This window comes from Cryptomeria japonica, unplaced genomic scaffold (genome assembly GCF_030272615.1).
Source record: "Cryptomeria japonica unplaced genomic scaffold, Sugi_1.0 HiC_scaffold_687, whole genome shotgun sequence".
Taxonomy (NCBI): domain Eukaryota; kingdom Viridiplantae; phylum Streptophyta; class Pinopsida; order Cupressales; family Cupressaceae; genus Cryptomeria; species Cryptomeria japonica.
In genome coordinates, this window is record NW_026729478.1 from 1 (window position 1) to 66,583 (window position 66,583).

A 66,583-nucleotide genomic window follows, 5' to 3' on the forward strand; every position below is an offset into this window, starting at 1 on the left:
GAAAGAGTAAAACCCTTACCGAGTTATAAGCTGATTCGGTCAATTGTCCTGCAACATTTTTGTGCTCTGCTTATAAATTGCCCCTGCCTGCCATGTTTCGTGAACACATATTCAATAACATTTCCATTGTTAGAGCCGAATTTTCTTTGTAAGTAGCCCAACACGCTCTGTAGGAAGGCTTAACGGCTCTCGACATTGTGAGAGAGAACACACACTATCACGAATCTGACAAGATAATTTCAGTGCTGGATTTTCTTTGTTTGTAGCCAATCATGGCTAACAGCGCGCTTGCCGGGTTCCTCATTCTCCTCCTCTTTTTCATGTGTGCAATGTCGTTGGGCAAGGCGGAAGAAGAAGATATAAGGAAGCCCTATATTATTCATATGATCAAATCCATGAAACCCCAACATTTCTATCTACACCAACACTGGTACGCTTCAATGCTCAGCCAGGTCTCAGAATCAAATGCGAATGAGTTGCTATACACATATGATACTCTCTTGCACGGCTTTGCTGCGAGGCTAAGCGAAGCAGAGGCTGACGCCATGGAGAGTATGGAGGGGTGCTTGGCCGTGGTCCCTTCCTCCCTCAATAAAGTTGCCACTACACACACGCCAGAGTTTCTGGGTCTCTCATCCTCCTCCTCTTCTTCTCCTGGATTATGGTCTCAATACTCCACTGGTGGCGAAGATATCATCGTGGGCGTGATTGACACAGGCATATGGCCTGAAAGCAAAAGCTTCAATGATGCAGGGCTTGGACCTGTTCCCTCGAGATGGAAAGGCACATGTGAAAGCGGGCAGGCCTTCAATTCGTCACATTGCAATAGAAAAATCATTGGAGCTCGATACTTCTACAAAGGCTTCCAAAATAATGTTTCTAAAATCAATGAAACGTTGGAATACATGTCTCCCAGAGACGCCCACGGCCACGGCACTCATACAGCCTCAACTGCCGCAGGAGCTGCGGTAACGGGTGCCAGTTTACTCGGTTTCGCCAGTGGAACGGCCAGAGGAATGGCTCCTCATGCCAGGCTGGCCATCTACAAAGCATGTTGGGCGCCTGAAGGCAGATGCGACGACAGCGACGTGGCTGCTGCCATGGAACACGCCATTGCTGATGGCGTCGACATCCTTTCTATCTCAATTAGCTCAGAAGACGTGCCATTCCACATGAATATCAGAGCCATTGCAGCGTTTGGAGCGACAGAAAAGGGAGTATTTGTTTCTGCCGGGGCAGGCAATCGAGGACCACTTTCGTCTACTCTGAGCAACACAGAGCCATGGATTACAACCGTGGGTGCGAGCAGCATCGACAGAGATTTCCCTGCTTCTCTGGTGTTGGGCAACCAGGAGATATACAGAGGCACCTCCGCCTTCAAAGGAGGAGATGGAAAATTGCAAGGGCCATTCCCTCTCGTCTATGTCTCCGCCAGCAACAGCTCAAAGCGTTGTCTTGATGGCAGTCTCGACCCCAATCTGGTGAAGGATAAGATAGTGCTGTGTGATCAGTTGATCGATCCAGATGACTCTAGCGCACCGGAGAAGGCCAATGAAGTAGCTAGAGCAGGCGGTGCAGGAATGATTGTGGCCAATGAAGAGCTCCTTGGAGCACAGCAGCAGTTTTCCTACACTTTTAAATTTCCCGCTATCAGCTTAAGTTTCAAAGCTGGGGAAAAAATAAAATCCTACATCAACAGCACATCGAATACTAGTACTGCCACGGCCGCCATGCGTCTCACTGGATTGACTATTGTGGGAAACGCAACGGCCGCTCCCATAGTGGCTGCTTTTTCATCGAGGGGGCCGAGCGAAGCATATCCTTCTGTTCTCAAGCCTGATATGATTGCTCCTGGTGTCAACATATTGGCAGCATACGCTGGAAGTGTGGACTACATTTTAGATTCGGGGACCTCAATGGCGTGTCCTCATGTCAGCGGCATTGCAGCGCTCATAAAAGCCATCCATCCCACCTGGAGCCCCGCCGCCATCAAATCTGCTCTCATGACGTCTTCCTACATTGTGGATAATAGAAAGCAGGAGATCAGAGATTCAGTAACCATGGAGGCAGCCAACCCATTTGCTATGGGCTCAGGCCACGTGGACCCAAGATCTGCAATGGATCCTGGCCTTGTCTACGACATGGCACCGCAAGATTATATAGACTTTCTATGCTCTCTTAACTACACCAAGAAACAAATTGCTCTTCTCACCAAGAGACTGATCTCGTGTCCCAAGTCCAGTTTCGAAGCTGGAGATCTCAATTACCCTTCGTTTTCTGTTGTGTTTAAGCCGGGCAACAATTCGGCTCAAGTGAGCAGAAGAACAGTGACGAATGTGGGTGCAGTTGCAAAGGGTAATGTAGTATACAGAGCGAGTGTGAAGAGCCCTCCTGGTGTCAGCATCACTGTGGAGCCCCAGACGTTCGTGTTCAGAAATCTGTACGATAAAGCCACCTACATAGTGAAATTTGAAAGCAATATAAGGACTCCATCTCCTTCCGAGGGAGACCAAAATGGCTTTGGAGAGATAAGTTGGACTTGCATTGAGGGTGGAAGACAACTTGTTCGTAGTCCGATCGTATTGACTTGGCAAGCTTCAAACTAATCCAACCTAGCTCAAATATAATATTATTTATATTTAGCAATCCATATGGATAAGATAATCCAACCTAGCCCTGCTACTTAGTATGTCATTTGCAAGCATATATAATGCAGCTTAGTGATTGGTTTGTAATGCATCAAATATAATATTAATTATGAAACCCTAACAAAGGGGTAAGCCATTAGGTTTAGACTAAGCCACTGAAACTCACTAAGACAAGGAAGAATGAATCCGAAAGGAGAAATTCATTCCTCATATCTAGATTTAAGCTTTGCATGATATTTGTAATATTTTGTCACTGTTATTTTATGTCAATCTCTCATTGTTTGTCCTAGATCTAGCATTGAAATTCAACTGTAATTCAAATTTAGTTTTCAACTCTAACAAGGGGAGAATTAACTTGTTTTGAATCAAGTCCTTTTAGGATTGGATCAATCAAGTTTAATTTTGTTCTCTTAATGTTTGGTCGTTAGGCAAAATTAGTGGCTTTATCAACCTAAATGGTAACACCCTAATTTCCACCATCTCACAAAGTCTAATAGAATTAACTTGAAAACATTGAAAAGAACAAGTCTAGATTATCAAATTTAAAGGAAACATACATAATAAACATTTGAATTCTCAAAAACTAAGAATATTACCTCATCGAATAAAAAATGATCTAAAAAACCTCAACTATTTGTCTTACGTTGTGCAATCGACAAAAAGGTGGTCAAATGGTCATGGAATATTCAAAATATGTTTGTGTGAAGCCTAACCACCATGAAAAAGTGTCACTTTATCTCATAACATGCAAAAGGTAGAAAAACTAGAAAATGTGGGCCTAAATCGTGGGTCAACTAATCCTCTTACCCTTTTTTAATGCAAGCTATTTGGCGGGCACAAAATGCCCTATATATAGTTTTGATTTATTCCTCAATGTATTGCTAGTGTAAATGGTTTGTGATTCCTAGTTTAGATAATTAGACTAATGAATCCCATTTACTTACTCTACAATAAGGAGCCTCATGAACCCCTTTATAGGCCAACAACAAAAACATGAGGAAATAAGGGGAAACAAAAACTCCCTATGTGACAAGCCCTATACTGAACCAACTAATGTAAAAGCCAAAATTTATTGAGCCAGGGGTACAACCTTATGTTGAACCTCTATTTCCAACCATAATGTCCCCACAAGAATGATCACCCATGTGGAATGAGCAGACTGCAATGCAAGAAGAGGACCATTTGCATAATAATTAGGTTTTAGCATATCTATGTAATCCTATCCATATCAAATAACTTCAAACAACAAAAATATAACACCTTAATTTCCAATCACTCACACAATTTTAGGCACCAAGGAGAACCTCCAATTTAAATTTTTTTGTTAGTGCCATGATAAATTATTTTTAGAATAAAATAAAATAAATTTTAAGTGAATAAAATAGTTGCAAATTTTATATCTCCCACATTTGTTTTAGATATATGTATTTAAGATAACTATACTACCTTAGATTGACGTACAGGATTATATGTACATGCTTTGCAACCAGTCGATTTTAGAATAACATGTAAATTAATTAGATATTCATATCTTAACTTGGTTTCTGATAGGATTTATCTTTCTAAATCCAACCTCGTCACATCAATAATTGTTTGGGGATAATTAAAACTATGAATATGAATGTTTCTTAGATTTTGACTTAGTAAAGGATAATTATAATTTCTTTTTTATTTTTCTTTCAATTTATTTGTGTTTTTGTAATTTTTCTTAAATAATTATACCTTTTTATTTGCCTCTATTTTTATGTCACTCCTTTAAAATTCTATGGAAATTATGTCATCATGGCCTACCATATCATGCTCCATCCTACTACTTTCCTACTTAGATATTTTTCTTGTACTTCATATCAAAAATATGTTATCAATGTCTACCATATGATGGTGCATCCTTTTACATGATACATTGAATTAGGTTGCTCAAATTTTAAAAATGTACTGTGAGCATCACAAATTTTATCATGACATTATTAACACTCTGCATTTATTCTTATTTATAACTATTGATAAATAACATTCTTTCTGTCCCATCCTTTGAGTCCCACCCATCTATTTAGTCCCATGTTCTTTTATTTTATTTCAAGTGTTCATCCATCTCTTTTATTCTTCCTTGTGCTTTGGACCAACACTCGGTGACATTAAATATTTCTTATTCTACATTATTTACAAATCCACCGCTTCTTTTATATGTGGCACCCTTTGAACAAGGGCAACATTTAGACACCTATATTTCATCACCTTGTTAATTAAATCCATCATAATCCTATTTGGGAAAATCCATCATTCTAACCAATCAATTCTATTATCATTTCTTAATTGACTAATTCTATTGTGCTCATCATCATGCCACATTGATACTGTCTTATGGACTTTTCCATGTTAATGCACCTTATTAATTAATTGATTACATTATATCAATTAATAAATTTCAATCACCCATATATCATCCCATGACTAATTAATTCATAAAACATAATTAATTAATTAATCAGCTATTTCCTAAATAATTGTTGTGCCCGTCCTGCCCATTGGGCCATAGTTTGTTCCTCAAGTTGGGGACCACCACATTACAAGAGTAATGTACATGCTTTAGTTCTCAAAACCCTCGATTGAATGATCAACCTCTTTCCTTTAAGCGTCAAGTCTTGGTTATGTCCAATGGGGCCCCACCTCACTTTATCACCTTATTGCCATCTAATGGAAATTTAAATCACTAGGATTTATCATTATTGAGCCTTGTTCCACCCGATACCCCGATCCCCGGTAGTATCATGTTAGTGGGTCCCTCATAGGTCACATATCAACCGGACACGCGTTAGAAACTTTTTCAGCACACACACTTCTCGTGTTATGCAGTTCTTAAAGAACCCGATTGCCTGATATTTCGATAGTAGCAGCCTCAAGACCGACAACTCATGCAATGACGTCAATAAATTACCTTTTGGTAATGGGAAATAAATGAAGCATTAATAAAATGTTTTTTTTTCAAATCTCAAAGTAGTACGACAACCGCCGAAACAAAAGAATTAATTTCTCCATGTATTCATATGGCTATCACCTTTTCTCATCCTATTTGCATTTGAGACTTCTGGTAAACTTGAAGGGGTGTATAGGCGAAAGCACAAAACCAGGTTTGAGGATAGAATCTCTGTTTGCATAAAATTGTTAAAATTTCTGGTTTTCTTGTTGATAAGATAGGGGAAGTTTGTTAATTTGGCATTCATGAACATCCGTTCTTCTCATAAATCCTTTCTATTTTATCCCAATTTGATCTTTCACCCTCTATCAGAAACCCTAGCCCTTCTGTGTTTAGCTTTTATGGCACCTAAACCCTCTCAGCCCATTGAAAGAAAATTAGACCATATCAAAGATAGAGAAATCGAACCATTTACAATGCATGACATTCAGAAGAGGCTTCATAGTTTAGAGAAGTGTCCCATTACACAAAAAGTCATTGAATCTACTATATCTCAAGCTAAAGGTTATCCTTTCACCATTGCATGCCTATAATTGGTCCTCTCCTGTGTGCAACATTATCATCCCGACTCCCATGAAATCCAAAGTGTGAATTAAGTTCTGATAGACAAAATAGATACATATAATATTTCTCTTGCACTACACATCCTTCAAAGAGAAGGTGAGGTGAATTTATCTTATTACTCGGGATGGGGGTTCTTTCAGAACTGTATAGATTGGTGTCTGGACACTATTGTTCAAGGTTGGTTAAAATCCCCTTGACCTAGTACATCTACGTTACCTTCTCGAATAAAAATGGAGCTGTTTAGAGATGATATCACCGATATCATTGTGTTGTTGTGCTGTGTGGTTGGTCGACCTAGGATAAAATTCTTTGAAGAATGGATGTTTCATTTTTTCCTCAGTGTTTGTGATGATAGAAATCAGATTGACTAGGCAGGGTTAATATGTGATTCCCTTCACAAACAACTTGTAAAGTTTAATGATAGGAGTGAATTATGCTTTTGCTTTGTGCTTTGCTATGTATTAGCTGTCAAGAGAATCTCTTGGCTGGGTTTGAGACAAGTTGGAAATGTCACAAATGGTGTCCATGTTTATAATTGTTTCCCTCAATTACATAAAAGAGACGGTATGAGGAATTTCTCTCACATCCATGACACTTTATTCATGACAATCATAAAAGACATTGAAGTAAACCCTGAAAAGAGAATATCAGAGGAGGCTATGGCCCTAATTCAATATTATGGTAGCTTCTATATTCAGTACATAATTTTCTCATAATTGAGAATAGGAGTTTATGAAAAGGCTAGATTAAGATTACCCAAGTATGCCTCTAATTATCTCTTCTTGGAACTATGTCGTTATATGACCTTTGTTAATACAAAATATATACAAATGAGAAAGAAAGGGTACTCTTTTCCTATGAGCTTGTCTCAATTTTCTTGTAGAAATAATGAATCTCCAAAATTTTTTGATAAACTTCTAGCTAAGATTGGTTTTTGTTCCCTACCCATAAGGATCGATTTTGATAGTAAGGGTTATGTTAAAAAAAAATTCTATGGAGCTGCTCACTATGTTCACTTACCCAAGCTATAACAAGAATGGGACCTAAAATTAAATTTCAACATAAAGATAAAGAAGCAACGAGGATGTGATTGTTTGATTTCTTGTTTCCTACTTAGTTGTTCAATTTTTAAAGTCCTTGCTCATACTATTGGTCCTAGTGGACCGTTTAGTTGGAAGTTATTCTTAAACTCTCTTTAATTGGTTGTCTCCAAGAAGTCATTATTTTGATTAGTTTATGGTCAAACTATTTAAGGTTGGTAGGAATCATTGTTAACAGTTTCGATTTGGAACTTAAAGGATCCAAATTTCAGTTAGCAGCAATATTGTAATTTTATGAAAGTTTAATGGAATTCTGTTTGAAGGAGACTTTGTGCTGATTCAATCAGAGCTCTGATCTATATTTGATGCTATCATCAATATTTATATCTGAATGATTGATTGAATGTGGGAATATCTGTTCTTTATTTAGAATTTGTGCTATAACGAATAGTGGTTTCCTACATTATTGTGAATTTACATTCGATATTATGAATGTTCTTGTTTGTGATTTATTTTATGCGGTGATCATTCATTAGTAAAAATATTTGTATGAATGTTGGTAAATGATTTGTGTTTAAGATATATGGAAATTGATCTTTATACTTTGATGTGATGGTCATGTGTAATTAATCTCATGTTTTCCTTCCTCTTTATTTTGTAAAGTTTACCTTTCCTGCTTTCTAGTTAAAAGCATACCCAAAATAACCTAAATTGATATCATAAGATGGATTTGTACCTCTAAAATTGAAAGGAAAGTTGCAAAGCCATAGCAACTTCTCCGACTGTTGTTAATAGTTTGCTCTCTTATTCGGGGCTAAGAGTCGATACTGTCATATTTTGAAGAGAACAAAATCTATTAACCAACAATAATACATGCACATATACCTAGTTAAAATAAATAAATAATCATAATTATCCTCATCCACATTTAATTTATGTTAACTTAATTAAATATTTTTTTGATTCAAGTTATTTTACTAATTAAACAAGTTAGATTCAGGTTATTTAACTAATCAATCAATTGAGTTAATTAAATTAGTTCTAGGTTATTTGACTAATCAATCAATTGAGTTAATTGGTCAATCAAACCAGTTAACTCTAAATCAAATATATAGTCCACAAAATCAATTAAATCAATCTAAACATATGTATTTTCACTTTTGAAAAATCTAAAAAATTCACTATTTTTTCGGAAATTGAGGAAGCTCTCTAAATAACCATTGACCTACTTTGAATATTTTAATCATGTCATTGTTATGCTACTCAAAATATTTAATAACAATTGAGTCTCCATAATATTTTTTTTTGATTTGCATGTGTTTAGAATTTGGATTTTAATTTTTTGAAAATTTCTAAATTTTATTCTAAAATCACAATATATAATTTAAAATATTATATAAAAGAATATTAGTAATTATGTATAAGATTTAAAATTTATATAGTTAATGACATAGAGAAAAATCATATAATACATATTGTATATATATTTTAAATTTATTTCAAAAGATTAATAATTATATAAAGATCTTAATTTCATGAGAGTCTGAAATAAATAAATAAATTAAGGCATGAGATATTATTTGATAATAAAATAAATCAAATAAAATTGACAATGTTTATTAAAAATAAATTGAAACATTACATATGACCATGTAGTAGAAATGCAATATACATTTGCTTCTTTTTATTTGATAATAGCTTTGCCTAAAGAGTAGTCATCGTCTTCATATTTCACTCATCTATAAATTTGGTTAAGATAACTCGAGAATGTTTGAATCATCATGCTATTGTCTATATCATCCTAGAATTAGCATCAAATTTATGAAATTTAGTTATGTTGTTCTTTCTCTTAACAAAATTAGTATTTTTCATTTATTTTCTTATGAGCCAAGTTGGGATGAAAAATGCATGTGTGACACATACTTTCCAAAATATTTGATTTATTTCTACAAACTAACCTTTTTATATTTAGAGTTGGGATCTTTTATTAAATTGTGTGAGGTTTGAGAAAATAATATAATTAAGAAAAAAAGATAATAATATTATGTATGAAGATATAGCCTTACGAACTTACCACATCTAATGTACTTAAATTTTTGGTAATATCAGAACACATATTAATAGAAACATCAGAGTACTTAAGTTTAATATTTTAAAACTCATCTCTCTATAGGTTTAAAAATTCCATTTAAATTTATTTAATTGAATAAAACATTTTGAAAACATATGCACCAAAAACCATCATAAACAAAATAATATCAATTTTGGTTAGACTCAAATTAAAATTATAATTACGATTAATATCTAGAAAGAGATTCCCCATATTAAATAGTTGCATTGACTACAAAGGAAGGCATGAAAAAATGAGATATCCTCTAAAATGACATCTACACCTCCATTCTTCATGCCATTTTGAAAGCTTCCTCGTATGCTTCTCATGATTAAGATGCTTCTAGATTTATTGCAAAAAAATTTCAAATAGCATATAAATGGGTGGAGAAAAACATGTTGAAGAAGGGAAACATAGAGACAAATGATGTAATGACATCCATAATTTCAAAATAACATAATTTACAGAATTCATAGAAAAATTCATAAAATAAAGTGTTACTATTCCACAAGTGCGGATATACAAGAATGAGACCTAAAATTAAATTTCAACATAAAGATTTAATACACAAACTATAACAAGGCCGAACATAATGGATCGTGTTCCTTTACGATAGACTGCAAGGTCATTTATAATGAAAAATAATTCATGAAGACCATCATGACAGGAACTTTGACATATGTCTCCCACAATCACATAAAGGGTGAGAACATTTTTGGGGCATGTATCCACCCTACCACGAAGTAGTTACACTTCCCCAAAATATTTCATGATACAAAAGATACCCAACCCGGCACGAGGTAGACTAACAATGCAAATTCGACAAGAGTAATGGAATAATGCAATATGGCATATCTATATCTAAACTGATATAACAACTTCATGGTTACCTAAGAATGTATATTAAGAATACATTGCTTTCATGAGCATATATGTGTGTAATATCTTCAATCCATGCACTTGATAACTCATCAAGGATCTTATTTTCAATCAAACCTCCATTAATTATAAAATCCAATCAGAACCATAATTTAATTTTCTCAAATTCTCAAGAAATATACAACACTATAATCATAGCCGATACTACAACACATCTCTACATACATAAGTTTAAGATTATTTAGGAGTATCTATAAGAAATCATATAGCAGTCTCATAAAAAAATATAAGGATATCAAACATGAAGACACGGGATGGTCATTCATGAAAAGATATCATGACCTTAATAATGGTTACTCATGACAATGTCTCTTCTTTAACACCCAATAGTTGTATTATGATATCCAAGGCACAATTAGAGTATAGATCATTACTCACCATTTAATCTATCATCAAACAATCAATATCATATGACAATAACCTAGTTTCACCAAAAGATTCCATACCACGATCATATTCAAACATGAATTTTCCCCATTAAACCATTGTCTTTCCCAATACACACAATTATTTCATTTAAGATGTTCCCTTTGAATTAGGTTTGAGATAATATCAAATCAATATTTTAAGAAGAATAACGATAATGGATTTTAAGGATAATTCTTGTTGTTTTTAGAACTTATCATTCAAAATCAAAGAAAGTTCATAACTACTTTTCTTAAGAGGTCAACTCTTATCCACTTGGTGTGGTTCTAATCACCATAAGCTTGTACAAGTTGATCTAAATCCAATCTTGTAATAATATTCAGTAGAATTACTTTGTAAATAAACATTAATGAAATACATCTATTTAGCCTTAAAGAGTTTTATATTTACTTGAAAGTCTACTTTGTTCCTCTTAAGAGTAAATACACTCTTACACACACATGTATATATTCCTATCTATCATATCATAGATTTTATAATTATAAATCTCCCAATAAAAGAATTTAGGATATGCTAAATAATCATTTGATCTTGAAAGGGTAATACAACCATATTAACCTTCAACTATTTATAATGCTATTAATATATTAATCATCAAGATGAAAATCTAAAATTAATTGTAAGAATACTATAAAATCTATCACTTCCTATAACATCATAATGACAATCTGAATAGCTTTCATTAAATCTTGTGTGTAAGCAACACAATTCAAATATGCATGCCCTTAAAACCACAAATTGCATAATCCCAAGCAAAAACCAATTAATTGTTTTTATAGAGACACCCAAAGAAGATTCTCTTTTTTATTTTTATTTTACTATATAAGAAAGATAACAATGTTTACAATTTTTAAAACTATTGTTTTTACTAACACACCATATTTATGATACTTTCATTTTTGGAGATTCTTATATCTCAGAAGCGAGGTGTGGGAAGAAGATGTTGGACAATTATGCAAAAATATCAAGGCAACATATTAACTATGAGACAAGCAAAATTTTCTTTTTAAATGTCTACCAATCCCTCCAAGAGAAAATCACTACTATCCTAGCCTACCAGACTGCTATTCTTCTTAATTTTTATTTGAGGCTTCCTCTCATATCTAAAACCCCCTCCTTATCCTTCTCAAATGGAATTATTGAGATATTCCAAAATAAATTAGAAGGTTGGAAACGTAATTTGCTCAGTATGGTAAGGAAAGTATAGATGGTTAAATCATGTCTTAAGAGCATCCCCATATATTACCTCTTCCTTTTCAAAATATTGGGGAAGGTGGCTGAGATAATTGAGATGATTCAGAAAATATTTTTCAGGATTGGTACTGAGGAGAAAAATTGACTATCCTTAGTTGCCTGGGACAGGGTATGTTGCAAAGCAACAATGATGAAACCCTAAAAACGTAGAGTACCTAAAATATAATTTCAATAACTACCAGAGAAATGCAGAGACGTGGCGAAGATATAGACAGTCAAACCAAATAATAGATTCTTAAAGCACAAACAGAGATATGTAAAACACTGAGAACGAAAAACTATGAATTTATTAAAAATCAAAAATATGTTAACTACCACACAAACTGAGGCAAAATAGGCCACAAGGTAAGGAAGACACATATTGAAAATGCACACAATGGAACGAGAGAATTTCAAATTGAAAAGAGTGAAAATCAATTCATCTTTAGAGGTACCTGAATTCTGGAGCTGAAAACAATTACCTCCGTTCTGCACAAACCTCTCTTTCAACCAAACACACCGAAAAAAAATTGCTTCAACGAAACCCGACAAAGCCCTCAACAAGCTCAGATACATTGTAAATACACATAGTATCCAGACAATGAAAACCCAAAAGTAGCTGTGAACTTTGTGTGCCGCCACAACAAAGGTAAACATGTAGAGAATGAAAACCCAAAATTAATTATGAGCATTGAACAAAAGTGACAGACACACTACCCAAGGACACGAAACACACTTTAGAGAAGCGAAACCTTTAGTCGCATTTAATCCAGGCTCTTCACATCACTCTCAAAGCCATCCATAGAGGGCATGGTAGGCGGTATGTCACCTCATCACCACGTCACACTCAAACACATCAATAGATGACGTTGTTCAAGTTGTCTTATCACCACCCAAGAAACAAGGCTTGGCCAAAAAGTTGCTAAAAAATGGATAATCATCGAAAGGCTGACACTTTGGCAGGCAAAAGCCCGCACAAGGATCTTATTGGCTAATTATGATTAATATATGGAAAGAGAATCTCCAAACTAAATAGCTGCATTGACTACAAATGAACGCTTGAACAAATGAGATATCCTCTAAAATGACATCTACACCTGCATTCTTTATGCCATTTTGAAAGCTTCGTCATATGCCTCTCACGATTAAAATCCTTCTAGATTTATTGCAGAAAGTTTTCATATAGCATATAAATAGGTGCAGAAAAACATGTTGAAGAAGGGGAAGCGTAGAGATAAATGAGTGGAAAGGGAATGCTTGTAGTGAGCGTAAAGCAGGATAAAAGATGCACGCTTGGAAGAATCAATTGGAAGGAAGAAATGAAATAAGTGAGAAAATAAGGATAAAGATGAAACCAATGTGACCAAAATCATGGGATGCCAATTATTTATGCAACTCTTATGGCCATGATTTTGATCCAGCCAAAGAAAACATCCTATTGCTCATTTCAAAGGATTGGGAAAGACATTGCAAATCAAATTTGAAATTCAAATTGGTTGCAGTTTCATTAATGATGAGTGTGACTATGTGCGTCTGTGTGGATCTTCCAGCTTGAGGGCAGTGGGATTAAATTTGAATTCTAACTATGGCTAACTACCGATTGTAGCCATTAACAGAATTGGTTAGAAGAACCAAAACGTCATCGGTGAAAGGAATGGATCAAAAGGCCCGACACCAGCCACTTAAGTGGGGCAACACCTAGAGTGTGTTTGTTAAGCCCAACCCTCTTGATCCTATGTTATAATGAAATAAAATATAAAACTTTTGACTATGGAAAAGCTTAAAGAAGCTGGAATTAGTTGATTTTGATCTTTTTGACTAGTCAAGATAGTTTCCACAAGGAAATCTAGATAATTTATCACACCATGAAAGGATTACCTCAAAGAATAAGGGTTTACTCTATAATGACCAAGCTTGAAGAATTTGATATTTTCAAGTAGTTTATATGGTACATCAAGTCAATAATGAATGTACTAAAAAAAATTAAAATGTTGAAACTAGATAATGCCTAAGATAATTTTGTCAACTTTTGTAAACAAAAGGGAATTAAGATGCAAATATTAGCTACATATACTACATAGAATAATGGGGTAACTAAAAGAAGGAATAAGAAAATTCAAGTAAAATATAAATCAATGCTCAAGGATCATAGTCTTGGATATAAATTATGGAGAGAAGTAATTCATATAACAACTTATTCGATCAATCATAGTTTGTAATTAAAACCTTAGAAATATAATCTGTAAACATGGAATGTTTAGGAAACGAATCCTTAGTTGGGCATTCTAGATTCTTTATGAGTATTTCATTGACACATTCCGAAAGAGAAGAGAAGGAAACTCAATGATAATATTTAAAAATGCATCTTTGTTAGGTATGATGAGTCTGGTAAAGCCTATGACTTTTACAATTTCATAGAAAATAAAGTTCACATCTCTAAAGATGCCAGTTTTGAGGAGTGTGACCTTACAAGTGTTTTTATGTTAAGTTTTTAAAAGAAAAAGATGGATATTATGCATCATCATACACACCGAGAAAATTTAAGCTAAAACCAAAAGGAATTAATGAATCAACAAAAGTAAGAGAAGGTATTGATGAGTCAAATTCAAGCCCATTATCCATTCCAAAATCCAATGAAATCTTGTAAGGAGATACTAAATAGTAAGGAAATAGCCATCAATTGTTATGGCTATGATATCAATTACGCATTGATGATAATTGTTGGTGCTCATGAACCAAGAAGGCTTGAGGAAGTAGTAAAAAAGGAAACATGGTAAATCATTATGAAGCGAGAGGAAGTTGATACACGAAGCAACTGATTGTAAATGTGTACTAAAAAAAAAGTTTAAAATTCATGATTCATTAATAAGCACAAAACAAGATTGATAGCTATAGACAACAAATAGAATCATAGTGTGTTGAAGGTACCCAAGAGTATAGTTTCCCATAGTCACACAGAGCATATTATAAATGCATCATATATTTTTTTGTGTGACGAACCAATGTTTATAAAAAAAATGTTGAAAACACAAACTCCATTAAATCACAATCTCAAAAAACTATTATATTGACCTTGTAACAACTTTCCATAATATAATTTTAAAAAATTATAATAATACAAATCACAATCTCAAAATATCTATTATATACACCACCTCACGATATAATTTAAAAATTTATAATAACAATTTAATTTTATTATTAAAAATCAGAAGTTACGTTGCGGATTTTAATTTATTATTATTTGTCAAATAAAGTTGTAGGATTCGCATTTTTATCAGGGGGAGATTATGTCAAAAAAATAAACTAAAAATAAAAATCTTAAAATTTGTATATAACGATCGGAACGATCACCATTCTACTGGAGCGGTTGAGAGAGTGAGCGAGAAAATTGACTTATTCTAAACAACGAAATATTCCTTTTCGATTTCGATCATACCTGAAGAGTTCCAATGAAGCGTCTCAGATTTTTCTATTTTGCTTGAAAGAGTAAAACCCTTACCGAGTTATAAGCTGATTCGGTCAATTGTCCTGCAACATTTTTGTGCTCTGCTTATAAATTGCCCCTGCCTGCCATGTTTCGTGAACACATATTCAATAACATTTCCATTGTTAGAGCCGAATTTTCTTTGTAAGTAGCCCAACACGCTCTGTAGGAAGGCTTAACGGCTCTCGACATTGTGAGAGAGAACACACACTATCACGAATCTGACAAGATAATTTCAGTGCTGGATTTTCTTTGTTTGTAGCCAATCATGGCTAACAGCGCGCTTGCCGGGTTCCTCATTCTCCTCCTCTTTTTCATGTGTGCAATGTCGTTGGGCAAGGCGGAAGAAGAAGATATAAGGAAGCCCTATATTATTCATATGATCAAATCCATGAAACCCCAACATTTCTATCTACACCAACACTGGTACGCTTCAATGCTCAGCCAGGTCTCAGAATCAAATGCGAATGAGTTGCTATACACATATGATACTCTCTTGCACGGCTTTGCTGCGAGGCTAAGCGAAGCAGAGGCTGACGCCATGGAGAGTATGGAGGGGTGCTTGGCCGTGGTCCCTTCCTCCCTCAATAAAGTTGCCACTACACACACGCCAGAGTTTCTGGGTCTCTCATCCTCCTCCTCTTCTTCTCCTGGATTATGGTCTCAATACTCCACTGGTGGCGAAGATATCATCGTGGGCGTGATTGACACAGGCATATGGCCTGAAAGCAAAAGCTTCAATGATGCAGGGCTTGGACCTGTTCCCTCGAGATGGAAAGGCACATGTGAAAGCGGGCAGGCCTTCAATTCGTCACATTGCAATAGAAAAATCATTGGAGCTCGATACTTCTACAAAGGCTTCCAAAATAATGTTTCTAAAATCAATGAAACGTTGGAATACATGTCTCCCAGAGACGCCCACGGCCACGGCACTCATACAGCCTCAACTGCCGCAGGAGCTGCGGTAACGGGTGCCAGTTTACTCGGTTTCGCCAGTGGAACGGCCAGAGGAATGGCTCCTCATGCCAGGCTGGCCATCTACAAAGCATGTTGGGCGCCTGAAGGCAGATGCGACGACAGCGACGTGGCTGCTGCCATGGAACACGCCATTGCTGATGGCGTCGACATCCTTTCTATCTCAATTAGCTCAGAAGACGTGCCATTCCACATGAATATCAGAGCCATTGCAGCGTTTGGAGCGACAGAAAAGGGAGTATTTGTTTCTGCCGGGGCAGGCAATCGAGGACCACTTTCGTCTACTCTGAGCAACACAGAGCCATGGATTACAACCGTGGGTGCGAGCAGCATCGACAGAGATTTCCCTGCTTCTCTGGTGTTGGGCAACCAGGAGATATACAGAGGCACCTCCGCCTTCAAAGGAGGAGATGGAAAATTGCAAGGGCCATTCCCTCTCGTCTATGTCTCCGCCAGCAACAGCTCAAAGCGTTGTCTTGATGGCAGTCTCGACCCCAATCTGGTGAAGGATAAGATAGTGCTGTGTGATCAGTTGATCGATCCAGATGACTCTAGCGCACCGGAGAAGGCCAATGAAGTAGCTAGAGCAGGCGGTGCAGGAATGATTGTGGCCAATGAAGAGCTCCTTGGAGCACAGCAGCAGTTTTCCTACACTTTTAAATTTCCCGCTATCAGCTTAAGTTTCAAAGCTGGGGAAAAAATAAAATCCTACATCAACAGCACATCGAATACTAGTACTGCCACGGCCGCCATGCGTCTCACTGGATTGACTATTGTGGGAAACGCAACGGCCGCTCCCATAGTGGCTGCTTTTTCATCGAGGGGGCCGAGCGAAGCATATCCTTCTGTTCTCAAGCCTGATATGATTGCTCCTGGTGTCAACATATTGGCAGCATACGCTGGAAGTGTGGACTACATTTTAGATTCGGGGACCTCAATGGCGTGTCCTCATGTCAGCGGCATTGCAGCGCTCATAAAAGCCATCCATCCCACCTGGAGCCCCGCCGCCATCAAATCTGCTCTCATGACGTCTTCCTACATTGTGGATAATAGAAAGCAGGAGATCAGAGATTCAGTAACCATGGAGGCAGCCAACCCATTTGCTATGGGCTCAGGCCACGTGGACCCAAGATCTGCAATGGATCCTGGCCTTGTCTACGACATGGCACCGCAAGATTATATAGACTTTCTATGCTCTCTTAACTACACCAAGAAACAAATTGCTCTTCTCACCAAGAGACTGATCTCGTGTCCCAAGTCCAGTTTCGAAGCTGGAGATCTCAATTACCCTTCGTTTTCTGTTGTGTTTAAGCCGGGCAACAATTCGGCTCAAGTGAGCAGAAGAACAGTGACGAATGTGGGTGCAGTTGCAAAGGGTAATGTAGTATACAGAGCGAGTGTGAAGAGCCCTCCTGGTGTCAGCATCACTGTGGAGCCCCAGACGTTCGTGTTCAGAAATCTGTACGATAAAGCCACCTACATAGTGAAATTTGAAAGCAATATAAGGACTCCATCTCCTTCCGAGGGAGACCAAAATGGCTTTGGAGAGATAAGTTGGACTTGCATTGAGGGTGGAAGACAACTTGTTCGTAGTCCGATCGTATTGACTTGGCAAGCTTCAAACTAATCCAACCTAGCTCAAATATAATATTATTTATATTTAGCAATCCATATGGATAAGATAATCCAACCTAGCCCTGCTACTTAGTATGTCATTTGCAAGCATATATAATGCAGCTTAGTGATTGGTTTGTAATGCATCAAATATAATATTAATTATGAAACCCTAACAAAGGGGTAAGCCATTAGGTTTAGACTAAGCCACTGAAACTCACTAAGACAAGGAAGAATGAATCCGAAAGGAGAAATTCATTCCTCATATCTAGATTTAAGCTTTGCATGATATTTGTAATATTTTGTCACTGTTATTTTATGTCAATCTCTCATTGTTTGTCCTAGATCTAGCATTGAAATTCAACTGTAATTCAAATTTAGTTTTCAACTCTAACAAGGGGAGAATTAACTTGTTTTGAATCAAGTCCTTTTAGGATTGGATCAATCAAGTTTAATTTTGTTCTCTTAATGTTTGGTCGTTAGGCAAAATTAGTGGCTTTATCAACCTAAATGGTAACACCCTAATTTCCACCATCTCACAAAGTCTAATAGAATTAACTTGAAAACATTGAAAAGAACAAGTCTAGATTATCAAATTTAAAGGAAACATACATAATAAACATTTGAATTCTCAAAAACTAAGAATATTACCTCATCGAATAAAAAATGATCTAAAAAACCTCAACTATTTGTCTTACGTTGTGCAATCGACAAAAAGGTGGTCAAATGGTCATGGAATATTCAAAATATGTTTGTGTGAAGCCTAACCACCATGAAAAAGTGTCACTTTATCTCATAACATGCAAAAGGTAGAAAAACTAGAAAATGTGGGCCTAAATCGTGGGTCAACTAATCCTCTTACCCTTTTTTAATGCAAGCTATTTGGCGGGCACAAAATGCCCTATATATAGTTTTGATTTATTCCTCAATGTATTGCTAGTGTAAATGGTTTGTGATTCCTAGTTTAGATAATTAGACTAATGAATCCCATTTACTTACTCTACAATAAGGAGCCTCATGAACCCCTTTATAGGCCAACAACAAAAACATGAGGAAATAAGGGGAAACAAAAACTCCCTATGTGACAAGCCCTATACTGAACCAACTAATGTAAAAGCCAAAATTTATTGAGCCAGGGGTACAACCTTATGTTGAACCTCTATTTCCAACCATAATGTCCCCACAAGAATGATCACCCATGTGGAATGAGCAGACTGCAATGCAAGAAGAGGACCATTTGCATAATAATTAGGTTTTAGCATATCTATGTAATCCTATCCATATCAAATAACTTCAAACAACAAAAATATAACACCTTAATTTCCAATCACTCACACAATTTTAGGCACCAAGGAGAACCTCCAATTTAAATTTTTTTGTTAGTGCCATGATAAATTATTTTTAGAATAAAATAAAATAAATTTTAAGTGAATAAAATAGTTGCAAATTTTATATCTCCCACATTTGTTTTAGATATATGTATTTAAGATAACTATACTACCTTAGATTGACGTACAGGATTATATGTACATGCTTTGCAACCAGTCGATTTTAGAATAACATGTAAATTAATTAGATATTCATATCTTAACTTGGTTTCTGATAGGATTTATCTTTCTAAATCCAACCTCGTCACATCAATAATTGTTTGGGGATAATTAAAACTATGAATATGAATGTTTCTTAGATTTTGACTTAGTAAAGGATAATTATAATTTCTTTTTTATTTTTCTTTCAATTTATTTGTGTTTTTGTAATTTTTCTTAAATAATTATACCTTTTTATTTGCCTCTATTTTTATGTCACTCCTTTAAAATTCTATGGAAATTATGTCATCATGGCCTACCATATCATGCTCCATCCTACTACTTTCCTACTTAGATATTTTTCTTGTACTTCATATCAAAAATATGTTATCAATGTCTACTATATGATGGTGCATCCTTTTACATGATACATTGAATTAGGTTGCTCAAATTTTAAAAATGTACTGTGAGCATCACAAATTTTATCATGACATTATTAACACTCTGCATTTATTCTTATTTATAACTATTGATAAATAACATTCTTTCTGTCCCATCCTTTGAGTCCCACCCATCTATTTAGTCCCATGTTCTTTTATTTTATTTCAAGTGTTCATCCATCTCTTTTATTCTTCCTTGTGCTTTGGACCAACACTCGGTGACATTAAATATTTCTTATTCTACATTATTTACAAATCCACCGCTTCTTTTATATGTGGCACCCTTTGAACAAGGGCAACATTTAGACACCTATATTTCATCACCTTGTTAATTAAATCCATCATAATCCTATTTGGGAAAATCCATCATTCTAACCAATCAATTCTATTATCATTTCTTAATTGACAAATTCTATTGTGCTCATCATCATGCCACATTGATACTGTCTTATGGACTTTTCCATGTTAATGCACCTTATTAATTAATTGATTACATTATATCAATTAATAAATTTCAATCACCCATATATCATCCCATGACTAATTAATTCATAAAACATAATTAATTAATTAATCAGCTATTTCCTAAATAATTGTTGTGCCCGTCCTGCCCATTGGGCCATAGTTTGTTCCTCAAGTTGGGGACCACCACATTACAAGAGTAATGTACATGCTTTAGTTCTCAAAACCCTCGATTGAATGATCAACCTCTTTCCTTTAAGCGTCAAGTCTTGGTTATGTCCAATGGGGCCCCACCTCACTTTATCACCTTATTGCCATCTAATGGAAATTTAAATCACTAGGATTTATCATTATTGAGCCTTGTTCCACCCGATACCCCGATCCCCGGTAGTATCATGTTAGTGGGTCCCTCATAGGTCACATATCAACCGGACACGCGTTAGAAACTTTTTCAGCACACACACTTCTCGTGTTATGCAGTTCTTAAAGAACCCGATTGCCTGATATTTCGATAGTAGCAGCCTCAAGACCGACAACTCATGCAATGACGTCAATAAATTACCTTTTGGTAATGGGAAATAAATGAAGCATTAATAAAATGTTTTTTTTTCAAATCTCAAAGTAGTACGACAACCGCCGAAACAAAAGAATTAATTTCTCCATGTATTCATATGGCTATCACCTTTTCTCATCCTATTTGCATTTGAGACTTCTGGTAAACTTGAAGGGGTGTATAGGCGAAAGCACAAAACCAGGTTTGAGGATAGAATCTCTGTTTGCATAAAATTGTTAAAATTTCTGGTTTTCTTGTTGATAAGATAGGGGAAGTTTGTTAATTTGGCATTCATGAACATCCGTTCTTCTCATAAATCCTTTCTATTTTATCCCAATTTGATCTTTCACCCTCTATCAGAAACCCTAGCCCTTCTGTGTTTAGCTTTTATGGCACCTAAACCCTCTCAGCCCATTGAAAGAAAATTAGACCATATCAAAGATAGAGAAATCGAACCATTTACAATGCATGACATTCAGAAGAGGCTTCATAGTTTAGAGAAGTGTCCCATTACACAAAAAGTCATTGAATCTACTATATCTCAAGCTAAAGGTTATCCTTTCACCATTGCATGCCTATAATTGGTCCTCTCCTGTGTGCAACATTATCATCCCGACTCCCATGAAATCCAAAGTGTGAATTAAGTTCTGATAGACAAAATAGATACATATAATATTTCTCTTGCACTACACATCCTTCAAAGAGAAGGTGAGGTGAATTTATCTTATTACTCGGGATGGGGGTTCTTTCAGAACTGTATAGATTGGTGTCTGGACACTATTGTTCAAGGTTGGTTAAAATCCCCTTGACCTAGTACATCTACGTTACCTTCTCGAATAAAAATGGAGCTGTTTAGAGATGATATCACCGATATCATTGTGTTGTTGTGCTGTGTGGTTGGTCGACCTAGGATAAAATTCTTTGAAGAATGGATGTTTCATTTTTTCCTCAGTGTTTATGATGATAGAAATCAGATTGACTAGGCAGGGTTAATATGTGATTCCCTTCACAAACAACTTGTAAAGTTTAATGATAGGAGTGAATTATGCTTTTGCTTTGTGCTTTGCTATGTATTAGCTGTCAAGAGAATCTCTTGGCTGGGTTTGAGACAAGTTGGAAATGTCACAAATGGTGTCCATGTTTATAATTGTTTCCCTCAATTACATAAAAGAGACGGTATGAGGAATTTCTCTCACATCCATGACACTTTATTCATGACAATCATAAAAGACATTGAAGTAAACCCTGAAAAGAGAATATCAGAGGAGGCTATGGCCCTAATTCAATATTATGGTAGCTTCTATATTCAGTACATAATTTTCTCATAATTGAGAATAGGAGTTTATGAAAAGGCTAGATTAAGATTACCCAAGTATGCCTCTAATTATCTCTTCTTGGAACTATGTCGTTATATGACCTTTGTTAATACAAAATATATACAAATGAGAAAGAAAGGGTACTCTTTTCCTATGAGCTTGTCTCAATTTTCTTGTAGAAATAATGAATCTCCAAAATTTTTTGATAAACTTCTAGCTAAGATTGGTTTTTGTTCCCTACCCATAAGGATCGATTTTGATAGTAAGGGTTATGTTAAAAAAAAATTCTATGGAGCTGCTCACTATGTTCACTTACCCAAGCTATAACAAGAATGGGACCTAAAATTAAATTTCAACATAAAGATAAAGAAGCAACGAGGATGTGATTGTTTGATTTCTTGTTTCCTACTTAGTTGTTCAATTTTTAAAGTCCTTGCTCATACTATTGGTCCTAGTGGACCGTTTAGTTGGAAGTTATTCTTAAACTCTCTTTAATTGGTTGTCTCCAAGAAGTCATTATTTTGATTAGTTTATGGTCAAACTATTTAAGGTTGGTAGGAATCATTGTTAACAGTTTCGATTTGGAACTTAAAGGATCCAAATTTCAGTTAGCAGCAATATTGTAATTTTATGAAAGTTTAATGGAATTCTGTTTGAAGGAGACTTTGTGCTGATTCAATCAGAGCTCTGATCTATATTTGATGCTATCATCAATATTTATATCTGAATGATTGATTGAATGTGGGAATATCTGTTCTTTATTTAGAATTTGTGCTATAACGAATAGTGGTTTCCTACATTATTGTGAATTTACATTCGATATTATGAATGTTCTTGTTTGTGATTTATTTTATGCGGTGATCATTCATTAGTAAAAATATTTGTATGAATGTTGGTAAATGATTTGTGTTTAAGATATATGGAAATTGATCTTTATACTTTGATGTGATGGTCATGTGTAATTAATCTCATGTTTTCCTTCCTCTTTATTTTGTAAAGTTTACCTTTCCTGCTTTCTAGTTAAAAGCATACCCAAAATAACCTAAATTGATATCATAAGATGGATTTGTACCTCTAAAATTGAAAGGAAAGTTGCAAAGCCATAGCAACTTCTCCGACTGTTGTTAATAGTTTGCTCTCTTATTCGGGGCTAAGAGTCGATACTGTCATATTTTGAAGAGAACAAAATCTATTAACCAACAATAATACATGCACATATACCTAGTTAAAATAAATAAATAATCATAATTATCCTCATCCACATTTAATTTATGTTAACTTAATTAAATATTTTTTTGATTCAAGTTATTTTACTAATTAAACAAGTTAGATTCAGGTTATTTAACTAATCAATCAATTGAGTTAATTAAATTAGTTCTAGGTTATTTGACTAATCAATCAATTGAGTTAATTGGTCAATCAAACCAGTTAACTCTAAATCAAATATATAGTCCACAAAATCAATTAAATCAATCTAAACATATGTATTTTCACTTTTGAAAAATCTAAAAAATTCACTATTTTTTCGGAAATTGAGGAAGCTCTCTAAATAACCATTGACCTACTTTGAATATTTTAATCATGTCATTGTTATGCTACTCAAAATATTTAATAACAATTGAGTCTCCATAATATTTTTTTTTGATTTGCATGTGTTTAGAATTTGGATTTTAATTTTTTGAAAATTTCTAAATTTTATTCTAAAATCACAATATATAATTTAAAATATTATATAAAAGAATATTAGTAATTATGTATAAGATTTAAAATTTATATAGTTAATGACATAGAGAAAAATCATATAATACATATTGTATATATATTTTAAATTTATTTCAAAAGATTAATAATTATATAAAGATCTTAATTTCATGAGAGTCTGAAATAAATAAATAAATTAAGGCATGAGATATTATTTGATAATAAAATAAATCAAATAAAATTGACAATGTTTATTAAAAATAAATTGAAACATTACATATGACCATGTAGTAGAAATGCAATATACATTTGCTTCTTTTTATTTGATAATAGCTTTGCCTAAAGAGTAGTCATCGTCTTCATATTTCACTCATCTATAAATTTGGTTAAGATAACTCGAGAATGTTTGAATCATCATGCTATTGTCTATATCATCCTAGAATTAGCATCAAATTTATGAAATTTAGTTATGTTGTTCTTTCTCTTAACAAAATTAGTATTTTTCATTTATTTTCTTATGAGCCAAGTTGGGATGAAAAATGCATGTGTGACACATACTTTCCAAAATATTTGATTTATTTCTACAAACTAACCTTTTTATATTTAGAGTTGGGATCTTTTATTAAATTGTGTGAGGTTTGAGAAAATAATATAATTAAGAAAAAAAGATAATAATATTATGTATGAAGATATAGCCTTACGAACTTACCACATCTAATGTACTTAAATTTTTGGTAATATCAGAACACATATTAATAGAAACATCAGAGTACTTAAGTTTAATATTTTAAAACTCATCTCTCTATAGGTTTAAAAATTCCATTTAAATTTATTTAATTGAATAAAACATTTTGAAAACATATGCACCAAAAACCATCATAAACAAAATAATATCAATTTTGGTTAGACTCAAATTAAAATTATAATTACGATTAATATCTAGAAAGAGATTCCCCATATTAAATAGTTGCATTGACTACAAAGGAAGGCATGAAAAAATGAGATATCCTCTAAAATGACATCTACACCTCCATTCTTCATGCCATTTTGAAAGCTTCCTCGTATGCTTCTCATGATTAAGATGCTTCTAGATTTATTGCAAAAAAATTTCAAATAGCATATAAATGGGTGGAGAAAAACATGTTGAAGAAGGGAAACATAGAGACAAATGATGTAATGACATCCATAATTTCAAAATAACATAATTTACAGAATTCATAGAAAAATTCATAAAATAAAGTGTTACTATTCCACAAGTGCGGATATACAAGAATGAGACCTAAAATTAAATTTCAACATAAAGATTTAATACACAAACTATAACAAGGCCGAACATAATGGATCGTGTTCCTTTACGATAGACTGCAAGGTCATTTATAATGAAAAATAATTCATGAAGACCATCATGACAGGAACTTTGACATATGTCTCCCACAATCACATAAAGGGTGAGAACATTTTTGGGGCATGTATCCACCCTACCACGAAGTAGTTACACTTCCCCAAAATATTTCATGATACAAAAGATACCCAACCCGGCACGAGGTAGACTAACAATGCAAATTCGACAAGAGTAATGGAATAATGCAATATGGCATATCTATATCTAAACTGATATAACAACTTCATGGTTACCTAAGAATGTATATTAAGAATACATTGCTTTCATGAGCATATATGTGTGTAATATCTTCAATCCATGCACTTGATAACTCATCAAGGATCTTATTTTCAATCAAACCTCCATTAATTATAAAATCCAATCAGAACCATAATTTAATTTTCTCAAATTCTCAAGAAATATACAACACTATAATCATAGCCGATACTACAACACATCTCTACATACATAAGTTTAAGATTATTTAGGAGTATCTATAAGAAATCATATAGCAGTCTCATAAAAAAATATAAGGATATCAAACATGAAGACACGGGATGGTCATTCATGAAAAGATATCATGACCTTAATAATGGTTACTCATGACAATGTCTCTTCTTTAACACCCAATAGTTGTATTATGATATCCAAGGCACAATTAGAGTATAGATCATTACTCACCATTTAATCTATCATCAAACAATCAATATCATATGACAATAACCTAGTTTCACCAAAAGATTCCATACCACGATCATATTCAAACATGAATTTTCCCCATTAAACCATTGTCTTTCCCAATACACACAATTATTTCATTTAAGATGTTCCCTTTGAATTAGGTTTGAGATAATATCAAATCAATATTTTAAGAAGAATAACGATAATGGATTTTAAGGATAATTCTTGTTGTTTTTAGAACTTATCATTCAAAATCAAAGAAAGTTCATAACTACTTTTCTTAAGAGGTCAACTCTTATCCACTTGGTGTGGTTCTAATCACCATAAGCTTGTACAAGTTGATCTAAATCCAATCTTGTAATAATATTCAGTAGAATTACTTTGTAAATAAACATTAATGAAATACATCTATTTAGCCTTAAAGAGTTTTATATTTACTTGAAAATCTACTTTGTTCCTCTTAAGAGTAAATACACTCTTACACACACATGTATATATTCCTATCTATCATATCATAGATTTTATAATTATAAATCTCCCAATAAAAGAATTTAGGATATGCTAAATAATCATTTGATCTTGAAAGGGTAATACAACCATATTAACCTTCAACTATTTATAATGCTATTAATATATTAATCATCAAGATGAAAATCTAAAATTAATTGTAAGAATACTATAAAATCTATCACTTCCTATAACATCATAATGACAATCTGAATAGCTTTCATTAAATCTTGTGTGTAAGCAACACAATTCAAATATGCATGCCCTTAAAACCACAAATTGCATAATCCCAAGCAAAAACCAATTAATTGTTTTTATAGAGACACCCAAAGAAGATTCTCTTTTTTATTTTTATTTTACTATATAAGAAAGATAACAATGTTTACAATTTTTAAAACTATTGTTTTTACTAACACACCATATTTATGATACTTTCATTTTTGGAGATTCTTATATCTCAGAAGCGAGGTGTGGGAAGAAGATGTTGGACAATTATGCAAAAATATCAAGGCAACATATGAACTATGAGACAAGCAAAATTTTCTTTTTAAATGTCTACCAATCCCTCCAAGAGAAAATCACTACTATCCTAGCCTACCAGACTGCTATTCTTCTTAATTTTTATTTGAGGCTTCCTCTCATATCTAAAACCCCCTCCTTATCCTTCTCAAATGGAATTATTGAGATATTCCAAAATAAATTAGAAGGTTGGAAACGTAATTTGCTCAGTATGGTAAGGAAAGTATAGATGGTTAAATCATGTCTTAAGAGCATCCCCATATATTACCTCTTCCTTTTCAAAATATTGGGGAAGGTGGCTGAGATAATTGAGATGATTCAGAAAATATTTTTCAGGATTGGTACTGAGGAGAAAAATTGACTATCCTTAGTTGCCTGGGACAGGGTATGTTGCAAAGCAACAATGATGAAACCCTAAAAACGTAGAGTACCTAAAATATAATTTCAATAACTACCAGAGAAATGCAGAGACGTGGCGAAGATATAGACAGTCAAACCAAATAATAGATTCTTAAAGCACAAACAGAGATATGTAAAACACTGAGAACGAAAAACTATGAATTTATTAAAAATCAAAAATATGTTAACTACCACACAAACTGAGGCAAAATAGGCCACAAGGTAAGGAAGACACATATTGAAAATGCACACAATGGAACGAGAGAATTTCAAATTGAAAAGAGTGAAAATCAATTCATCTTTAGAGGTACCTGAATTCTAGAGCTGAAAACAATTACCTCCGTTCTGCACAAACCTCTCTTTCAACCAAACACACCGAAAAAAAATTGCTTCAACGAAACCCGACAAAGCCCTCAACAAGCTCAGATACATTGTAAATACACATAGTATCCAGACAATGAAAACCCAAAAGTAGCTGTGAACTTTGTGTGCCGCCACAACAAAGGTAAACATGTAGAGAATGAAAACCCAAAATTAATTATGAGCATTGAACAAAAGTGACAGACACACTACCCAAGGACACGAAACACACTTTAGAGAAGCGAAACCTTTAGTCGCATTTAATCCAGGCTCTTCACATCACTCTCAAAGCCATCCATAGAGGGCATGGTAGGCGGTATGTCACCTCATCACCACGTCACACTCAAACACATCAATAGATGACGTTGTTCAAGTTGTCTTATCACCACCCAAGAAACAAGGCTTGGCCAAAAAGTTGCTAAAAAATGGATAATCATCGAAAGGCTGACACTTTGGCAGGCAAAAGCCCGCACAAGGATCTTATTGGCTAATTATGATTAATATATGGAAAGAGAATCTCCAAACTAAATAGCTGCATTGACTACAAATGAACGCTTGAACAAATGAGATATCCTCTAAAATGACATCTACACCTGCATTCTTTATGCCATTTTGAAAGCTTCGTCATATGCCTCTCACGATTAAAATCCTTCTAGATTTATTGCAGAAAGTTTTCATATAGCATATAAATAGGTGCAGAAAAACATGTTGAAGAAGGGGAAGCGTAGAGATAAATGAGTGGAAAGGGAATGCTTGTAGTGAGCGTAAAGCAGGATAAAAGATGCACGCTTGGAAGAATCAATTGGAAGGAAGAAATGAAATAAGTGAGAAAATAAGGATAAAGATGAAACCAATGTGACCAAAATCATGGGATGCCAATTATTTATGCAACTCTTATGGCCATGATTTTGATCCAGCCAAAGAAAACATCCTATTGCTCATTTCAAAGGATTGGGAAAGACATTGCAAATCAAATTTGAAATTCAAATTGGTTGCAGTTTCATTAATGATGAGTGTGACTATGTGCGTCTGTGTGGATCTTCCAGCTTGAGGGCAGTGGGATTAAATTTGAATTCTAACTATGGCTAACTACCGATTGTAGCCATTAACAGAATTGGTTAGAAGAACCAAAACGTCATCGGTGAAAGGAATGGATCAAAAGGCCCGACACCAGCCACTTAAGTGGGGCAACACCTAGAGTGTGTTTGTTAAGCCCAACCCTCTTGATCCTATGTTATAATGAAATAAAATATAAAACTTTTGACTATGGAAAAGCTTAAAGAAGCTGGAATTAGTTGATTTTGATCTTTTTGACTAGTCAAGATAGTTTCCACAAGGAAATCTAGATAATTTATCACACCATGAAAGGATTACCTCAAAGAATAAGGGTTTACTCTATAATGACCAAGCTTGAAGAATTTGATATTTTCAAGTAGTTTATATGGTACATCAAGTCAATAATGAATGTACTAAAAAAAATTAAAATGTTGAAACTAGATAATGCCTAAGATAATTTTGTCAACTTTTGTAAACAAAAGGGAATTAAGATGCAAATATTAGCTACATATACTACATAGAATAATGGGGTAACTAAAAGAAGGAATAAGAAAATTCAAGTAAAATATAAATCAATGCTCAAGGATCATAGTCTTGGATATAAATTATGGAGAGAAGTAATTCATATAACAACTTATTCGATCAATCATAGTTTGTAATTAAAACCTTAGAAATATAATCTGTAAACATGGAATGTTTAGGAAACGAATCCTTAGTTGGGCATTCTAGATTCTTTATGAGTATTTCATTGACACATTCCGAAAGAGAAGAGAAGGAAACTCAATGATAATATTTAAAAATGCATCTTTGTTAGGTATGATGAGTCTGGTAAAGCCTATGACTTTTACAATTTCATAGAAAATAAAGTTCACATCTCTAAAGATGCCAGTTTTGAGGAGTGTGACCTTACAAGTGTTTTTATGTTAAGTTTTTAAAAGAAAAAGATGGATATTATGCATCATCATACACACCGAGAAAATTTAAGCTAAAACCAAAAGGAATTAATGAATCAACAAAAGTAAGAGAAGGTATTGATGAGTCAAATTCAAGCCCATTATCCATTCCAAAATCCAATGAAATCTTGTAAGGAGATACTAAATAGTAAGGAAATAGCCATCAATTGTTATGGCTATGATATCAATTACGCATTGATGATAATTGTTGGTGCTCATGAACCAAGAAGGCTTGAGGAAGTAGTAAAAAAGGAAACATGGTAAATCATTATGAAGCGAGAGGAAGTTGATACACGAAGCAACTGATTGTAAATGTGTACTAAAAAAAAAGTTTAAAATTCATGATTCATTAATAAGCACAAAACAAGATTGATAGCTATAGACAACAAATAGAATCATAGTGTGTTGAAGGTACCCAAGAGTATAGTTTCCCATAGTCACACAGAGCATATTATAAATGCATCATATATTTTTTTGTGTGACGAACCAATGTTTATAAAAAAAATGTTGAAAACACAAACTCCATTAAATCACAATCTCAAAAAACTATTATATTGACCTTGTAACAACTTTCCATAATATAATTTTAAAAAATTATAATAATACAAATCACAATCTCAAAATATCTATTATATACACCACCTCACGATATAATTTAAAAATTTATAATAACAATTTAATTTTATTATTAAAAATCAGAAGTTACGTTGCGGATTTTAATTTATTATTATTTGTCAAATAAAGTTGTAGGATTCGCATTTTTATCAGGGGGAGATTATGTCAAAAAAATAAACTAAAAATAAAAATCTTAAAATTTGTATATAACGATCGGAACGATCACCATTCTACTGGAGCGGTTGAGAGAGTGAGCGAGAAAATTGACTTATTCTAAACAACGAAATATTCCTTTTCGATTTCGATCATACCTGAAGAGTTCCAATGAAGCGTCTCAGATTTTTCTATTTTGCTTGAAAGAGTAAAACCCTTACCGAGTTATAAGCTGATTCGGTCAATTGTCCTGCAACATTTTTGTGCTCTGCTTATAAATTGCCCCTGCCTGCCATGTTTCGTGAACACATATTCAATAACATTTCCATTGTTAGAGCCGAATTTTCTTTGTAAGTAGCCCAACACGCTCTGTAGGAAGGCTTAACGGCTCTCGACATTGTGAGAGAGAACACACACTATCACGAATCTGACAAGATAATTTCAGTGCTGGATTTTCTTTGTTTGTAGCCAATCATGGCTAACAGCGCGCTTGCCGGGTTCCTCATTCTCCTCCTCTTTTTCATGTGTGCAATGTCGTTGGGCAAGGCGGAAGAAGAAGATATAAGGAAGCCCTATATTATTCATATGATCAAATCCATGAAACCCCAACATTTCTATCTACACCAACACTGGTACGCTTCAATGCTCAGCCAGGTCTCAGAATCAAATGCGAATGAGTTGCTATACACATATGATACTCTCTTGCACGGCTTTGCTGCGAGGCTAAGCGAAGCAGAGGCTGACGCCATGGAGAGTATGGGGGGGTGCTTGGCCGTGGTCCCTTCCTCCCTCAATAAAGTTGCCACTACACACACGCCAGAGTTTCTGGGTCTCTCATCCTCCTCCTCTTCTTCTCCTGGATTATGGTCTCAATACTCCACTGGTGGCGAAGATATCATCGTGGGCGTGATTGACACAGGCATATGGCCTGAAAGCAAAAGCTTCAATGATGCAGGGCTTGGACCTGTTCCCTCGAGATGGAAAGGCACATGTGAAAGCGGGCAGGCCTTCAATTCGTCACATTGCAATAGAAAAATCATTGGAGCTCGATACTTCTACAAAGGCTTCCAAAATAATGTTTCTAAAATCAATGAAACGTTGGAATACATGTCTCCCAGAGACGCCCACGGCCACGGCACTCATACAGCCTCAACTGCCGCAGGAGCTGCGGTAACGGGTGCCAGTTTACTCGGTTTCGCCAGTGGAACGGCCAGAGGAATGGCTCCTCATGCCAGGCTGGCCATCTACAAAGCATGTTGGGCGCCTGAAGGCAGATGCGACGACAGCGACGTGGCTGCTGCCATGGAACACGCCATTGCTGATGGCGTCGACATCCTTTCTATCTCAATTAGCTCAGAAGACGTGCCATTCCACATGAATATCAGAGCCATTGCAGCGTTTGGAGCGACAGAAAAGGGAGTATTTGTTTCTGCCGGGGCAGGCAATCGAGGACCACTTTCGTCTACTCTGAGCAACACAGAGCCATGGATTACAACCGTGGGTGCGAGCAGCATCGACAGAGATTTCCCTGCTTCTCTGGTGTTGGGCAACCAGGAGATATACAGAGGCACCTCCGCCTTCAAAGGAGGAGATGGAAAATTGCAAGGGCCATTCCCTCTCGTCTATGTCTCCGCCAGCAACAGCTCAAAGCGTTGTCTTGATGGCAGTCTCGACCCCAATCTGGTGAAGGATAAGATAGTGCTGTGTGATCAGTTGATCGATCCAGATGACTCTAGCGCACCGGAGAAGGCCAATGAAGTAGCTAGAGCAGGCGGTGCAGGAATGATTGTGGCCAATGAAGAGCTCCTTGGAGCACAGCAGCAGTTTTCCTACACTTTTAAATTTCCCGCTATCAGCTTAAGTTTCAAAGCTGGGGAAAAAATAAAATCCTACATCAACAGCACATCGAATACTAGTACTGCCACGGCCGCCATGCGTCTCACTGGATTGACTATTGTGGGAAACGCAACGGCCGCTCCCATAGTGGCTGCTTTTTCATCGAGGGGGCCGAGCGAAGCATATCCTTCTGTTCTCAAGCCTGATATGATTGCTCCTGGTGTCAACATATTGGCAGCATACGCTGGAAGTGTGGACTACATTTTAGATTCGGGGACCTCAATGGCGTGTCCTCATGTCAGCGGCATTGCAGCGCTCATAAAAGCCATCCATCCCACCTGGAGCCCCGCCGCCATCAAATCTGCTCTCATGACGTCTTCCTACATTGTGGATAATAGAAAGCAGGAGATCAGAGATTCAGTAACCATGGAGGCAGCCAACCCATTTGCTATGGGCTCAGGCCACGTGGACCCAAGATCTGCAATGGATCCTGGCCTTGTCTACGACATGGCACCGCAAGATTATATAGACTTTCTATGCTCTCTTAACTACACCAAGAAACAAATTGCTCTTCTCACCAAGAGACTGATCTCGTGTCCCAAGTCCAGTTTCGAAGCTGGAGATCTCAATTACCCTTCGTTTTCTGTTGTGTTTAAGCCGGGCAACAATTCGGCTCAAGTGAGCAGAAGAACAGTGACGAATGTGGGTGCAGTTGCAAAGGGTAATGTAGTATACAGAGCGAGTGTGAAGAGCCCTCCTGGTGTCAGCATCACTGTGGAGCCCCAGACGTTCGTGTTCAGAAATCTGTACGATAAAGCCACCTACATAGTGAAATTTGAAAGCAATATAAGGACTCCATCTCCTTCCGAGGGAGACCAAAATGGCTTTGGAGAGATAAGTTGGACTTGCATTGAGGGTGGAAGACAACTTGTTCGTAGTCCGATCGTATTGACTTGGCAAGCTTCAAACTAATCCAACCTAGCTCAAATATAATATTATTTATATTTAGCAATCCATATGGATAAGATAATCCAACCTAGCCCTGCTACTTAGTATGTCATTTGCAAGCATATATAATGCAGCTTAGTGATTGGTTTGTAATGCATCAAATATAATATTAATTATGAAACCCTAACAAAGGGGTAAGCCATTAGGTTTAGACTAAGCCACTGAAACTCACTAAGACAAGGAAGAATGAATCCGAAAGGAGAAATTCATTCCTCATATCTAGATTTAAGCTTTGCATGATATTTGTAATATTTTGTCACTGTTATTTTATGTCAATCTCTCATTGTTTGTCCTAGATCTAGCATTGAAATTCAACTGTAATTCAAATTTAGTTTTCAACTCTAACAAGGGGAGAATTAACTTGTTTTGAATCAAGTCCTTTTAGGATTGGATCAATCAAGTTTAATTTTGTTCTCTTAATGTTTGGTCGTTAGGCAAAATTAGTGGCTTTATCAACCTAAATGGTAACACCCTAATTTCCACCATCTCACAAAGTCTAATAGAATTAACTTGAAAACATTGAAAAGAACAAGTCTAGATTATCAAATTTAAAGGAAACATACATAATAAACATTTGAATTCTCAAAAACTAAGAATATTACCTCATCGAATAAAAAATGATCTAAAAAACCTCAACTATTTGTCTTACGTTGTGCAATCGACAAAAAGGTGGTCAAATGGTCATGGAATATTCAAAATATGTTTGTGTGAAGCCTAACCACCATGAAAAAGTGTCACTTTATCTCATAACATGCAAAAGGTAGAAAAACTAGAAAATGTGGGCCTAAATCGTGGGTCAACTAATCCTCTTACCCTTTTTTAATGCAAGCTATTTGGCGGGCACAAAATGCCCTATATATAGTTTTGATTTATTCCTCAATGTATTGCTAGTGTAAATGGTTTGTGATTCCTAGTTTAGATAATTAGACTAATGAATCCCATTTACTTACTCTACAATAAGGAGCCTCATGAACCCCTTTATAGGCCAACAACAAAAACATGAGGAAATAAGGGGAAACAAAAACTCCCTATGTGACAAGCCCTATACTGAACCAACTAATGTAAAAGCCAAAATTTATTGAGCCAGGGGTACAACCTTATGTTGAACCTCTATTTCCAACCATAATGTCCCCACAAGAATGATCACCCATGTGGAATGAGCAGACTGCAATGCAAGAAGAGGACCATTTGCATAATAATTAGGTTTTAGCATATCTATGTAATCCTATCCATATCAAATAACTTCAAACAACAAAAATATAACACCTTAATTTCCAATCACTCACACAATTTTAGGCACCAAGGAGAACCTCCAATTTAAATTTTTTTGTTAGTGCCATGATAAATTATTTTTAGAATAAAATAAAATAAATTTTAAGTGAATAAAATAGTTGCAAATTTTATATCTCCCACATTTGTTTTAGATATATGTATTTAAGATAACTATACTACCTTAGATTGACGTACAGGATTATATGTACATGCTTTGCAACCAGTCGATTTTAGAATAACATGTAAATTAATTAGATATTCATATCTTAACTTGGTTTCTGATAGGATTTATCTTTCTAAATCCAACCTCGTCACATCAATAATTGTTTGGGGATAATTAAAACTATGAATATGAATGTTTCTTAGATTTTGACTTAGTAAAGGATAATTATAATTTCTTTTTTATTTTTCTTTCAATTTATTTGTGTTTTTGTAATTTTTCTTAAATAATTATACCTTTTTATTTGCCTCTATTTTTATGTCACTCCTTTAAAATTCTATGGAAATTATGTCATCATGGCCTACCATATCATGCTCCATCCTACTACTTTCCTACTTAGATATTTTTCTTGTACTTCATATCAAAAATATGTTATCAATGTCTACCATATGATGGTGCATCCTTTTACATGATACATTGAATTAGGTTGCTCAAATTTTAAAAATGTACTGTGAGCATCACAAATTTTATCATGACATTATTAACACTCTGCATTTATTCTTATTTATAACTATTGATAAATAACATTCTTTCTGTCCCATCCTTTGAGTCCCACCCATCTATTTAGTCCCATGTTCTTTTATTTTATTTCAAGTGTTCATCCATCTCTTTTATTCTTCCTTGTGCTTTGGACCAACACTCGGTGACATTAAATATTTCTTATTCTACATTATTTACAAATCCACCGCTTCTTTTATATGTGGCACCCTTTGAACAAGGGCAACATTTAGACACCTATATTTCATCACCTTGTTAATTAAATCCATCATAATCCTATTTGGGAAAATCCATCATTCTAACCAATCAATTCTATTATCATTTCTTAATTGACAAATTCTATTGTGCTCATCATCATGCCACATTGATACTGTCTTATGGACTTTTCCATGTTAATGCACCTTATTAATTAATTGATTACATTATATCAATTAATAAATTTCAATCACCCATATATCATCCCATGACTAATTAATTCATAAAACATAATTAATTAATTAATCAGCTATTTCCTAAATAATTGTTGTGCCCGTCCTGCCCATTGGGCCATAGTTTGTTCCTCAAGTTGGGGACCACCACATTACAAGAGTAATGTACATGCTTTAGTTCTCAAAACCCTCGATTGAATGATCAACCTCTTTCCTTTAAGCGTCAAGTCTTGGTTATGTCCAATGGGGCCCCACCTCACTTTATCACCTTATTGCCATCTAATGGAAATTTAAATCACTAGGATTTATCATTATTGAGCCTTGTTCCACCCGATACCCCGATCCCCGGTAGTATCATGTTAGTGGGTCCCTCATAGGTCACATATCAACCGGACACGCGTTAGAAACTTTTTCAGCACACACACTTCTCGTGTTATGCAGTTCTTAAAGAACCCGATTGCCTGATATTTCGATAGTAGCAGCCTCAAGACCGACAACTCATGCAATGACGTCAATAAATTACCTTTTGGTAATGGGAAATAAATGAAGCATTAATAAAATGTTTTTTTTTCAAATCTCAAAGTAGTACGACAACCGCCGAAACAAAAGAATTAATTTCTCCATGTATTCATATGGCTATCACCTTTTCTCATCCTATTTGCATTTGAGACTTCTGGTAAACTTGAAGGGGTGTATAGGCGAAAGCACAAAACCAGGTTTGAGGATAGAATCTCTGTTTGCATAAAATTGTTAAAATTTCTGGTTTTCTTGTTGATAAGATAGGGGAAGTTTGTTAATTTGGCATTCATGAACATCCGTTCTTCTCATAAATCCTTTCTATTTTATCCCAATTTGATCTTTCACCCTCTATCAGAAACCCTAGCCCTTCTGTGTTTAGCTTTTATGGCACCTAAACCCTCTCAGCCCATTGAAAGAAAATTAGACCATATCAAAGATAGAGAAATCGAACCATTTACAATGCATGACATTCAGAAGAGGCTTCATAGTTTAGAGAAGTGTCCCATTACACAAAAAGTCATTGAATCTACTATATCTCAAGCTAAAGGTTATCCTTTCACCATTGCATGCCTATAATTGGTCCTCTCCTGTGTGCAACATTATCATCCCGACTCCCATGAAATCCAAAGTGTGAATTAAGTTCTGATAGACAAAATAGATACATATAATATTTCTCTTGCACTACACATCCTTCAAAGAGAAGGTGAGGTGAATTTATCTTATTACTCGGGATGGGGGTTCTTTCAGAACTGTATAGATTGGTGTCTGGACACTATTGTTCAAGGTTGGTTAAAATCCCCTTGACCTAGTACATCTACGTTACCTTCTCGAATAAAAATGGAGCTGTTTAGAGATGATATCACCGATATCATTGTGTTGTTGTGCTGTGTGGTTGGTCGACCTAGGATAAAATTCTTTGAAGAATGGATGTTTCATTTTTTCCTCAGTGTTTGTGATGATAGAAATCAGATTGACTAGGCAGGGTTAATATGTGATTCCCTTCACAAACAACTTGTAAAGTTTAATGATAGGAGTGAATTATGCTTTTGCTTTGTGCTTTGCTATGTATTAGCTGTCAAGAGAATCTCTTGGCTGGGTTTGAGACAAGTTGGAAATGTCACAAATGGTGTCCATGTTTATAATTGTTTCCCTCAATTACATAAAAGAGACGGTATGAGGAATTTCTCTCACATCCATGACACTTTATTCATGACAATCATAAAAGACATTGAAGTAAACCCTGAAAAGAGAATATCAGAGGAGGCTATGGCCCTAATTCAATATTATGGTAGCTTCTATATTCAGTACATAATTTTCTCATAATTGAGAATAGGAGTTTATGAAAAGGCTAGATTAAGATTACCCAAGTATGCCTCTAATTATCTCTTCTTGGAACTATGTCGTTATATGACCTTTGTTAATACAAAATATATACAAATGAGAAAGAAAGGGTACTCTTTTCCTATGAGCTTGTCTCAATTTTCTTGTAGAAATAATGAATCTCCAAAATTTTTTGATAAACTTCTAGCTAAGATTGGTTTTTGTTCCCTACCCATAAGGATCGATTTTGATAGTAAGGGTTATGTTAAAAAAAAATTCTATGGAGCTGCTCACTATGTTCACTTACCCAAGCTATAACAAGAATGGGACCTAAAATTAAATTTCAACATAAAGATAAAGAAGCAACGAGGATGTGATTGTTTGATTTCTTGTTTCCTACTTAGTTGTTCAATTTTTAAAGTCCTTGCTCATACTATTGGTCCTAGTGGACCGTTTAGTTGGAAGTTATTCTTAAACTCTCTTTAATTGGTTGTCTCCAAGAAGTCATTATTTTGATTAGTTTATGGTCAAACTATTTAAGGTTGGTAGGAATCATTGTTAACAGTTTCGATTTGGAACTTAAAGGATCCAAATTTCAGTTAGCAGCAATATTGTAATTTTATGAAAGTTTAATGGAATTCTGTTTGAAGGAGACTTTGTGCTGATTCAATCAGAGCTCTGATCTATATTTGATGCTATCATCAATATTTATATCTGAATGATTGATTGAATGTGGGAATATCTGTTCTTTATTTAGAATTTGTGCTATAACGAATAGTGGTTTCCTACATTATTGTGAATTTACATTCGATATTATGAATGTTCTTGTTTGTGATTTATTTTATGCGGTGATCATTCATTAGTAAAAATATTTGTATGAATGTTGGTAAATGATTTGTGTTTAAGATATATGGAAATTGATCTTTATACTTTGATGTGATGGTCATGTGTAATTAATCTCATGTTTTCCTTCCTCTTTATTTTGTAAAGTTTACCTTTCCTGCTTTCTAGTTAAAAGCATACCCAAAATAACCTAAATTGATATCATAAGATGGATTTGTACCTCTAAAATTGAAAGGAAAGTTGCAAAGCCATAGCAACTTCTCCGACTGTTGTTAATAGTTTGCTCTCTTATTCGGGGCTAAGAGTCGATACTGTCATATTTTGAAGAGAACAAAATCTATTAACCAACAATAATACATGCACATATACCTAGTTAAAATAAATAAATAATCATAATTATCCTCATCCACATTTAATTTATGTTAACTTAATTAAATATTTTTTTGATTCAAGTTATTTTACTAATTAAACAAGTTAGATTCAGGTTATTTAACTAATCAATCAATTGAGTTAATTAAATTAGTTCTAGGTTATTTGACTAATCAATCAATTGAGTTAATTGGTCAATCAAACCAGTTAACTCTAAATCAAATATATAGTCCACAAAATCAATTAAATCAATCTAAACATATGTATTTTCACTTTTGAAAAATCTAAAAAATTCACTATTTTTTCGGAAATTGAGGAAGCTCTCTAAATAACCATTGACCTACTTTGAATATTTTAATCATGTCATTGTTATGCTACTCAAAATATTTAATAACAATTGAGTCTCCATAATATTTTTTTTTGATTTGCATGTGTTTAGAATTTGGATTTTAATTTTTTGAAAATTTCTAAATTTTATTCTAAAATCACAATATATAATTTAAAATATTATATAAAAGAATATTAGTAATTATGTATAAGATTTAAAATTTATATAGTTAATGACATAGAGAAAAATCATATAATACATATTGTATATATATTTTAAATTTATTTCAAAAGATTAATAATTATATAAAGATCTTAATTTCATGAGAGTCTGAAATAAATAAATAAATTAAGGCATGAGATATTATTTGATAATAAAATAAATCAAATAAAATTGACAATGTTTATTAAAAATAAATTGAAACATTACATATGACCATGTAGTAGAAATGCAATATACATTTGCTTCTTTTTATTTGATAATAGCTTTGCCTAAAGAGTAGTCATCGTCTTCATATTTCACTCATCTATAAATTTGGTTAAGATAACTCGAGAATGTTTGAATCATCATGCTATTGTCTATATCATCCTAGAATTAGCATCAAATTTATGAAATTTAGTTATGTTGTTCTTTCTCTTAACAAAATTAGTATTTTTCATTTATTTTCTTATGAGCCAAGTTGGGATGAAAAATGCATGTGTGACACATACTTTCCAAAATATTTGATTTATTTCTACAAACTAACCTTTTTATATTTAGAGTTGGGATCTTTTATTAAATTGTGTGAGGTTTGAGAAAATAATATAATTAAGAAAAAAAGATAATAATATTATGTATGAAGATATAGCCTTACGAACTTACCACATCTAATGTACTTAAATTTTTGGTAATATCAGAACACATATTAATAGAAACATCAGAGTACTTAAGTTTAATATTTTAAAACTCATCTCTCTATAGGTTTAAAAATTCCCTTTAAATTTATTTAATTGAATAAAACATTTTGAAAACATATGCACCAAAAACCATCATAAACAAAATAATATCAATTTTGGTTAGACTCAAATTAAAATTATAATTACGATTAATATCTAGAAAGAGATTCCCCATATTAAATAGTTGCATTGACTACAAAGGAAGGCATGAAAAAATGAGATATCCTCTAAAATGACATCTACACCTCCATTCTTCATGCCATTTTGAAAGCTTCCTCGTATGCTTCTCATGATTAAGATGCTTCTAGATTTATTGCAAAAAAATTTCAAATAGCATATAAATGGGTGGAGAAAAACATGTTGAAGAAGGGAAACATAGAGACAAATGATGTAATGGCATCCATAATTTCAAAATAACATAATTTACAGAATTCATAGAAAAATTCATAAAATAAAGTGTTACTATTCCACAAGTGCGGATATACAAGAATGAGACCTAAAATTAAATTTCAACATAAAGATTTAATACACAAACTATAACAAGGCCGAACATAATGGATCGTGTTCCTTTACGATAGACTGCAAGGTCATTTATAATGAAAAATAATTCATGAAGACCATCATGACAGGAACTTTGACATATGTCTCCCACAATCACATAAAGGGTGAGAACATTTTTGGGGCATGTATCCACCCTACCACGAAGTAGTTACACTTCCCCAAAATCTTTCATGATACAAAAGATACCCAACCCGGCACGAGGTAGACTAACAATGCAAATTCGACAAGAGTAATGGAATAATGCAATATGGCATATCTATATCTAAACTGATATAACAACTTCATGGTTACCTAAGAATGTATATTAAGAATACATTGCTTTCATGAGCATATATGTGTGTAATATCTTCAATCCATGCACTTGATAACTCATCAAGGATCTTATTTTCAATCAAACCTCCATTAATTATAAAATCCAATCAGAACCATAATTTAATTTTCTCAAATTCTCAAGAAATATACAACACTATAATCATAGCCGATACTACAACACATCTCTACATACATAAGTTTAAGATTATTTAGGAGTATCTATAAGAAATCATATAGCAGTCTCATAAAAAAATATAAGGATATCAAACATGAAGACACGGGATGGTCATTCATGAAAAGATATCATGACCTTAATAATGGTTACTCATGACAATGTCTCTTCTTTAACACCCAATAGTTGTATTATGATATCCAAGGCACAATTAGAGTATAGATCATTACTCACCATTTAATCTATCATCAAACAATCAATATCATATGACAATAACCTAGTTTCACCAAAAGATTCCATACCACGATCATATTCAAACATGAATTTTCCCCATTAAACCATTGTCTTTCCCAATACACACAATTATTTCATTTAAGATGTTCCCTTTGAATTAGGTTTGAGATAATATCAAATCAATATTTTAAGAAGAATAACGATAATGGATTTTAAGGATAATTCTTGTTGTTTTTAGAACTTATCATTCAAAATCAAAGAAAGTTCATAACTACTTTTCTTAAGAGGTCAACTCTTATCCACTTGGTGTGGTTCTAATCACCATAAGCTTGTACAAGTTGATCTAAATCCAATCTTGTAATAATATTCAGTAGAATTACTTTGTAAATAAACATTAATGAAATACATCTATTTAGCCTTAAAGAGTTTTATATTTACTTGAAAATCTACTTTGTTCCTCTTAAGAGTAAATACACTCTTACACACACATGTATATATTCCTATCTATCATATCATAGATTTTATAATTATAAATCTCCCAATAAAAGAATTTAGGATATGCTAAATAATCATTTGATCTTGAAAGGGTAATACAACCATATTAACCTTCAACTATTTATAATGCTATTAATATATTAATCATCAAGATGAAAATCTAAAATTAATTGTAAGAATACTATAAAATCTATCACTTCCTATAACATCATAATGACAATCTGAATAGCTTTCATTAAATCTTGTGTGTAAGCAACACAATTCAAATATGCATGCCCTTAAAACCACAAATTGCATAATCCCAAGCAAAAACCAATTAATTGTTTTTATAGAGACACCCAAAGAAGATTCTCTTTTTTATTTTTATTTTACTATATAAGAAAGATAACAATGTTTACAATTTTTAAAACTATTGTTTTTACTAACACACCATATTTATGATACTTTCATTTTTGGAGATTCTTATATCTCAGAAGCGAGGTGTGGGAAGAAGATGTTGGACAATTATGCAAAAATATCAAGGCAACATATGAACTATGAGACAAGCAAAATTTTCTTTTTAAATGTCTACCAATCCCTCCAAGAGAAAATCACTACTATCCTAGCCTACCAGACTGCTATTCTTCTTAATTTTTATTTGAGGCTTCCTCTCATATCTAAAACCCCCTCCTTATCCTTCTCAAATGGAATTATTGAGATATTCCAAAATAAATTAGAAGGTTGGAAACGTAATTTGCTCAGTATGGTAAGGAAAGTATAGATGGTTAAATCATGTCTTAAGAGCATCCCCATATATTACCTCTTCCTTTTCAAAATATTGGGGAAGGTGGCTGAGATAATTGAGATGATTCAGAAAATATTTTTCAGGATTGGTACTGAGGAGAAAAATTGACTATCCTTAGTTGCCTGGGACAGGGTATGCTGCAAAGCAACAATGATGAAACCCTAAAAACGTAGAGTACCTAAAATATAATTTCAATAACTACCAGAGAAATGCAGAGACGTGGCGAAGATATAGACAGTCAAACCAAATAATAGATTCTTAAAGCACAAACAGAGATATGTAAAACACTGAGAACGAAAAACTATGAATTTATTAAAAATCAAAAATATGTTAACTACCACACAAACTGAGGCAAAATAGGCCACAAGGTAAGGAAGACACATATTGAAAATGCACACAATGGAACGAGAGAATTTCAAATTGAAAAGAGTGAAAATCAATTCATCTTTATAGGTACCTGAATTCTGGAGCTGAAAACAATTACCTCCGTTCTGCACAAACCTCTCTTTCAACCAAACACACCGAAAAAAAATTGCTTCAACGAAACCCGACAAAGCCCTCAACAAGCTCAGATACATTGTAAATACACATAGTATCCAGACAATGAAAACCCAAAAGTAGCTGTGAACTTTGTGTGCCGCCACAACAAAGGTAAACATGTAGAGAATGAAAACCCAAAATTAATTATGAGCATTGAACAAAAGTGACAGACACACTACCCAAGGACACGAAACACACTTTAGAGAAGCGAAACCTTTAGTCGCATTTAATCCAGGCTCTTCACATCACTCTCAAAGCCATCCATAGAGGGCATGGTAGGCGGTATGTCACCTCATCACCACGTCACACTCAAACACATCAATAGATGACGTTGTTCAAGTTGTCTTATCACCACCCAAGAAACAAGGCTTGGCCAAAAAGTTGCTAAAAAATGGATAATCATCGAAAGGCTGACACTTTGGCAGGCAAAAGCCCGCACAAGGATCTTATTGGCTAATTATGATTAATATATGGAAAGAGAATCTCCAAACTAAATAGCTGCATTGACTACAAATGAACGCTTGAACAAATGAGATATCCTCTAAAATGACATCTACACCTGCATTCTTTATGCCATTTTGAAAGCTTCGTCATATGCCTCTCACGATTAAAATCCTTCTAGATTTATTGCAGAAAGTTTTCATATAGCATATAAATAGGTGCAGAAAAACATGTTGAAGAAGGGGAAGCGTAGAGATAAATGAGTGGAAAGGGAATGCTTGTAGTGAGCGTAAAGCAGGATAAAAGATGCACGCTTGGAAGAATCAATTGGAAGGAAGAAATGAAATAAGTGAGAAAATAAGGATAAAGATGAAACCAATGTGACCAAAATCATGGGATGCCAATTATTTATGCAACTCTTATGGCCATGATTTTGATCCAGCCAAAGAAAACATCCTATTGCTCATTTCAAAGGATTGGGAAAGACATTGCAAATCAAATTTGAAATTCAAATTGGTTGCAGTTTCATTAATGATGAGTGTGACTATGTGCGTTTGTGTGGATCTTCCAGCTTGAGGGCAGTGGGATTAAATTTGAATTCTAACTATGGCTAACTACCGATTGTAGCCATTAACAGAATTGGTTAGAAGAACCAAAACGTCATCGGTGAAAGGAATGGATCAAAAGGCCCGACACCAGCCACTTAAGTGGGGCAACACCTAGAGTGTGTTTGTTAAGCCCAACCCTCTTGATCCTATGTTATAATGAAATAAAATATAAAACTTTTGACTATGGAAAAGCTTAAAGAAGCTAGAATTAGTTGATTTTGATCTTTTTGACTAGTCAAGATAGTTTCCACAAGGAAATCTAGATAATTTATCACACCATGAAAGGATTACCTCAAAGAATAAGGGTTTACTCTATAATGACCAAGCTTGAAGAATTTGATATTTTCAAGTAGTTTATATGGTACATCAAGTCAATAATGAATGTACTAAAAAAAATTAAAATGTTGAAACTAGATAATGCCTAAGATAATTTTGTCAACTTTTGTAAACAAAAGGGAATTAAGATGCAAATATTAGCTACATATACTACATAGAATAATGGGGTAACTAAAAGAAGGAATAAGAAAATTCAAGTAAAATATAAATCAATGCTCAAGGATCATAGTCTTGGATATAAATTATGGAGAGAAGTAATTCATATAACAACTTATTCGATCAATCATAGTTTGTAATTAAAACCTTAGAAATATAATCTGTAAACATGGAATGTTTAGGAAACGAATCCTTAGTTGGGCATTCTAGATTCTTTATGAGTATTTCATTGACACATTCCGAAAGAGAAGAGAAGGAAACTCAATGATAATATTTAAAAATGCATCTTTGTTAGGTATGATGAGTCTGGTAAAGCCTATGACTTTTACAATTTCATAGAAAATAAAGTTCACATCTCTAAAGATGCCAGTTTTGAGGAGTGTGACCTTACAAGTGTTTTTATGTTAAGTTTTTAAAAGAAAAAGATGGATATTATGCATCATCATACACACCGAGAAAATTTAAGCTAAAACCAAAAGGAATTAATGAATCAACAAAAGTAAGAGAAGGTATTGATGAGTCAAATTCAAGCCCATTATCCATTCCAAAATCCAATGAAATCTTGTAAGGAGATACTAAATAGTAAGGAAATAGCCATCAATTGTTATGGCTATGATATCAATTACGCATTGACGATAATTGTTGGTGCTCATGAACCAAGAAGGCTTGAGGAAGTAGTAAAAAAGGAAACATGGTAAATCATTATGAAGCGAGAGGAAGTTGATACACGAAGCAACTGATTGTAAATGTGTACTAAAAAAAAAGTTTAAAATTCATGATTCATTAATAAGCACAAAACAAGATTGATAGCTATAGACAACAAATAGAATCATAGTGTGTTGAAGGTACCCAAGAGTATAGTTTCCCATAGTCACACAGAGCATATTATAAATGCATCATATATTTTTTTGTGTGACGAACCAATGTTTATAAAAAAAATGTTGAAAACACAAACTCCATTAAATCACAATCTCAAAAAACTATTATATTGACCTTGTAACAACTTTCCATAATATAATTTTAAAAAATTATAATAATACAAATCACAATCTCAAAATATCTATTATATACACCACCTCACGATATAATTTAAAAATTTATAATAACAATTTAATTTTATTATTAAAAATCAGAAGTTACGTTGCGGATTTTAATTTATTATTATTTGTCAAATAAAGTTGTAGGATTCGCATTTTTATCAGGGGGAGATTATGTCAAAAAAATAAACTAAAAATAAAAATCTTAAAATTTGTATATAACGATCGGAACGATCACCATTCTACTGGAGCGGTTGAGAGAGTGAGCGAGAAAATTGACTTATTCTAAACAACGAAATATTCCTTTTCGATTTCGATCATACCTGAAGAGTTCCAATGAAGCGTCTCAGATTTTTCTATTTTGCTTGAAAGAGTAAAACCCTTACCGAGTTATAAGCTGATTCGGTCAATTGTCCTGCAACATTTTTGTGCTCTGCTTATAAATTGCCCCTGCCTGCCATGTTTCGTGAACACATATTCAATAACATTTCCATTGTTAGAGCCGAATTTTCTTTGTAAGTAGCCCAACACGCTCTGTAGGAAGGCTTAACGGCTCTCGACATTGTGAGAGAGAACACACACTATCACGAATCTGACAAGATAATTTCAGTGCTGGATTTTCTTTGTTTGTAGCCAATCATGGCTAACAGCGCGCTTGCCGGGTTCCTCATTCTCCTCCTCTTTTTCATGTGTGCAATGTCGTTGGGCAAGGCGGAAGAAGAAGATATAAGGAAGCCCTATATTATTCATATGATCAAATCCATGAAACCCCAACATTTCTATCTACACCAACACTGGTACGCTTCAATGCTCAGCCAGGTCTCAGAATCAAATGCGAATGAGTTGCTATACACATATGATACTCTCTTGCACGGCTTTGCTGCGAGGCTAAGCGAAGCAGAGGCTGACGCCATGGAGAGTATGGAGGGGTGCTTGGCCGTGGTCCCTTCCTCCCTCAATAAAGTTGCCACTACACACACGCCAGAGTTTCTGGGTCTCTCATCCTCCTCCTCTTCTTCTCCTGGATTATGGTCTCAATACTCCACTGGTGGCGAAGATATCATCGTGGGCGTGATTGACACAGGCATATGGCCTGAAAGCAAAAGCTTCAATGATGCAGGGCTTGGACCTGTTCCCTCGAGATGGAAAGGCACATGTGAAAGCGGGCAGGCCTTCAATTCGTCACATTGCAATAGAAAAATCATTGGAGCTCGATACTTCTACAAAGGCTTCCAAAATAATGTTTCTAAAATCAATGAAACGTTGGAATACATGTCTCCCAGAGACGCCCACGGCCACGGCACTCATACAGCCTCAACTGCCGCAGGAGCTGCGGTAACGGGTGCCAGTTTACTCGGTTTCGCCAGTGGAACGGCCAGAGGAATGGCTCCTCATGCCAGGCTGGCCATCTACAAAGCATGTTGGGCGCCTGAAGGCAGATGCGACGACAGCGACGTGGCTGCTGCCATGGAACACGCCATTGCTGATGGCGTCGACATCCTTTCTATCTCAATTAGCTCAGAAGACGTGCCATTCCACATGAATATCAGAGCCATTGCAGCGTTTGGAGCGACAGAAAAGGGAGTATTTGTTTCTGCCGGGGCAGGCAATCGAGGACCACTTTCGTCTACTCTGAGCAACACAGAGCCATGGATTACAACCGTGGGTGCGAGCAGCATCGACAGAGATTTCCCTGCTTCTCTGGTGTTGGGCAACCAGGAGATATACAGAGGCACCTCCGCCTTCAAAGGAGGAGATGGAAAATTGCAAGGGCCATTCCCTCTCGTCTATGTCTCCGCCAGCAACAGCTCAAAGCGTTGTCTTGATGGCAGTCTCGACCCCAATCTGGTGAAGGATAAGATAGTGCTGTGTGATCAGTTGATCGATCCAGATGACTCTAGCGCACCGGAGAAGGCCAATGAAGTAGCTAGAGCAGGCGGTGCAGGAATGATTGTGGCCAATGAAGAGCTCCTTGGAGCACAGCAGCAGTTTTCCTACACTTTTAAATTTCCCGCTATCAGCTTAAGTTTCAAAGCTGGGGAAAAAATAAAATCCTACATCAACAGCACATCGAATACTAGTACTGCCACGGCCGCCATGCGTCTCACTGGATTGACTATTGTGGGAAACGCAACGGCCGCTCCCATAGTGGCTGCTTTTTCATCGAGGGGGCCGAGCGAAGCATATCCTTCTGTTCTCAAGCCTGATATGATTGCTCCTGGTGTCAACATATTGGCAGCATACGCTGGAAGTGTGGACTACATTTTAGATTCGGGGACCTCAATGGCGTGTCCTCATGTCAGCGGCATTGCAGCGCTCATAAAAGCCATCCATCCCACCTGGAGCCCCGCCGCCATCAAATCTGCTCTCATGACGTCTTCCTACATTGTGGATAATAGAAAGCAGGAGATCAGAGATTCAGTAACCATGGAGGCAGCCAACCCATTTGCTATGGGCTCAGGCCACGTGGACCCAAGATCTGCAATGGATCCTGGCCTTGTCTACGACATGGCACCGCAAGATTATATAGACTTTCTATGCTCTCTTAACTACACCAAGAAACAAATTGCTCTTCTCACCAAGAGACTGATCTCGTGTCCCAAGTCCAGTTTCGAAGCTGGAGATCTCAATTACCCTTCGTTTTCTGTTGTGTTTAAGCCGGGCAACAATTCGGCTCAAGTGAGCAGAAGAACAGTGACGAATGTGGGTGCAGTTGCAAAGGGTAATGTAGTATACAGAGCGAGTGTGAAGAGCCCTCCTGGTGTCAGCATCACTGTGGAGCCCCAGACGTTCGTGTTCAGAAATCTGTACGATAAAGCCACCTACATAGTGAAATTTGAAAGCAATATAAGGACTCCATCTCCTTCCGAGGGAGACCAAAATGGCTTTGGAGAGATAAGTTGGACTTGCATTGAGGGTGGAAGACAACTTGTTCGTAGTCCGATCGTATTGACTTGGCAAGCTTCAAACTAATCCAACCTAGCTCAAATATAATATTATTTATATTTAGCAATCCATATGGATAAGATAATCCAACCTAGCCCTGCTACTTAGTATGTCATTTGCAAGCATATATAATGCAGCTTAGTGATTGGTTTGTAATGCATCAAATATAATATTAATTATGAAACCCTAACAAAGGGGTAAGCCATTAGGTTTAGACTAAGCCACTGAAACTCACTAAGACAAGGAAGAATGAATCCGAAAGGAGAAATTCATTCCTCATATCTAGATTTAAGCTTTGCATGATATTTGTAATATTTTGTCACTGTTATTTTATGTCAATCTCTCATTGTTTGTCCTAGATCTAGCATTGAAATTCAACTGTAATTCAAATTTAGTTTTCAACTCTAACAAGGGGAGAATTAACTTGTTTTGAATCAAGTCCTTTTAGGATTGGATCAATCAAGTTTAATTTTGTTCTCTTAATGTTTGGTCGTTAGGCAAAATTAGTGGCTTTATCAACCTAAATGGTAACACCCTAATTTCCACCATCTCACAAAGTCTAATAGAATTAACTTGAAAACATTGAAAAGAACAAGTCTAGATTATCAAATTTAAAGGAAACATACATAATAAACATTTGAATTCTCAAAAACTAAGAATATTACCTCATCGAATAAAAAATGATCTAAAAAACCTCAACTATTTGTCTTACGTTGTGCAATCGACAAAAAGGTGGTCAAATGGTCATGGAATATTCAAAATATGTTTGTGTGAAGCCTAACCACCATGAAAAAGTGTCACTTTATCTCATAACATGCAAAAGGTAGAAAAACTAGAAAATGTGGGCCTAAATCGTGGGTCAACTAATCCTCTTACCCTTTTTTAATGCAAGCTATTTGGCGGGCACAAAATGCCCTATATATAGTTTTGATTTATTCCTCAATGTATTGCTAGTGTAAATGGTTTGTGATTCCTAGTTTAGATAATTAGACTAATGAATCCCATTTACTTACTCTACAATAAGGAGCCTCATGAACCCCTTTATAGGCCAACAACAAAAACATGAGGAAATAAGGGGAAACAAAAACTCCCTATGTGACAAGCCCTATACTGAACCAACTAATGTAAAAGCCAAAATTTATTGAGCCAGGGGTACAACCTTATGTTGAACCTCTATTTCCAACCATAATGTCCCCACAAGAATGATCACCCATGTGGAATGAGCAGACTGCAATGCAAGAAGAGGACCATTTGCATAATAATTAGGTTTTAGCATATCTATGTAATCCTATCCATATCAAATAACTTCAAACAACAAAAATATAACACCTTAATTTCCAATCACTCACACAATTTTAGGCACCAAGGAGAACCTCCAATTTAAATTTTTTTGTTAGTGCCATGATAAATTATTTTTAGAATAAAATAAAATAAATTTTAAGTGAATAAAATAGTTGCAAATTTTATATCTCCCACATTTGTTTTAGATATATGTATTTAAGATAACTATACTACCTTAGATTGACGTACAGGATTATATGTACATGCTTTGCAACCAATCGATTTTAGAATAACATGTAAATTAATTAGATATTCATATCTTAACTTGGTTTCTGATAGGATTTATCTTTCTAAATCCAACCTCGTCACATCAATAATTGTTTGGGGATAATTAAAACTATGAATATGAATGTTTCTTAGATTTTGACTTAGTAAAGGATAATTATAATTTCTTTTTTATTTTTCTTTCAATTTATTTGTGTTTTTGTAATTTTTCTTAAATAATTATACCTTTTTATTTGCCTCTATTTTTATGTCACTCCTTTAAAATTCTATGGAAATTATGTCATCATGGCCTACCATATCATGCTCCATCCTACTACTTTCCTACTTAGATATTTTTCTTGTACTTCATATCAAAAATATGTTATCAATGTCTACCATATGATGGTGCATCCTTTTACATGATACATTGAATTAGGTTGCTCAAATTTTATAAATGTACTGTGAGCATCACAAATTTTATCATGACATTATTAACACTCTGCATTTATTCTTATTTATAACTATTGATAAATAACATTCTTTCTGTCCCATCCTTTGAGTCCCACCCATCTATTTAGTCCCATGTTCTTTTATTTTATTTCAAGTGTTCATCCATCTCTTTTATTCTTCCTTGTGCTTTGGACCAACACTCGGTGACATTAAATATTTCTTATTCTACATTATTTACAAATCCACCGCTTCTTTTATATGTGGCACCCTTTGAACAAGGGCAACATTTAGACACCTATATTTCATCACCTTGTTAATTAAATCCATCATAATCCTATTTGGGAAAATCCATCATTCTAACCAATCAATTCTATTATCATTTCTTAATTGACTAATTCTATTGTGCTCATCATCATGCCACATTGATACTGTCTTATGGACTTTTCCATGTTAATGCACCTTATTAATTAATTGATTACATTATATCAATTAATAAATTTCAATCACCCATATATCATCCCATGACTAATTAATTCATAAAACATAATTAATTAATTAATCAGCTATTTCCTAAATAATTGTTGTGCCCGTCCTGCCCATTGGGCCATAGTTTGTTCCTCAAGTTGGGGACCACCACATTACAAGAGTAATGTACATGCTTTAGTTCTCAAAACCCTCGATTGAATGATCAACCTCTTTCCTTTAAGCGTCAAGTCTTGGTTATGTCCAATGGGGCCCCACCTCACTTTATCACCTTATTGCCATCTAATGGAAATTTAAATCACTAGGATTTATCATTATTGAGCCTTGTTCCACCCGATACCCCGATCCCCGGTAGTATCATGTTAGTGGGTCCCTCATAGGTCACATATCAACCGGACACGCGTTAGAAACTTTTTCAGCACACACACTTCTCGTGTTATGCAGTTCTTAAAGAACCCGATTGCCTGATATTTCGATAGTAGCAGCCTCAAGACCGACAACTCATGCAATGACGTCAATAAATTACCTTTTGGTAATGGGAAATAAATGAAGCATTAATAAAATGTTTTTTTTTCAAATCTCAAAGTAGTACGACAACCGCCGAAACAAAAGAATTAATTTCTCCATGTATTCATATGGCTATCACCTTTTCTCATCCTATTTGCATTTGAGACTTCTGGTAAACTTGAAGGGGTGTATAGGCGAAAGCACAAAACCAGGTTTGAGGATAGAATCTCTGTTTGCATAAAATTGTTAAAATTTCTGGTTTTCTTGTTGATAAGATAGGGGAAGTTTGTTAATTTGGCATTCATGAACATCCGTTCTTCTCATAAATCCTTTCTATTTTATCCCAATTTGATCTTTCACCCTCTATCAGAAACCCTAGCCCTTCTGTGTTTAGCTTTTATGGCACCTAAACCCTCTCAGCCCATTGAAAGAAAATTAGACCATATCAAAGATAGAGAAATCGAACCATTTACAATGCATGACATTCAGAAGAGGCTTCATAGTTTAGAGAAGTGTCCCATTACACAAAAAGTCATTGAATCTACTATATCTCAAGCTAAAGGTTATCCTTTCACCATTGCATGCCTATAATTGGTCCTCTCCTGTGTGCAACATTATCATCCCGACTCCCATGAAATCCAAAGTGTGAATTAAGTTCTGATAGACAAAATAGATACATATAATATTTCTCTTGCACTACACATCCTTCAAAGAGAAGGTGAGGTGAATTTATCTTATTACTCGGGATGGGGGTTCTTTCAGAACTGTATAGATTGGTGTCTGGACACTATTGTTCAAGGTTGGTTAAAATCCCCTTGACCTAGTACATCTACGTTACCTTCTCGAATAAAAATGGAGCTGTTTAGAGATGATATCACCGATATCATTGTGTTGTTGTGCTGTGTGGTTGGTCGACCTAGGATAAAATTCTTTGAAGAATGGATGTTTCATTTTTTCCTCAGTGTTTGTGATGATAGAAATCAGATTGACTAGGCAGGGTTAATATGTGATTCCCTTCACAAACAACTTGTAAAGTTTAATGATAGGAGTGAATTATGCTTTTGCTTTGTGCTTTGCTATGTATTAGCTGTCAAGAGAATCTCTTGGCTGGGTTTGAGACAAGTTGGAAATGTCACAAATGGTGTCCATGTTTATAATTGTTTCCCTCAATTACATAAAAGAGACGGTATGAGGAATTTCTCTCACATCCATGACACTTTATTCATGACAATCATAAAAGACATTGAAGTAAACCCTGAAAAGAGAATATCAGAGGAGGCTATGGCCCTAATTCAATATTATGGTAGCTTCTATATTCAGTACATAATTTTCTCATAATTGAGAATAGGAGTTTATGAAAAGGCTAGATTAAGATTACCCAAGTATGCCTCTAATTATCTCTTCTTGGAACTATGTCGTTATATGACCTTTGTTAATACAAAATATATACAAATGAGAAAGAAAGGGTACTCTTTTCCTATGAGCTTGTCTCAATTTTCTTGTAGAAATAATGAATCTCCAAAATTTTTTGATAAACTTCTAGCTAAGATTGGTTTTTGTTCCCTACCCATAAGGATCGATTTTGATAGTAAGGGTTATGTTAAAAAAAAATTCTATGGAGCTGCTCACTATGTTCACTTACCCAAGCTATAACAAGAATGGGACCTAAAATTAAATTTCAACATAAAGATAAAGAAGCAACGAGGATGTGATTGTTTGATTTCTTGTTTCCTACTTAGTTGTTCAATTTTTAAAGTCCTTGCTCATACTATTGGTCCTAGTGGACCGTTTAGTTGGAAGTTATTCTTAAACTCTCTTTAATTGGTTGTCTCCAAGAAGTCATTATTTTGATTAGTTTATGGTCAAACTATTTAAGGTTGGTAGGAATCATTGTTAACAGTTTCGATTTGGAACTTAAAGGATCCAAATTTCAGTTAGCAGCAATATTGTAATTTTATGAAAGTTTAATGGAATTCTGTTTGAAGGAGACTTTGTGCTGATTCAATCAGAGCTCTGATCTATATTTGATGCTATCATCAATATTTATATCTGAATGATTGATTGAATGTGGGAATATCTGTTCTTTATTTAGAATTTGTGCTATAACGAATAGTGGTTTCCTACATTATTGTGAATTTACATTCGATATTATGAATGTTCTTGTTTGTGATTTATTTTATGCGGTGATCATTCATTAGTAAAAATATTTGTATGAATGTTGGTAAATGATTTGTGTTTAAGATATATGGAAATTGATCTTTATACTTTGATGTGATGGTCATGTGTAATTAATCTCATGTTTTCCTTCCTCTTTATTTTGTAAAGTTTACCTTTCCTGCTTTCTAGTTAAAAGCATACCCAAAATAACCTAAATTGATATCATAAGATGGATTTGTACCTCTAAAATTGAAAGGAAAGTTGCAAAGCCATAGCAACTTCTCCGACTGTTGTTAATAGTTTGCTCTCTTATTCGGGGCTAAGAGTCGATACTGTCATATTTTGAAGAGAACAAAATCTATTAACCAACAATAATACATGCACATATACCTAGTTAAAATAAATAAATAATCATAATTATCCTCATCCACATTTAATTTATGTTAACTTAATTAAATATTTTTTTGATTCAAGTTATTTTACTAATTAAACAAGTTAGATTCAGGTTATTTAACTAATCAATCAATTGAGTTAATTAAATTAGTTCTAGGTTATTTGACTAATCAATCAATTGAGTTAATTGGTCAATCAAACCAGTTAACTCTAAATCAAATATATAGTCCACAAAATCAATTAAATCAATCTAAACATATGTATTTTCACTTTTGAAAAATCTAAAAAATTCACTATTTTTTCGGAAATTGAGGAAGCTCTCTAAATAACCATTGACCTACTTTGAATATTTTAATCATGTCATTGTTATGCTACTCAAAATATTTAATAACAATTGAGTCTCCATAATATTTTTTTTTGATTTGCATGTGTTTAGAATTTGGATTTTAATTTTTTGAAAATTTCTAAATTTTATTCTAAAATCACAATATATAATTTAAAATATTATATAAAAGAATATTAGTAATTATGTATAAGATTTAAAATTTATATAGTTAATGACATAGAGAAAAATCATATAATACATATTGTATATATATTTTAAATTTATTTCAAAAGATTAATAATTATATAAAGATCTTAATTTCATGAGAGTCTGAAATAAATAAATAAATTAAGGCATGAGATATTATTTGATAATAAAATAAATCAAATAAAATTGACAATGTTTATTAAAAATAAATTGAAACATTACATATGACCATGTAGTAGAAATGCAATATACATTTGCTTCTTTTTATTTGATAATAGCTTTGCCTAAAGAGTAGTCATCGTCTTCATATTTCACTCATCTATAAATTTGGTTAAGATAACTCGAGAATGTTTGAATCATCATGCTATTGTCTATATCATCCTAGAATTAGCATCAAATTTATGAAATTTAGTTATGTTGTTCTTTCTCTTAACAAAATTAGTATTTTTCATTTATTTTCTTATGAGCCAAGTTGGGATGAAAAATGCATGTGTGACACATACTTTCCAAAATATTTGATTTATTTCTACAAACTAACCTTTTTATATTTAGAGTTGGGATCTTTTATTAAATTGTGTGAGGTTTGAGAAAATAATATAATTAAGAAAAAAAGATAATAATATTATGTATGAAGATATAGCCTTACGAACTTACCACATCTAATGTACTTAAATTTTTGGTAATATCAGAACACATATTAATAGAAACATCAGAGTACTTAAGTTTAATATTTTAAAACTCATCTCTCTATAGGTTTAAAAATTCCATTTAAATTTATTTAATTGAATAAAACATTTTGAAAACATATGCACCAAAAACCATCATAAACAAAATAATATCAATTTTGGTTAGACTCAAATTAAAATTATAATTACGATTAATATCTAGAAAGAGATTCCCCATATTAAATAGTTGCATTGACTACAAAGGAAGGCATGAAAAAATGAGATATCCTCTAAAATGACATCTACACCTCCATTCTTCATGCCATTTTGAAAGCTTCCTCGTATGCTTCTCATGATTAAGATGCTTCTAGATTTATTGCAAAAAAATTTCAAATAGCATATAAATGGGTGGAGAAAAACATGTTGAAGAAGGGAAACATAGAGACAAATGATGTAATGACATCCATAATTTCAAAATAACATAATTTACAGAATTCATAGAAAAATTCATAAAATAAAGTGTTACTATTCCACAAGTGCGGATATACAAGAATGAGACCTAAAATTAAATTTCAACATAAAGATTTAATACACAAACTATAACAAGGCCGAACATAATGGATCGTGTTCCTTTACGATAGACTGCAAGGTCATTTATAATGAAAAATAATTCATGAAGACCATCATGACAGGAACTTTGACATATGTCTCCCACAATCACATAAAGGGTGAGAACATTTTTGGGGCATGTATCCACCCTACCACGAAGTAGTTACACTTCCCCAAAATATTTCATGATACAAAAGATACCCAACCCGGCACGAGGTAGACTAACAATGCAAATTCGACAAGAGTAATGGAATAATGCAATATGGCATATCTATATCTAAACTGATATAACAACTTCATGGTTACCTAAGAATGTATATTAAGAATACATTGCTTTCATGAGCATATATGTGTGTAATATCTTCAATCCATGCACTTGATAACTCATCAAGGATCTTATTTTCAATCAAACCTCCATTAATTATAAAATCCAATCAGAACCATAATTTAATTTTCTCAAATTCTCAAGAAATATACAACACTATAATCATAGCCGATACTACAACACATCTCTACATACATAAGTTTAAGATTATTTAGGAGTATCTATAAGAAATCATATAGCAGTCTCATAAAAAAATATAAGGATATCAAACATGAAGACACGGGATGGTCATTCATGAAAAGATATCATGACCTTAATAATGGTTACTCATGACAATGTCTCTTCTTTAACACCCAATAGTTGTATTATGATATCCAAGGCACAATTAGAGTATAGATCATTACTCACCATTTAATCTATCATCAAACAATCAATATCATATGACAATAACCTAGTTTCACCAAAAGATTCCATACCACGATCATATTCAAACATGAATTTTCCCCATTAAACCATTGTCTTTCCCAATACACACAATTATTTCATTTAAGATGTTCCCTTTGAATTAGGTTTGAGATAATATCAAATCAATATTTTAAGAAGAATAACGATAATGGATTTTAAGGATAATTCTTGTTGTTTTTAGAACTTATCATTCAAAATCAAAGAAAGTTCATAACTACTTTTCTTAAGAGGTCAACTCTTATCCACTTGGTGTGGTTCTAATCACCATAAGCTTGTACAAGTTGATCTAAATCCAATCTTGTAATAATATTCAGTAGAATTACTTTGTAAATAAACATTAATGAAATACATCTATTTAGCCTTAAAGAGTTTTATATTTACTTGAAAATCTACTTTGTTCCTCTTAAGAGTAAATACACTCTTACACACACATGTATATATTCCTATCTATCATATCATAGATTTTATAATTATAAATCTCCCAATAAAAGAATTTAGGATATGCTAAATAATCATTTGATCTTGAAAGGGTAATACAACCATATTAACCTTCAACTATTTATAATGCTATTAATATATTAATCATCAAGATGAAAATCTAAAATTAATTGTAAGAATACTATAAAATCTATCACTTCCTATAACATCATAATGACAATCTGAATAGCTTTCATTAAATCTTGTGTGTAAGCAACACAATTCAAATATGCATGCCCTTAAAACCACAAATTGCATAATCCCAAGCAAAAACCAATTAATTGTTTTTATAGAGACACCCAAAGAAGATTCTCTTTTTTATTTTTATTTTACTATATAAGAAAGATAACAATGTTTACAATTTTTAAAACTATTGTTTTTACTAACACACCATATTTATGATACTTTCATTTTTGGAGATTCTTATATCTCAGAAGCGAGGTGTGGGAAGAAGATGTTGGACAATTATGCAAAAATATCAAGGCAACATATGAACTATGAGACAAGCAAAATTTTCTTTTTAAATGTCTACCAATCCCTCCAAGAGAAAATCACTACTATCCTAGCCTACCAGACTGCTATTCTTCTTAATTTTTATTTGAGGCTTCCTCTCATATCTAAAACCCCCTCCTTATCCTTCTCAAATGGAATTATTGAGATATTCCAAAATAAATTAGAAGGTTGGAAACGTAATTTGCTCAGTATGGTAAGGAAAGTATAGATGGTTAAATCATGTCTTAAGAGCATCCCCATATATTACCTCTTCCTTTTCAAAATATTGGGGAAGGTGGCTGAGATAATTGAGATGATTCAGAAAATATTTTTCAGGATTGGTACTGAGGAGAAAAATTGACTATCCTTAGTTGCCTGGGACAGGGTATGTTGCAAAGCAACAATGATGAAACCCTAAAAACGTAGAGTACCTAAAATATAATTTCAATAACTACCAGAGAAATGCAGAGACGTGGCGAAGATATAGACAGTCAAACCAAATAATAGATTCTTAAAGCACAAACAGAGATATGTAAAACACTGAGAACGAAAAACTATGAATTTATTAAAAATCAAAAATATGTTAACTACCACACAAACTGAGGCAAAATAGGCCACAAGGTAAGGAAGACACATATTGAAAATGCACACAATGGAACGAGAGAATTTCAAATTGAAAAGAGTGAAAATCAATTCATCTTTAGAGGTACCTGAATTCTGGAGCTGAAAACAATTACCTCCGTTCTGCACAAACCTCTCTTTCAACCAAACACACCGAAAAAAAATTGCTTCAACGAAACCCGACAAAGCCCTCAACAAGCTCAGATACATTGTAAATACACATAGTATCCAGACAATGAAAACCCAAAAGTAGCTGTGAACTTTGTGTGCCGCCACAACAAAGGTAAACATGTAGAGAATGAAAACCCAAAATTAATTATGAGCATTGAACAAAAGTGACAGACACACTACCCAAGGACACGAAACACACTTTAGAGAAGCGAAACCTTTAGTCGCATTTAATCCAGGCTCTTCACATCACTCTCAAAGCCATCCATAGAGGGCATGGTAGGCGGTATGTCACCTCATCACCACGTCACACTCAAACACATCAATAGATGACGTTGTTCAAGTTGTCTTATCACCACCCAAGAAACAAGGCTTGGCCAAAAAGTTGCTAAAAAATGGATAATCATCGAAAGGCTGACACTTTGGCAGGCAAAAGCCCGCACAAGGATCTTATTGGCTAATTATGATTAATATATGGAAAGAGAATCTCCAAACTAAATAGCTGCATTGACTACAAATGAACGCTTGAACAAATGAGATATCCTCTAAAATGACATCTACACCTGCATTCTTTATGCCATTTTGAAAGCTTCGTCATATGCCTCTCACGATTAAAATCCTTCTAGATTTATTGCAGAAAGTTTTCATATAGCATATAAATAGGTGCAGAAAAACATGTTGAAGAAGGGGAAGCGTAGAGATAAATGAGTGGAAAGGGAATGCTTGTAGTGAGCGTAAAGCAGGATAAAAGATGCACGCTTGGAAGAATCAATTGGAAGGAAGAAATGAAATAAGTGAGAAAATAAGGATAAAGATGAAACCAATGTGACCAAAATCATGGGATGCCAATTATTTATGCAACTCTTATGGCCATGATTTTGATCCAGCCAAAGAAAACATCCTATTGCTCATTTCAAAGGATTGGGAAAGACATTGCAAATCAAATTTGAAATTCAAATTGGTTGCAGTTTCATTAATGATGAGTGTGACTATGTGCGTCTGTGTGGATCTTCCAGCTTGAGGGCAGTGGGATTAAATTTGAATTCTAACTATGGCTAACTACCGATTGTAGCCATTAACAGAATTGGTTAGAAGAACCAAAACGTCATCGGTGAAAGGAATGGATCAAAAGGCCCGACACCAGCCACTTAAGTGGGGCAACACCTAGAGTGTGTTTGTTAAGCCCAACCCTCTTGATCCTATGTTATAATGAAATAAAATATAAAACTTTTGACTATGGAAAAGCTTAAAGAAGCTGGAATTAGTTGATTTTGATCTTTTTGACTAGTCAAGATAGTTTCCACAAGGAAATCTAGATAATTTATCACACCATGAAAGGATTACCTCAAAGAATAAGGGTTTACTCTATAATGACCAAGCTTGAAGAATTTGATATTTTCAAGTAGTTTATATGGTACATCAAGTCAATAATGAATGTACTAAAAAAAATTAAAATGTTGAAACTAGATAATGCCTAAGATAATTTTGTCAACTTTTGTAAACAAAAGGGAATTAAGATGCAAATATTAGCTACATATACTACATAGAATAATGGGGTAACTAAAAGAAGGAATAAGAAAATTCAAGTAAAATATAAATCAATGCTCAAGGATCATAGTCTTGGATATAAATTATGGAGAGAAGTAATTCATATAACAACTTATTCGATCAATCATAGTTTGTAATTAAAACCTTAGAAATATAATCTGTAAACATGGAATGTTTAGGAAACGAATCCTTAGTTGGGCATTCTAGATTCTTTATGAGTATTTCATTGACACATTCCGAAAGAGAAGAGAAGGAAACTCAATGATAATATTTAAAAATGCATCTTTGTTAGGTATGATGAGTCTGGTAAAGCCTATGACTTTTACAATTTCATAGAAAATAAAGTTCACATCTCTAAAGATGCCAGTTTTGAGGAGTGTGACCTTACAAGTGTTTTTATGTTAAGTTTTTAAAAGAAAAAGATGGATATTATGCATCATCATACACACCGAGAAAATTTAAGCTAAAACCAAAAGGAATTAATGAATCAACAAAAGTAAGAGAAGGTATTGATGAGTCAAATTCAAGCCCATTATCCATTCCAAAATCCAATGAAATCTTGTAAGGAGATACTAAATAGTAAGGAAATAGCCATCAATTGTTATGGCTATGATATCAATTACGCATTGATGATAATTGTTAGTGCTCATGAACCAAGAAGGCTTGAGGAAGTAGTAAAAAAGGAAACATGGTAAATCATTATGAAGCGAGAGGAAGTTGATACACGAAGCAACTGATTGTAAATGTGTACTAAAAAAAAAGTTTAAAATTCATGATTCATTAATAAGCACAAAACAAGATTGATAGCTATAGACAACAAATAGAATCATAGTGTGTTGAAGGTACCCAAGAGTATAGTTTCCCATAGTCACACAGAGCATATTATAAATGCATCATATATTTTTTTGTGTGACGAACCAATGTTTATAAAAAAAATGTTGAAAACACAAACTCCATTAAATCACAATCTCAAAAAACTATTATATTGACCTTGTAACAACTTTCCATAATATAATTTTAAAAAATTATAATAATACAAATCACAATCTCAAAATATCTATTATATACACCACCTCACGATATAATTTAAAAATTTATAATAACAATTTAATTTTATTATTAAAAATCAGAAGTTAAGTTGCGGATTTTAATTTATTATTATTTGTCAAATAAAGTTGTAGGATTCGCATTTTTATCAGGGGGAGATTATGTCAAAAAAATAAACTAAAAATAAAAATCTTAAAATTTGTATATAACGATCGGAACGATCACCATTCTACTGGAGCAGTTGAGAGAGTGAGCGAGAAAATTGACTTATTCTAAACAACGAAATATTCCTTTTCGATTTCGATCATACCTGAAGAGTTCCAATGAAGCGTCTCAGATTTTTCTATTTTGCTTGAAAGAGTAAAACCCTTACCGAGTTATAAGCTGATTCGGTCAATTGTCCTGCAACATTTTTGTGCTCTGCTTATAAATTGCCCCTGCCTGCCATGTTTCGTGAACACATATTCAATAACATTTCCATTGTTAGAGCCGAATTTTCTTTGTAAGTAGCCCAACACGCTCTGTAGGAAGGCTTAACGGCTCTCGACATTGTGAGAGAGAACACACACTATCACGAATCTGACAAGATAATTTCAGTGCTGGATTTTCTTTGTTTGTAGCCAATCATGGCTAACAGCGCGCTTGCCGGGTTCCTCATTCTCCTCCTCTTTTTCATGTGTGCAATGTCGTTGGGCAAGGCGGAAGAAGAAGATATAAGGAAGCCCTATATTATTCATATGATCAAATCCATGAAACCCCAACATTTCTATCTACACCAACACTGGTACGCTTCAATGCTCAGCCAGGTCTCAGAATCAAATGCGAATGAGTTGCTATACACATATGATACTCTCTTGCACGGCTTTGCTGCGAGGCTAAGCGAAGCAGAGGCTGACGCCATGGAGAGTATGGAGGGGTGCTTGGCCGTGGTCCCTTCCTCCCTCAATAAAGTTGCCACTACACACACGCCAGAGTTTCTGGGTCTCTCATCCTCCTCCTCTTCTTCTCCTGGATTATGGTCTCAATACTCCACTGGTGGCGAAGATATCATCGTGGGCGTGATTGACACAGGCATATGGCCTGAAAGCAAAAGCTTCAATGATGCAGGGCTTGGACCTGTTCCCTCGAGATGGAAAGGCACATGTGAAAGCGGGCAGGCCTTCAATTCGTCACATTGCAATAGAAAAATCATTGGAGCTCGATACTTCTACAAAGGCTTCCAAAATAATGTTTCTAAAATCAATGAAACGTTGGAATACATGTCTCCCAGAGACGCCCACGGCCACGGCACTCATACAGCCTCAACTGCCGCAGGAGCTGCGGTAACGGGTGCCAGTTTACTCGGTTTCGCCAGTGGAACGGCCAGAGGAATGGCTCCTCATGCCAGGCTGGCCATCTACAAAGCATGTTGGGCGCCTGAAGGCAGATGCGACGACAGCGACGTGGCTGCTGCCATGGAACACGCCATTGCTGATGGCGTCGACATCCTTTCTATCTCAATTAGCTCAGAAGACGTGCCATTCCACATGAATATCAGAGCCATTGCAGCGTTTGGAGCGACAGAAAAGGGAGTATTTGTTTCTGCCGCGGCAGGCAATCGAGGACCACTTTCGTCTACTCTGAGCAACACAGAGCCATGGATTACAACCGTGGGTGCGAGCAGCATCGACAGAGATTTCCCTGCTTCTCTGGTGTTGGGCAACCAGGAGATATACAGAGGCACCTCCGCCTTCAAAGGAGGAGATGGAAAATTGCAAGGGCCATTCCCTCTCGTCTATGTCTCCGCCAGCAACAGCTCAAAGCGTTGTCTTGATGGCAGTCTCGACCCCAATCTGGTGAAGGATAAGATAGTGCTGTGTGATCAGTTGATCGATCCAGATGACTCTAGCGCACCGGAGAAGGCCAATGAAGTAGCTAGAGCAGGCGGTGCAGGAATGATTGTGGCCAATGAAGAGCTCCTTGGAGCACAGCAGCAGTTTTCCTACACTTTTAAATTTCCCGCTATCAGCTTAAGTTTCAAAGCTGGGGAAAAAATAAAATCCTACATCAACAGCACATCGAATACTAGTACTGCCACGGCCGCCATGCGTCTCACTGGATTGACTATTGTGGGAAACGCAACGGCCGCTCCCATAGTGGCTGCTTTTTCATCGAGGGGGCCGAGCGAAGCATATCCTTCTGTTCTCAAGCCTGATATGATTGCTCCTGGTGTCAACATATTGGCAGCATACGCTGGAAGTGTGGACTACATTTTAGATTCGGGGACCTCAATGGCGTGTCCTCATGTCAGCGGCATTGCAGCGCTCATAAAAGCCATCCATCCCACCTGGAGCCCCGCCGCCATCAAATCTGCTCTCATGACGTCTTCCTACATTGTGGATAATAGAAAGCAGGAGATCAGAGATTCAGTAACCATGGAGGCAGCCAACCCATTTGCTATGGGCTCAGGCCACGTGGACCCAAGATCTGCAATGGATCCTGGCCTTGTCTACGACATGGCACCGCAAGATTATATAGACTTTCTATGCTCTCTTAACTACACCAAGAAACAAATTGCTCTTCTCACCAAGAGACTGATCTCGTGTCCCAAGTCCAGTTTCGAAGCTGGAGATCTCAATTACCCTTCGTTTTCTGTTGTGTTTAAGCCGGGCAACAATTCGGCTCAAGTGAGCAGAAGAACAGTGACGAATGTGGGTGCAGTTGCAAAGGGTAATGTAGTATACAGAGCGAGTGTGAAGAGCCCTCCTGGTGTCAGCATCACTGTGGAGCCCCAGACGTTCGTGTTCAGAAATCTGTACGATAAAGCCACCTACATAGTGAAATTTGAAAGCAATATAAGGACTCCATCTCCTTCCGAGGGAGACCAAAATGGCTTTGGAGAGATAAGTTGGACTTGCATTGAGGGTGGAAGACAACTTGTTCGTAGTCCGATCGTATTGACTTGGCAAGCTTCAAACTAATCCAACCTAGCTCAAATATAATATTATTTATATTTAGCAATCCATATGGATAAGATAATCCAACCTAGCCCTGCTACTTAGTATGTCATTTGCAAGCATATATAATGCAGCTTAGTGATTGGTTTGTAATGCATCAAATATAATATTAATTATGAAACCCTAACAAAGGGGTAAGCCATTAGGTTTAGACTAAGCCACTGAAACTCACTAAGACAAGGAAGAATGAATCCGAAAGGAGAAATTCATTCCTCATATCTAGATTTAAGCTTTGCATGATATTTGTAATATTTTGTCACTGTTATTTTATGTCAATCTCTCATTGTTTGTCCTAGATCTAGCATTGAAATTCAACTGTAATTCAAATTTAGTTTTCAACTCTAACAAGGGGAGAATTAACTTGTTTTGAATCAAGTCCTTTTAGGATTGGATCAATCAAGTTTAATTTTGTTCTCTTAATGTTTGGTCGTTAGGCAAAATTAGTGGCTTTATCAACCTAAATGGTAACACCCTAATTTCCACCATCTCACAAAGTCTAATAGAATTAACTTGAAAACATTGAAAAGAACAAGTCTAGATTATCAAATTTAAAGGAAACATACATAATAAACATTTGAATTCTCAAAAAACTAAGAATATTACCTCATAGAATAAAAAATGATCTAAAAAAATTGAAATATGTGTCGTGCGTTGTCCAATCGACTAAAGGGTGGTCAAATGGTCATGGAATATTCAAAATATGTTTGTGTGAAGTGTAACCACCATGAAAAGGTGTCACTTTATCTCATCACATGCAAAAAATAGACAAAATAGAGAATGTGGGCCTAAATCATGGGTCAACTAATCCCTTTTACCGTTTTTTTATGCAAGCTATTTGGTGCAAGCCAAATTTGGCCGCCACAAAATGCCCTATATATAGTTTTGATTTATTCCTCAATGTATTGTTAGTGTAAATGGTTTTTGATTCCTAGTTCAGATAATTAGACTAATGAATCCCATTTACTTGCTCTATAATAAGGAACCTCATTAACCCCTTTATATGCCGACAACAAAAACATGAGGAAATAAGGGGAAACAAAAAATCCTTATGTGACAAGCCCTATACTGAACCAACTAATGTAAAACCCTAAATTTATTGAGCTAGGGGTACAACTTTGTGCGAACCTCTATTTCCAACCATAATTTCCCCATAGGAATCATCACCCATGTGCAATGAGCAGATTCCAATGCAGGAGGAGGACCATTTGCATAATAATTGGCTTTTACAATCTCTATGTACTCTTGATAGATCGATCAACCTCTTTCCTTTAAGCGTTAAGTTTTGGTTATGTCCAAAGGGGCCCCACCTCGCTTTATCACCTTATCATCATCTAATGGATGTTTAACTCACTAGCATTTATGGTTATTGATCCTTTTTCCACTTGATACCCCAATCCCCAGTAGATCACATTAGTGGGTCCCTCACAAGTCACATATCTATCAGATGCACATTAGGAACTTTTCACCACACATACTTCTTGTGTTCTGCAGTTCTTAAAGAACCTGATTGTCTGATATTCTGATAGTAGCAGCCTCAAGACCGACAACTCATGCAATAACGTCAATGAAGTACCTTTTCATAATGGGAAATAGATGAAGCATTAATAAAATGTTTTTTTTTCAAATCTCAAAGTAGTATGACAACCACCAAAATGAAATAATTAATTGCTCCAGGTTTTCATATGTCTATCACATTTTCTCATCCTATTTGCATTCGAGACTTCTAGTAAAATTGAAGGGGTGTTTAGGCGAACACACAGAACCAAGTTTGACGATAGAATCTCTTTTTGCATAAAATTATTAAAATTTCTTGTTTTATTTTTGATAAGATAGGGGAAGTTTGTTTATTTTGCATTGATGAACATCCATTCTTCTCATAAATCATTTCTATTTTATCCCAATTTGAGCTTTCACCCTCTATCAGAAACCCTAGCCCTTCTGTGTTTAGCTTTTATGGCGCCTAAATCCTCTCAGCCCATTGAAAGAAAATTAGTCAATATCAAAGACAGAGAAATCAAACCCTTTACAATGCATGACATTTAGAAGAGGCTTCATAGTTTGGAGAAGTGTCCCATTACACAAAAATTGATTGAATCTACTCTATTTCAAGCCAGAGGGTATCCTTTCACCGTTGCATGCCTAGAATTGGTCCTCTCTTGTATGCAACATTATCATCCCAACTCCCACAAGATCCGGAGTGTGAATTAAGCTCTGATAGCCAAGATAGATATGGATAATATTTTTGTTGCACTACACATCCTTGAAAGAGAAGG

The 66,583-nt window shown here is 34.6% G+C and overlaps 5 protein-coding genes across 5 annotated transcripts; all 5 read left to right on the top strand.

Moving 5' to 3' along the window:
• The first annotated feature begins 272 nt into the window (after positions 1–272).
• On the top strand, positions 273–2,606 carry LOC131044414 (subtilisin-like protease SBT1.7). Its single transcript, XM_057977732.1, has one exon. The coding sequence runs from the start codon at positions 273–275 to the stop codon at positions 2,604–2,606; it is 2,334 nt and encodes a 777-aa protein (XP_057833715.1).
• A 13,083-nt stretch (positions 2,607–15,689) lies between these two features.
• On the top strand, positions 15,690–18,023 carry LOC131044419 (subtilisin-like protease SBT1.7). The gene has a single exon (XM_057977737.1). The coding sequence runs from the start codon at positions 15,690–15,692 to the stop codon at positions 18,021–18,023; it is 2,334 nt and encodes a 777-aa protein (XP_057833720.1).
• A 13,083-nt stretch (positions 18,024–31,106) lies between these two features.
• Positions 31,107–33,440, top strand: LOC131044411 (subtilisin-like protease SBT1.7). Its single transcript, XM_057977729.2, has one exon. The coding sequence runs from the start codon at positions 31,107–31,109 to the stop codon at positions 33,438–33,440; it is 2,334 nt and encodes a 777-aa protein (XP_057833712.2).
• Positions 33,441–46,523: 13,083 nt separating this feature from the next.
• Positions 46,524–48,857, top strand: LOC131033570 (subtilisin-like protease SBT1.7). The gene has a single exon (XM_057964800.1). The coding sequence runs from the start codon at positions 46,524–46,526 to the stop codon at positions 48,855–48,857; it is 2,334 nt and encodes a 777-aa protein (XP_057820783.1).
• A 13,083-nt stretch (positions 48,858–61,940) lies between these two features.
• On the top strand, positions 61,941–64,274 carry LOC131033571 (subtilisin-like protease SBT1.7). The gene has a single exon (XM_057964801.2). It carries the CDS (start codon positions 61,941–61,943, stop codon positions 64,272–64,274), a length of 2,334 nt encoding a protein of 777 aa, XP_057820784.2.
• The last annotated feature ends 2,309 nt before the right edge of the window (positions 64,275–66,583 follow it).

What these genes read in the sequence shown, in the direction of transcription:
- LOC131044414 (XM_057977732.1), top strand. Translation starts at nt 273, where the DNA reads ATGGCTAACAGCGCGCTTGCCGGGTTCCTCATTCTCCTCCTCTTTTTC.
- LOC131044419 (XM_057977737.1), top strand. Translation starts at nt 15,690, where the DNA reads ATGGCTAACAGCGCGCTTGCCGGGTTCCTCATTCTCCTCCTCTTTTTC.
- LOC131033571 (XM_057964801.2), top strand. Translation starts at nt 61,941, where the DNA reads ATGGCTAACAGCGCGCTTGCCGGGTTCCTCATTCTCCTCCTCTTTTTC.
- LOC131044411 (XM_057977729.2), top strand. Translation starts at nt 31,107, where the DNA reads ATGGCTAACAGCGCGCTTGCCGGGTTCCTCATTCTCCTCCTCTTTTTC.
- LOC131033570 (XM_057964800.1), top strand. Translation starts at nt 46,524, where the DNA reads ATGGCTAACAGCGCGCTTGCCGGGTTCCTCATTCTCCTCCTCTTTTTC.